Below are 60,948 nucleotides of genomic sequence, written 5' to 3' on the forward strand. Positions count from 1 at the left end.
AGATCTTAGGGAGAAAACGGCACAAATCACATTTGGGCAGTTTTTGGCACTCTCTCCTAAGCTCAGAAAGGAATGGGGTAAGCTGGCTAGCACAAGGGAATCTAGGAAAAAGAAGAAGAGGGATAATGGGACTCCTATGGTTCAAAAAGTGGATATTGATGTAGGAGATGATGTGCCTGTGATTGATGTCATCATTGAGGGGCAGACAATTTCTAATGCATACATTGATGGAGGTGCATCAATCAATGTCATGAGTGAAAAAACAATGAAAGATGCTGATTTAAAGTTGTCTTCTACCAACTCTCCCTATCGCATCAAACTTGCTGATAATACTAGGGTGAAAACCTTAGGAATTGTCAGGAATTTGGGAGTGGATGTATGTGGTATTTCTGTGCCTACAACTTTCCAGGTCATTCCTACAAAGCCTGATGCTAGGGCTTACCCATTGATATTGGGTAGGCCATGGCTTCGCCAAGTGAAGGCGATTCAGAAGTGAGAGACAGGTGATCTTATTCTACAAGGTGAGAATAAGAAGGTCCACTACAACATCAAGAGTCATCGCAAGAAGGTGGTAAGAGGTGAACCTTCAACTTCCGAAAGTTCAGAGTCAGAGTGATCCGATGAAGAAGAGACAAGTGGTAGCTCCGAGGATTCCATCTCAGAAGGAGAGGTGGAGGGAGTTGCATTTGGTCTTTCCCTAGGAAGGGATCGAGGGGATGCTGAAGACAATGGAGCCTTGGAAGGGGAAGCTTCTTCAACCATGTGCAAGAAAGGAGATGTGGACCTCACTAGTCTTCACCAACAAAATGAACTTCTTCTTGATGAGTCCATAGCAGGTACTGAAAGGGAGGATTACTTAAAAATGTTAGATGGATTTCCTAACCTTTTTGCAAACAGCTACTCACAAGTACGCCAAGTTACCCTAGTAGAGCACAAGATTGATCTCAAGCCCCAAAGTAAGCCAGTGGTGCAGCGGCTAAGGCGTTTGGGAGTAGTGCAAGCAGAGGTGCTTAAAAAGGAGGTAACAAATTTGCTTGAAGCTGGATTTATTTTTCCAGTAGAGAATTCAGAATGGATTTCCCCAGTTGTAGTCACTCCCAAAAAGGGTGGAAAATGGCGTGTGTGTGTGGACTTTCGCCCTCTGAATGCATGCACAAAGAGGGATTATTACCCTCTACCCTTTCAAGATGAGATTTTGGATCAAGTTGCAGGTCATGAGTTGTATTCAGTGTGTGATGGATACTCTAGATACTTTCAAATCCGAATTTGTGAAGAAGATCAAAGGAAAACCTCATTTATCACCCCTTGGGGAGTGTACGCCTATAGGGTGATGCCATTTGGCTTGACCAATGCACCAGCAACTTTTCAACGCTTCATGAGTCAGGTATTTGCACCTTACTTGGGGAAGTTTATAAGGGTCTTTCTGGATGATTTTTGCATTTACTCAAGCCGCATGGATCACTTGGAAAAGTTGAGGTTGGCCTTGCAAAGTATTGATGATGCAAAAGGGTGTCTTAATCCTGGAAAATGCCGCTTGGCACGAAGGAAGGTGGTTCTCTTGGGACATGTTATCTCAGAAGAAGGCATAGAGATGGATCCTGAGAAGGTGCAGGCAATTGTGGCCCTCCCACCACCTACCAATGTACGGGAGGTAAGGAGGATTTTGGGTCAAACAAAGTATTACCAACGCTTTGTTGATATGTTCTCTGAGAAGATGTATCCTATAAATCTGTTAACAAAGAAGAATGTTTCTTTCCAATGGGGGCCCGATCAAATTCAATCTTTTTGTTTGCTCAAGGAATGCATGAGTCAAAGTCCAATTGTGCAACCTCCTAGGTGGGGGGAGGACTTTTATGTGAACCCAAGTGTCTCATCACATTCAGTGGGTGCTATACTCTTGCAAAAGGGAGAGCAAGGGCGTATGCAACCAGTGTATTATGCAAGCCGACAACTCACTGATGCCGAGGAGAGGTATGGTGAAATGGAGAAAGGTGGTTTGTCTCTTGTTTTTGCAGTAAAGAAGTTCAGGTCATACTTGTTACCTCGCCCTTTTTTCTTCCTCACATCTCAATCTTATTTACAATTCTTGGTCCGCAAGCCCAATCTTGCAGGAGGGAAGTTTGCAAAGTGGATTTGTGAGCTTCAAGAATTCTCTTTCACTTTTATTACAGAAAACACCACTAGGGCCTCTCTTGCAGATTTGCTTACCAGGAAGGAAGAGGAAGAAGAAACAGGAGCAAAGGAAGAGGTATATGAAGATTTGGAAATGCCACCAACTGCTTTCACTATGCATTTTGATGGAGCCTTTAGCCCTTCCAGGCAATGTGGGGCTGGGGGGATAGTTTTATTCGATCCAGAAGGAAAAGAGGTATGGGCCAAGGGTAGGGAATTTCCAAAGGCTATATCAAATAATGTGGCTGAGTATAATGCATTAATTTGGGGATTAGAAGATTGCATAAAAGATGGAATTGAAGAGGTAGAGGTTAAAGGGGATTCACAATTGGTCATCCGACAAATGAAAGGAGAGTATAAGGCAAGGAGTCCTAATCTCCAAGAATTGTATAAAAGGGCAATGGAGTTGAAAGAAGCTTTTGAGTTTTGTAAATTTGTGCATGTTAACAGGAAGGATAATCAAAAGGCTGATGAATTGGCTACTAAAACCTTGGCTTCTTTCAAAGTAGCTACTCTTGCATTAATGGATACAGGTTGGCCTGAGCTCCAAGATGTTCAACACTATTTAGATACAGGATACTTCCCTCCTGGATTGAATCCTCAACAGAAGCAAAGGCTTACTAGGAAAGCTCATCCTTACACAATTCTAGGGGATGTTCTTTACAAGCAAGGTAAGGATAAGATTCTTAGGAGGGTGGTGAGCCTAGAGGAGTCTAAAAGGATTATGGAATTATGTCATGAATGTTCAGGTCACTTTGCCTCAGCCAGCACAACTCGGAGGATCCTTAACACAGGGTATTATTGGCCTCGACTCAGCAAAGATGTCCATGAGTGGTGCAGAAGCTGTGAAGTATGCCAGGCATATGGGCACAAGCAATTGGTTCCCGGACCCTTAAACCCTATCCCAGCATGTGGTCCATTTGAAAGGTGGGGATTAGATTTTGTGGGCCCACTTCCTCGTTCCTCACATGGGAAGTATTACATACTGGTGGCCACAGATTATGCAACAAGGTGGGCAGAAGCAAAGGCAATGGTCAATAATAAAGTAGTGGCTGTGGCATCCTTTCTCAGGGAATACATATGTGCCCGATTTGGGTGTCCATTAGAAATTCTTACGGATGGGGGGAGGTCTTTCAGGAATGACTTGATTGAAGCTTTGGTGCAGAAATTAAAAATAAAGCATGCTATGTCAACTCCCTATTATCCCCAATGTAATGGTTTAGTAGAAAAAACTAATGGACTGCTTTGTGGATCTTTGTCTAAGCTAGTGGATACTATGAAGAGAAAGTGGGATGTGCATTTGCCAGAAGTCCTATGGGCCTATAGGACAACTCACAAACTCTCTCTTGGTTTCACACCTTTTCAGTTAGTTTATGGAGTGGAGGCTATTTTGCCAATAGAATTGGAAATCACAAGCCTTCGCACATCTTTTGCACGCTTGAATAATGAAGAAGAAACACATGCCCAACGCCTAGCACAACTGGAGATCTTGGATGAGAAGCGACTTCAGGCACTTCAAAATCTGGAGGCTGCACAACAACGGCGCAAGGCAAGGCATGACACCCTCATGAGGAAGAAGAAGAAGCCAGAACTCAAGCAAGGAAGCTTAGTCATGAGGTATGATGGCCGTGTGGAGAAACGGCTAGATAAGAAGCTTCTTCGACGTTGGGAAGGCCCCTTCAGGATAAAGCAAAAGTTCAAAAATAACACCTATCTTCTAGAGGATGCAAGTGGCCAGGAGGTTCCCGGACATGCCAATGAGTACCGGCTAAAGATATTCTACCCTCGAGCACCATGGCCAGCAGACCCCCCAGACAAGCATGGAGGATCTGCTGGGGGGGGAAAGATGTGACGTGAAAAATTGATATCTTTCATTGTCAATTTTATGCATATTTTGATGGTTTCGCAATGGTAATAAGGTGGAAGCTTGTCTAAGAAGATTGTGGCGCCCACAATGGAATAACGGCGTGGTGATGCGGCGGCTTGGCGGCTACCCCGATAACAACATTCTTTCTTCAAATATAATGGTTTTACTTGATTTAGGATGCACACATTGTAAATGCCACAAGTATGCTTGATAAATACTTTGGTATGGTAGATAGGCTAGTGATGTGGAAAATAAAAGTGGGCCTTCATGCTCACATGGATTTTAATTGTATTATTAATATGGTATTCACCATAAGGCAACAAGTTGGGGAGTGTGGAAGGCATGTGGAGGAGTGTGTGTAGGTGCATAATTGGGAAAGATTCTTCTAGAATGCCTACATGGAAGAGGAGAATTCCGCCATGTGTAAGTGGGATCTCCACCTACATGCCACTTAGGCTTGGCTATTATCTCATCACACTCTCAAAGTCAAAAAGTCTTCAATTTAATAATCAATAGAAGACTTAGCCTAAGAGGACAATTGATGGTGACATCTACCCTTATGTCACTGAAGGGTTGAAGATTTTTATGTTGTAATTTGTAACAATGGAAGAGAGGGTGATTCTCCACCTATAAAAGGAGCCCTCCTCTCCCTTTCAAATCAAGGAATGAGCCTCCTCAATTGAGCATTTTGTGTCATTGCCATTCTCTTATCTTTCAAAACCCTTATTCAAACACTCTCTTTACATGTGAATGTCTCATTTAGCATTAGCTCCTCATGCTTAACCCAATTTTGGACCTCTTTGATGATTCATGATAAGGGGGATGAGGAGTTATTATCTTGGCGGGCCTGTGACTTCTCAAGGTAGCCCTTGCCTTATTGCCGCCCTCCTTTGGAGGTACCAATGGTTTTAGCGGTAATGAGCATGTGGAAAGACTTTGGGGACCATAGGTAAATCTTCACGATTGTCCGCTGAGCAATGTTAACCCTTACCCTCTAGCTTGAATCATGAAGGAGATGAGAGGCAAGAGGCTATGTGAAAATTGAGGTTTCATGCAAAGAGAGGGAAGTGCAGTTTTTGTGGTCCAATATCCAAATTTCAATCGGTAATTACTCATCACTCGGGTGTTGGTTTCTTAAATTGATCATATGGCTAGGAAGCTCTTTCTATGCTCTTTCCACTTATGTAACTAATTTCTTAATCCCTTACTTCATTGATGATTAGAATTTCTCCCAAAGTTGCTAATTTTTAGGCGAATTTTGGCAGTTTTATAGTCTTGTAGTAAAATGCTCACAACTTTTCGCTCGGTTGTCCGTTTTTGAAAGTTTTTATATGGGCGCGAAGCTCTCTTCAAGCTCTACGCACCTATCTAATCATCTCTTGCACAGCCTATATGGATTTAAAACTGCAATTCTCTGTGTATTTCTGTTTTTATAGAATTTTGGCAGTTTTATAGTCTTGCAGTAAAATGCTCATAACTTTTCGCTCGGTTGCCCGTTTTTGAAAGTTTTTATATAGGCGCGAAGCTCTCTTCAAGCTCTACGCATCTATATAATCCTCTCTTGCACAGCCTTTATGGATTTAAAACTGCAATTCTCTGTGTATCTCTGTTTTTATAGCTTTTTGGCCATTCTTTCTTCTTAATCATGATTAATTCCTCCTAATCCCTTATCAAAAGGCAAACCCCATGTGTCTTATCCTCTTGTAAGTGATTGCCATATTCATTTTTTTTAATATGTTCCGTCCAAATCGCCCAATTCGAACGGATGAACCTTACCAATATTCCCCGTATGTTTCCGTTCACATAATCCTGAGTCGGAAGATTTTCTTCCAACAAAGAATCGCCCTCTTGTTTGGAGCTGCAAGACTGGCAGAAATTCTTGCTTCTCCGGAGCCTTTCATCTTTCCTTCCATGAATTATGATCTCACCTTTGATGTGTATATCTTTATCTTAATCTAGGGAGAGAAAGGGAGGTGAGGAGGCTGTGAGGTTTCATACAAGTGTGTTTTGATTCTGAGAAGTGACCGAAGTCCAAACCCCAACTTCGTGTCACAGTACCCTTGGGCTACTAATAATTTTTTAGGGATCCATCGCGATGTTACATTGCCCTTTCTCGGGTAGGTAGCTGCTTTCCTTTTACGAGGCTTCTTGGTGGCTGAACGAGATTGAGCAGGGAAAGTAGCTGTTAACGAAGCTTTGGGGACCCATTTGTATGTACTCTTTGGCATAGTAAGCGAAGCTTTATGGACCGCCTTGCCTGTTTTCACTCTTGGCGTTGAAGCGTTAGAGGGGTGGCCTACAATCGAAGATGGTTTTGCCACTGGACTTTGTGATTTTTCATTATCTAATATTTGAGTGGATGACTTAGGTGCGGGATTTTGAGCGGTCAGACCTAGTGTTGGTTCTTGCGTTGTGACTTGTCTGGTTGCCCAATCGATATTGCACTTGGTGGCCATCATCCATTTGCGCCCTAAGATTACAGTCCCTTCCATGGTGCCAGCAGGCATAACCAAAAAGCTTTGAATTATGGTTCCCTTGTCATAAGCAACCGGAGTGTGCAGAATTCCTGAGACAGGGGGTTTTCTTCTTGTTGATTCCTTGTACTTGGATAGAACTCTTGGTTAAAGGTGGTTTTCCCAGTTGACACCACACGCCATATGATAGCAAATTGTGTTGAGCTACTGTATCCAATAATGCATTATACAGTACCTCCCCGCAAGGACTCTGTAATTCAATTGGGTATCTTAGAGGTGGGTCAGATTCCAATGCATCCTCTTCTGCTTCCTCGAAAAATACTTGCGTAATTCCCAAGTTGGCTTCTCGTTGTCTCCTAGCACGCTGTTGACGTTCTTTGGCTTCGACTCTCGCTTGTATCTTTTTAAGCTCAGCTTGTTCTTTAGCTGCCTTCTTTTGATGGATTGTATGTAACTCCTCCTGGCTCAGGGGGTCATAGTATCGTTTGAATTTACTCCCATTAAGGAATCCAATGGTTTCAACTCCGTCGAGAGTCTCCACTCTGATGGTACCTTGCGGGGTGATTTCACATACTCTATATGGTCCCTTACCAGCATATTTGAGCTTCTTCTTTTCATTTCGCACTCCATACATCAGGACTTTATCCCCCACCTTGATGTCCTTGTCCTTTAAATGGCGATCAAACCATTTTTTCCTTCTATCCTTCTCCACAAGGGCATTGTATACAGCCAATTGTCTTTCTTCGTTTAGCCGCTCAAGGATATACAGACGCTCTGCTAAAGGATTACCATCCCATCCCTCTTGAGTAGCAACACGAAGACTAGGAATGACAAATTCCCACGGCATGACTGCTTCTTGGCCATATACCATTTTGAAGGGTGTGCAATTAATAGCCACTTTGTACGCAGTACGATAGGCCCATAAAGCTGTCGTAAGCTTTAGATCCCAATCCGTGCGATGAGCTTCAACTGTCTTTGTTAAAATAGAGATTAAAGTCTTGTTGGTACTCTCGGCTTGGCCATTCGCTTGCGGATAGTAAGGAGTAGATTTATGATGGGATATCATGAAATTTGTTGTGAGCTCCTTAATTACTTCATTTATAAAATGCGTACCATTGTCGCTCACAAGTTCAAAAGGACAACCAAATCGTGTGATTATATTTTCAAAGAGGAACTTGGCTGTTGTCCTCGCATCTGCCTTACGTGTCGCTTTTGCTTCAGCCCATTTGGTCATATAGTCAGTGGCCACAATAATATAGCGAGATTGTGTGTTTCGGGCCGCTGGACTAATTGGACCTACAAAGTCTAAACCCCACTTTTCAAATGGTTGGTTTACTTTGATCGGATGTAGGGGCATCTGATCTTTCCTCTGGGGTTTCTTATATCGTTGGCATTCATCGCAACCCTTCACAAAGAGTGATGCATCTTGGAACATAGTGGGCCACCAATACCCCGATTGTAAGATCTTTCGCGCAGTTAAGTCTCCTGAGAAGTGACCACCGGCTACGCCCATATGTGCCTCTTGCAAAATGTATAGATACTCATCCTCTCGGGCACAACGCCTAAGAACGTCATCCTTTCCTCTTTTATAAAGAGTCCCTGCTATCAGGCAATAGGGTTCGCATTCTTTGATTAGCTTTCGAGCTAGATCTTTACGAAGCTCCTTGGGTGGAAAGCCATTAACCAAAAAGTTAACAATCTTCTCACTCCATTCAGGCATTGTCTCCACCATAAACAAGGAAGTGTCCGGTAAGTCATCATCAACCCCCGTAGGAGCTTCACCATTAGGTATGCGAGACAAATGATCAGCCATGACATGTTTTTTGCCAGGTCTCACAACAACAGTGAAATCAAACTCAAGAAGAATCAATAGCCATCGTGTGATTCTTCCTGTGGAGCATGGTTTGTTTACTAGATACAACAATGCTTGATGATCCACATAGAAAACAAACTTGGTGGCAAGGAGGTAATAACAAAATTTCCTTACTGCATATATCATTGCCAACCCTTCTCGCTCCGTAGTGGTGTAGTTCATCTCAGCATCGTTCAACTGGCGACTGGCAAAGCTAATGGGGTAGTCTAGCTTGTGTTCTCCAGGTTGAGTTAACACACACCCAATAGCAAAGTTTGATGCATCAATATGCACATGGAAGAGTAAATCCCAGTTAGGCATTCTCAAGATTGGAGCACTCGCCAAGGCCTTCTTTAATAGCTCATAGGCACGGTCACATTCTTCGGTCCAAATAAATTCGATGAGAAGCTTATACAATGGTCGAGCTATCTCGGCAAAGAATAGAATAAATCTTCGATAATAACCAACGTGGCCCATAAAGCGTTGGACTCCCTTGTATTTGGTGGGTGGGGGTAATTCCAAAATGACCTTGATTTTACTCTCGTCAGTGGAAATCCCATTTTTGGACACTATATGCCCTAAGATAACTCCGTGTTTAACCCAGAATTGGCATTTGAAAGGATTCAAGGAGATGCGATATAATCTACACCTTTCAAATATTTTTCGTAAACACATCAAGTGCTCATCCCAAGAGGAATGAACACAAAGATCGTCTAAGAAAGCTTCACAGAAGTCCCTTAGATATTCCTTAAAGGCCGTGTTTATCAATCGTTGGAATGTTGCAGGTGCATTGGTCAAGCCAAAAGCCATGACGCGAAAAGCAAACACTCCAAACTCCGTGATAAATGCTGTTTTAGCTTGGTCCTCGACTGCAATTGTGATCTGATTGTAACCCGAGTACCCATCTAAAAAGCTATATGCCTCCTTACCTGCCACTCTTTCAAGCACATGTTCAGAATATGGCAAGGGGTAATGATCCCTTCTGGTGGCTGCATTAACCTTTTTGAGATCAACGCACACTCTGAGTTTCCCATTCTTCTTTGGCACGATGACTATCGGAGAAACCCATTCTGAGTGCTCAATAGGATATATGAATCCACATTTTACCAGCTTTTCAATTTCCTCTTGTACAATCTTTGCGTACTTAGGATTCATTGGGTAGGGACGTTGCTGGACTGGTTTAGCAGTGCTAATCATTGGAATCGTGTGTTGCACCACCGAAGGTGGAATACCCTTCATATCATGATATGTCCAAGCAAATATGTCCTTGAATTCTTTAAGAAGCTTCGTAAGTGCAGCTTCTTCTGCCTTGGTGAGGTCTTGAGCAATAAAAACTGGTTTAGACTCCTCACCCGGATCTGCTAAGTCTATCTCCTTAACTACCGCAGGGCCATCGTAGACACCGCTACTCCCATTGGTAGGCGTTCGTTGGGCTTTTGTGTAGACTACTTTACGTTCCCCTGTGGTGAATGATTTGAAATGCTCGGGTGCGGGATGTAAGTCTACTGGTTCTTGTTGTGCCCGGTTTTTTTCTTTTAATTCCGCCTCCTTTTGTTGTTGAGCCAACTCTTGGTTTTGCCGCCTTCTTGCAGTACGACTTAGTTTTGGCTTCTCTTCGATTTCTAATTGGGCGACGTCATGAGGTTGTAGAATACACCACATGACACTTTGGAGGTATTGTCCCCAATTATCCGCTATCTTCCGGTGAGCATCAATGGCTCCTACATAACTAAGCCATTCTGCAGTGGATCGCTCCTTGTTTATTGCAGTTCGTACATTAGCTCGATAGCGTTGGCGCTTATGTCTCGTTTTCTTCTTACCAAGTTTTTGATTTTTGTTTCTATCAGATTCGAACTCACTTGGTCGATCTTCACTTTCGGATGAACTGCAGGAGGCCACTGTCCTAGGCGTTGAGCACCTTGCTTCCACATTTGGGTGAATATTTGATTCATCCCTCCCATCAACAAGCTCAGGGTCAGTTTCTTCTTGAGATTCATACTCAAAGTTACATTGGTCAGAGTCTTCGCTACTTTCAGTGTCGGTGGAGTTTGCCACGTTCTCGCCATCAGGAGTCAAGTGCATAACACCTATCATGTTTATTGGCACTAACGGTGGCATATCTTGCCCCTCAGGTGTTACCCAACTTGTGCCTCTATTTCCCCATGTGTCTATGGTTGCCGCTAGGTGTACCCAATCTACGTTATCTGACTCAGTCATACCCGGTAGGACATCCATATAAGGAGAATCTTTCCCATCATCAGTCTCTTTTTTGCATATATAGCAATATCTTAATGGGGCAGAGTGAATAGTGGTATCCGATCGATTATCAATGATAACCTTGCTTCCTAAAGGATGCGCACGACCATTCTCAAGATCAACTCGAATGACAGAGTCCTGGAATTGTAGATAGACATGGTTTTTCGACCAGTCATGCACCATTTGTGCTTCCCTCATGAAAGGACGTCCTAAGATCATTTGATATGACATAGGATGCTTGGAGAAATCCATTACAATGAAGGTATGTCGTACCTTGTATCCCAGAACCTTGATCTTAAGGTCCCTTAACATTCCAATAGGTTTAGCAATAGTTCCATTTGCCATCTTAACCACTATGTTTGTGACTTCGAGGTGAGGTCTCCCCATGGATTCCCAACAGTTTTTAGTCACAATGCTCACTCCAGCACCACCATCAAGGATTCCCTTTAGAGTTAATCCCTTGGTAGTAATGGGGAGGGTGGCATTAGATTCGTCACCTTCAAAGTACTGTCCCAACTTGTTCACAGGTATTTCCACGACCGAATCTTCATCAAAGTTGGGTTGTAGATCCCAATGCTCCCCTTCATCTTGAAGCGTGTCGGGTCTATCCATATTTGCAAATTGTGGTAGCCCCGCCTTTAGTTCTCCATTGAGAAATGCCCGAAGAGCTAAGAATAGCTCAGGATCTCCGTATAATTTGGATATGATCGTGGTTCTGATCTCAGAGGACATGAAATCCATTAGCTTAGACACATTCAATGGTACTTTTCGAGACATCGCCCCTTGACTAGGGACTGGTGAAGATGGAATCACTTCCTCTTCGATGGGGTCAGGCATTCCCTCACTAAACATTCTTTCAAGCAAAAAGGGTGTTTGCCCACTTCCTGATGTTCTATCCTCACTTTCTTCTCGAATGATACTCGGTATAGCTAACGGTTTATGGTTCCTGTGAGGCTGAACTTGTGTAGGAAACACTGTGTCTGGAATTTTGATTTTTCTCGAGTTTGGCTCCAGTTCTCTTTGTGTTTCTTCCACCAAACCCCTTAAGTGTTGCACTTGTTCAATCTCCTCAACTGGGTTTGGGTAAGTTCCAATCTTTTTCTTGAGGGTTTTTGGCCCACGTGGCTTGTCTTGGGGAGTCTCAGTCAGTTTGGGTGGTCGAGAGGGCATTAACTGACTTGGTTGTGGGGCCGAGGAAGTTTCCTTCTGTTTCTCCTTATTTTTGTACTCGCTTGATTCTCCTTCATTGAGCTCCCGAGTGGGTTCCTCCCTTAAGGTAGTGGCTTTGGTCCCCATGGTTTCTATTGAATCAGAATCATCTTCAGGATCATTCATATACACGGGGTCGTCTCCTGTCCCTATGTTGGTCTTTGAACTGGGCTTGGAGCTCGTGGCATTAAGCGATCTCTTTCGCCGTGTTTTCTTTTTCTTTGCCTGAGCGATTGATGCAGTATCCCTCTCTTCAAGAATGTAGTTTTGATTTTGAAGCATTGACCGTGTAACTACATTCACGGGTACAATGGGTGTGGTTCCTCGTGCTTGGTTGGTGACCTCAACCAAATTCAATGGCGTAATCTTGGGTGCATTAGGATTATGTGGACATTGAGCGATCAAATGATCTATGCCACAACGATTACATGTAAGTACCGGCATTCCCGATGTGCTCCCTTGATTTGGTTGCATTTGAGTAGCGATCTTCTGTAGCCTATTAGGGCACTCTGCTACACGATGCGGTCCACCACACTCGTAACATTGAAGAGGTGGTCTCCTCGCCATGGTATTAAGGTTTTGCCCTCTTGTGGCAAGAGCAGCTGCTTGATATACAGGCTTGACTTGCCCGAAATGATCCTCCATGTAGTACTGGGGAATCATTTCAAACGTATCGATCCCATATGGAGTAGTGGGGTCTATCTCCTCTTCATAATCCCCACACGCACTATGTGACTCACAACCCATCTGGTTTATTGGGGTAATCCTTGGATGTGGAGGTTGTGGTCCTAGCACTGGCGGTGGTAACGGCACAGACTGGACTACATTCGGATTCCTTGGAACTATGTGCTGTGTCGGTTGCTCGATAGGTTGTGCAGGCATTAGCGCGGGTACTTGAGGTGTGTTTGACCAAGCTAGTGGTGCCTGGTTTGCCAACATTCGCTTAAGTGTTAGGCAATCTTTAGATTGATGGCCATACTTACCACATGCATTGCAATTCCCATTGAATTTGACTCTGAATGTGGGACATTCACTCGTGCTATGTGGTCCTAAGCACACCGAACACCATTGTTGCTCTCTCCTTGGGTACATATGGCTATTCTGGGGAGCTCGATTACCCCTGAAGTATTCTTGGAGAGCCTTAGTAAGGTCGGTCACAGACATTTCAGATATCTTGGGCTCCTTGGCAATTGGTTTTACCGTCATTGGCTCGTGCCCAGATACTTGCGAACTAACGGATTTTGTTTCTGAAGACACCTTTTTACCTGCAATCATCAAGTTGTCTTCTAACTGGATTGCATTGGCAGTGACTGCTTCCCACGTTGTAAGACCTCTAATGACTAGGCCATTGTAAATGTCCTCATGGCGCAATCCTCGGATGAATCTATCGAGGAGTTGGTTGTTATTGAAGCGTTCATCGGGAGTGCAGCGAGAATTTAGATGCTTCAGTCGACTTATAAAGACTCTCACTGACTCCCCTTCCTCGCGTTCAGCTTTTTGGAGTTGAGATGCTACCCCCCAAAGCACACCCTCGCGTATGTATTCTTTCAAGAACTATCTCTTGAGAGTGGGGTAGTGAGTGCGCTCTTCAACCCTTAAGGTTCGATACCAATCTCCGGCCTTCCCACTCAAGGTTAAGCCTAGGGCTTTACACTTATGCAGCTCATTGTGCTCTTCCAAGGAATCACACACGTGTTCAAAGACTTCAATGTGCTTCCTAACATCCTCGTTACCACTGAAGTTTTGAGTGAGCTTAGCCACTTGTACTGCCTTGCTTCTAGGTTCTCTCTCAGGAATACCCCGCATGTTTTCTGCAATGGATCGTCCGATCGTCTGAGCAAATGCTGCGAGATCACCTAAGTGAGCAGGCATAGTTGGTGAAGGCACTTCTGGGATAGCCTGGCTGATAGGAGTTGGCGTTGGTCTGAGTAGGTTGGCAAATGACGTAGGATATGATATGTGACTAGGCCTAGCTCCCCTTGGATAATGGTTATGAAAAGGCGGTCTTGGAGCATATGCCATTGGCATACTAGGAGGCGTAGGAGCTACATGAGCATGAGTAACAATAGGTACATAAGGCCGATAGGCACTGGCACGCACTGTTGTAGGTACTGTTCCACTAGGTAGCGGTGTCGTACTAACTACAGCGGCAACAGGTGCACTTTCAACTATGCTCATCATTGGGGTAGGCATTGCAGATTCCCTAATGGAAAGTTGAGCCAAGGTTGGAAAGCTAAAGTTACTGCTCGTGGGCTCAACCTGCATTGAGACTCCAGGCGAAACAACATATGAAGGGTCTATGGGACTCACCGAGGGAGTCTCCAATTGTGATAGGGTTGGTTGTTTTGCCTTGCCCGTATCCAAAAATCTCATAGGGCCAGTGGAAACTAAGTTCACTCCCCTATTTTGCCTCTCAATTTGGATAATTCTATGAATCACCTCACATATCATGTGTTGTTGCTCCTCTAGATTAGTGGCGCTAGATGTAGATCGTAGGACTTCTAAACAACCTACATGATATGTGTAACCCGTGTATAGGTCCGTTAGAGTCTCTCTGTGTAGATCATATTCCCAATTTTCATTGAGAAATATCCCATCCAGACTTGGTGTGCCAAACGGTTCTCTTGAAGTGGACGCAATGTCACTTCTTATGGATTGGCTCCTAGGGACCTCTACTTTAGGAGGAGCATCGGAATGTGGTAGCTCAGTAGGGCCCTCATTGAACGAAGTGGGTAGAATATCCACATGGACACTCTTTGGGAGGGTAGGGTCTACATAAGATGTGAATGGCGAATCTACTACCCCTCCTTCCTCATTTACTTCGCTTGTCGCATGTTCAGAGCGTGTAGCTCTACTAAAGGTCTCTATTAGACGACTAAACATGCTAGATCCGGGTTGTGGGGCCCACACTGGCATGTTTTGGCTTGTCTCCTCAGGGTTCTTGGTAGGGTGTCCTTCCATGGCTTCTGAGTCAGAAGACGAGTCACTATCCACTATTCGTGGATCTTGGGTTGCACTCCCTTGGGTTCCAGCCGAAGGCCAAGATGCCAACGTGGAGGGATGGTGTGAGCCTGCGTAGACTGAAACGCTTTCTAGTGGTTCAGGCTCTAGCACCCGACCAGAACGTAGATGCATGTGACGTGGGTACCCTACGTGCGTTGGTAACTACCCTTGAAACTCACACAAGTGGTTTCTTAGGTGTTTCGCACCCCGTTTTTACTTGTTTTTGTGTTGTTTTTAACCCGTTTTTGACCCCCTTACTTACGGTCGAACTTGGACTAGGGCGTGTGATAGCTCGAAACGAGCGTATCGTTTAAAGGGTCCTAGTGTGCTTTACTGCACCGTGTTCGCCTATCTAGAGCTCCTGTAGTTCTCAAAATAGTCCGTTTCCTTTGGGGGGAAGGGGCAAAAGCCTATTTGCTTGTGGAGGAAAGGGTGAGGGCTTTATCCCACATGCTCACTTTACTCCTTGGGGAGTGGGCTACATATAGGGCACGACTTCCCATAAGCTCTCACTTGAGAGAAAGCTATGGAGGCTCACTCTCCTATATATATATATCAAAAGACCGAGACCGAGGCCGGGGTCGGGGTCGTGGGTCAATTGGGGTTCTTTCTTTTCAAAATTTTTTTCTCCAATTAGAAAATCTTTCCTCTCCACATGTTTGGTTCTTTCTTTGAAAATAAAATTTAATTTTTTTCTTTTTTATTTTTTATAATTTTTTTATTTTTTATTTTCTGTTTTTTTTTGTGAGATAAGTTTCCTAGGGTTTCCTTAGGGTTCAGCCTTGGCCGCGGTGCAGTTCGCACACACAGCATAGATCTGGGGATTCAGAAATCCCTCTCACACGCAGAAACCAGATAACAGAACGTACGCCCACACGCGGAGCGAAAATATAACAAAAGAAACAGGAATACAGAAGACAAATTGCAGAAACAGAGATTGAAAACCACAGAAACACCTCAACAGCAACACAGACGCCTTTCCTACAGTGTAGATTAAACTTCACGCAGCAGCCGAGCTGCAAACTGGAGCTTGGTGCAGGGCAACTCCCCGGCAGCGACGCCAAAAATGTGCGCTTTTGCCGCACAGGTCGTATAGCTGGGGACTTGCCAGACACCGTATGCGAGCCACGAATGGCTGCAAGCATACAACCAGGGAAGCAAGCTCAAAACAGAATGCCAAAGGGTGTGTCACTCACTGCTTAACTGCCGCCTTGAAGGATTCCCGCGTCGCAGCCGTGAAGGAGGAGCCGTCGTCGCCGCTCTACCGCCTCTCCGCCGCCGTGCCGCTACACAGTGCTCGATCACTCTCTCTCTCCCTCTCTCTCTCTCTCTCACACACGCAGGAGAAGGAAACCAAAGAGATAAGGCAAGAGCACTCTTGTATTCACAACACATGAGAATGAGGAATTTAGGGTTACATTTGACTCTCATAGGTGACTTGGCCGTTCACACTTGGGCGCCCATACATGGCCGGCCGACCCTAACCCTTATCCTACTGATATCCAAGGTGCGCCTCTCATCGGCGATCACCCAATCCCTTTATCCTTAATATATGGTGCCGACAAGCCCGGCCCATGACTCAGAATATTTAAATTAATGACGTAAAACATAGTGCGTCCGCCATGGGTTAACAGAGTGATTGCCTTATGTGATGGTGCGAGCGACTCTATGGTGATAGTATGGAGGTGGAGTTTGGAGGATTGGAGCTTCTCAAGTGAGCTTAGAGGCCTCAAGGGACACAAGTTCGAAGCATTGGTAAGTTCCCAACAATAGTTGTGTGCTATTACTCTTCCCTTAGGTGAATGCATTGAGTTCCCTCTTGGAGGTATGGTAGCCCATAACAAGAATCTCCAAAGTATGCCCAATTTATTAGGGAAGAGGTATGCTCAATCAATTAGGAAAAAGGTATGCCCAATCTATTAAGCAATAGGTAATTGTATGGAGAAGATTTTAGAAATATTACCTTTTACTTTAACCTTAATGCCTATTAACCATTGCTTTAGGTATTTCCAATATAAAATCCCTTGAACCTTATTTATATGTAAACCTTTTACATATAAATAATCTCTTCTAGTCTTACCTTATAGTGTTTCCTGTTAGTCTCATAACAGCTGCTCCTAGACTAATGGGTCCAATAAAAGCAATACCCCGTTTCTCAAAGGGTTGTCTCATAATTACAAGGGTATGTGACATCCTGTCCTTCTATTGCGGAATACCAAACCGCTGACATTCCTTACATCGTTTCACAAATTCTATGGCGTCTCCAAATAACGTAGGCCACCATAGTCCTGCTTGAAATACTTTGCACAATGTAGCTATCCTCCAGCTATTCTCGAGCGTGTTTCTTCTAATACTATGACAAAATCATCTTCTCGCACACATCTCTTAAGGATATCATCTTTGCCCAACTTATATAGTTCTCCCATAGTCAATTGATATGGTGTGGCCAGCTTAATAAGCCGACGTATCTTATCTTTATTTTCAAAGGTCAATCTTGTGGGAAACCATGAGCTAGGTATTTTGATATTTCCTCGCTCCACTCAAGCACCATATCAATTTTGAAAAGACATGCATCTTGGAGATCATCATCAATGCCAGTTTGCAAGTTCTCCGTTTGGAATTCTAGACATATGGTCTGCCAAAACATGTTGTGTTCCTTTTCTCACCATGATCGTCAAGTAGATTTCCAAGAGTAAAAGCAACTAGCGTGTGATTCTCCCTATGGTGTAAGGCTTATTCACTAGATATAATAAGGCTTGGTGTGATCAACAAAGAATACAAACTTGTTGGCCAACAAGTAATGTCGGTATTTCTTTACAACATAAACCATGACCAATCCTTCACGCTCAGTTGTGGTATAGTTTATCTCTGCATCATTCAATTGACAACTGGTAAAGCAAACTGGGTAATCTAATTTGAATTCCCAAGTTGCGCCAATACGCATCCTATAGCAAAATTCGATGCATCAATTTGCACATGGAATACAAGATCTTAGTTGGGTGGTCTCAGAATTGGTGCACTAGCCCCAATGCCTTCTTCAACTTATCATATGTATTTTGACAATCCTCAATCCATTCAAAGACAATGAGTAGTCTATACAATGGCCTTGCAATTTTAGCATAGATTATGATGAATCGTCGATAATACCCAATGTGTTCCATAAACCGCTGTACACCCTTGTAGTTTGTTGGTGGAGGTGATTACAAGATCAACTTCACTTTGCTCTCGGTAGTAGAAATAATATTCTCAGACATAATTTGCCCTAAGATTACATGTTCTTGACCCAGAATTGACACTTTAGAGAAATTAAGGATATACGATATAATTATATACGATATAATTATATAACACACTGCTGCCATACACGCGTTCAATACACTAAAATACCTTCAAATACAATATATATATAATTGATATCTCTCAAATACCTTCCTTAAGCAAGCCAAGTGGTTGTCCAACGTGAGTGTGCACATAGATTGTCAATGAATACCTCCAACCACTTTTGCAAGTAGTTTTTAAAGGCCATGCACATCAATCCATTGGAAGGTTGTTGGGGCATTGCTGAGGCCAAAAGGCATACCCTTATAATAAGCATAGGTCTCCCACATTGTGTTGAAGGCTATCTTGTGTTGGTCTTGTGGTGCTATGGACCCTTGATTGTAGCCTAAAAACCCATCTAAGAAGGTGTAGGCTTCCTCGCTTGCTACCCATTCTAATACATGTTCCGTATATGGCAATGGGTAGTGGTCTTTCCTTTTGGTTGCATTGAGCTTTTTGAGATCAACACAGACTCTTAGCTTTCCATTATTCTTTGGCACAATCATGATTATTGGTGAAAGCCAATTCATGTGCTCAATCTCATAGATGAAATTTGCAGATGAGCTTATCAATTTCCTCCTTTACAATCGCCGCATATTTTGGATTCATCTGATACATTTTTTGCCTGGATGGTTTCGTTTCTTCCATGATTGGGATGGTGTGTTGAACCACCTCAGGTGGTACACCCTTCATTTCTGTGTATTTCCAAGCAAAACAATCCTTGAACTCTTTGAGGAGAGCAATGAGTTCTTCTTCTTTAGTCGCAATTAAGTCTTTAGCAATGAGTTCTTCTTCTTTAGTCGCAATTAAGTCTTTAGCAATATACATAGGTTTGGTATCCTCCCCTAGCTCTACAATTTCTACCTCCTTAACTTCTGCTGGACCGTCTCATAGGACGTGGATTGGCCATTTTCCTTCACTCTTTTGGCTGTCAATTGGACCACTTTTTGTTCATCAATGGTGTAGGTTTTGAAATGGTTCCACACTGAGAGCAGGCTTGGCTTGTTGTCCTCATCATCTTATGGCCTAGCCATCGCCTTCTTTGCCTCTTGCTCGGCTTCAGCCAAAGCCTTATTTCATTTCCTTCATCCTACCTTGGAGAGTTTTGGCATCTCCAACTCTTGAGTCTTAAGGCGTGGCTTTCTTCTCTTGTTTTCCTGCCAAGGTTATCTTACTCAATTCCTCACCCAAGTTCTTAGAAAACTCCTTGTGCACCTTGGTGACTTTGAGATATCTTAGCCACTGGGCATCCGTGGGTTTACTGCATAGTAGGGCATTTCATCGAGCGATGTACCTCTTTTGTTTTCGCCATTTCTTGAGGCGTTCGGTGCTATCGACCTTGCGGTTCTAACCCTTCTGTGCTGGAGGCTTCATCCTTTGTTTCCGCTTCTCTTGATTGCATATCTACCATGTTACTGAGGTGGTGGGAATTATTCCCAATTCCACATATTTGGTTCCTCTAGGGGCAACACATTTATGGCGGCAAGTAAATGCATATAGTTTTCACTAAAGTCCGGAGGTGAAAGTGACACGTACATTTTGGCCTCTTCCTCTTCCAGTGAATTCTCCCTAACTGGTTGATAGACTTGCAAGGATGTGGTTTGTTCTGTAGTGACCGAATCATCTCCAAACAATTTCCCTTCCATGGGGTGTGCCTTCCACGCGTATGGAGATCGATTTTTCAGAATTTGTGAATCCCTTCGACGAGCATACACTTGGTCTAATGCCCAATCGTTCACCACCTTGGCTTCCCACATGAAGGGTCTGCCTAAGATAATATCATAAGAATATATCTGGCACAGAAATTCCATTACAATAAAGGTATGATGGTAATGGAACGAAAATACCTTAAGCAGAACGTTTTTCTATAGCCCCATAGGTCTTGAGGATGTTCTATCCCCGCCATCTTGACGATTAGATCCACCCTTTCTAATTCTAATTTTCCCTTGTTTTCCCAACATCTCTTGGTGATTATGCTCACACCCGCACCTCCATCCAGTATAGCAAGTGCTTGGTACCCGTTATGGTGGATTGGGATTGTTGCATTCGTGTCATCACTCTCATAATATCGGCCCAATTGGTTGATAGGTATTTTGATGAATCTGGGTGCTCCCCCTTCCTTAGGCACTAGGTTCTTTTCTGCTAGAGATGACTGACTCTCTTCTGTATTGGACATTGGGTTCATCCTTCCTTCTACCCAGTCCTTGACATTTGCCCACAATGCTAGCGTGTTGCATAGCAATGGTCCTAGCGGCATTTTGATAGTTGTGGACAACAGTGTTGCGAGACTGCCTATGTCTCTAGTTTCTCTAGAAATTGAGGGCTCCTTCCATGTGTTTGTCGCATATTCAACCCTAGGGAATGAATGGATCGACAAATCTTGATCTGCCTCCTTAAACATTCTTTCCATGAGGTCACTATGAGTCCCTTCTTCAGACTCTTCTGAAATTGGAGTAGGAACATCCAACTTTCTTTCTTTAAATAGCTTATTTCATGGATACACTATATCCCTAGCCTTGTTAGCCCTCAATTTGGCTACGTTGACATTCCTCAACAAGGACCTTATCTTCCTCCAACTTATTTCTTCTTTAGCATTTGGATATTCTCTGACAGCCTTGGGGGTTACTGGTTTCTCTTTTGGCTGCTCAACTGGTTTTGGCACTTGGTCATCTCCTTCCTTCAATTGGGTGGATCTAGTGTCTTCAGATCCATCCTAAGTTATGACCATGGTATCATCCTTGCTCACCTTTTTCACTCTTCTCCTTCTTCCTGTCTTAGAGGTTGTAACACCTCCTAGGTTTCTCCCTTCGTTCACCTATTTTGCTTGGGCATGTGTCAGGACATTTAGTGGTGGCATGATGTTTCTAGAATGCACACTTATAGTCCTGATGGTGGCATGGTTAGAGGTAGAAGCAGGGCCATTGATGTGATATGGGCAGTCCTTGATCAAATGATCAACACCACACTTAACACATGAAAGTGTTGGCATGACGTCGGTCTACGCTATGATTGGTTGGGTTTATGCCAACATTAGCCATATTATTTAGAGGACACTCCACTACTCGATGAGGTCTATTACAATGAAAACACTATATGGGTCCCCTTGTCATATTTGTGTTTATTTCTTTTCCTTTCCACTATACCGTGGTTTGAAACACTAGTACTAGCGTGCTATTTTGTAAGACATAGTACTCTGGTATGATCTGCGTGGATTCCTCGTAGTAGTCATTATGGACTTCTACCTCACCCATGACTCCTCCTTGTTCCAATGGCGCCTTAATCAACCCTAGTTGATCTTGGCCTATGGAGGCTGTGGTGGTAGGATAGATGGTAGCAATGGTGACATGTCCTACATTCTGAACATCCCTCCTGGGAAGTAGGATGTATTCAACTTCCTTTTAGCCACATTGGTTTGCATTGGAGGGGCTGGTAAGGTTAGAGGCACTCTGGGTGTTGGTAGTTGTGTTAGAGGTTGGATCCTCGGATACCTGCATATGGTAGTGTGATGTTCCCTAGTCTCTGACAGTGAGCACAATAAAGTAATTGCCTTGGTCTTAGGTAAGGGCATTCAATGCTCATGTGATTTTGTCTACAAATAGAGCACCAAATCAACTCTCTTGAGGGGTAGAGATGGGCATTCCCTGATGCTTCTCTCCCATCCCCGACCTTTAACTTCTCCAAGATGGCATTACTAAGTTCCTCGACTGTCATGTTGCTAACTTTCTTGTTCTTGGATCCTGCGTCCTGATGACTAGATACTCATGATGTTGCCCCTACTGCCAAAGCTACCTTGGTGTCTTCTGGTTGTGGAAACTTGAGCATGCTATCCGCATATTCAATCGCCAACTTACAACATGTATTTAGAGTGGTTGGTGGGGCTAACACCAGATAATCATGCATCTTATGATCTCGGACTCCTCTCCAGAAACATGGCAATAACTAATCATCATCAGTTAGCCTTTCCCTCACTTTTCATCTTAAGTTCAAGTTTTTGAGCCAAGAAACATAATCTTGCATGGACTCACTTTCTTTTTGCTTGATGTTGTGGAGCTATGCCACAGAAATCCACCTATCACCACTTCGAGCAAAGCTTGGTCTGAACACATTTTTAAGCCAAGTGAAATTGACTTTATCCTCAATCTTTAGTGTTCGATACCATTGGTGGGCTTTCCCTTCTAGGGTCAGAGAAAAAGCATGTATCATGGTTACATCACTCACCGGCCCACATGTTTCAATATCTCTATGTGTTGGATTGGGGCCCCATAACTTGAGAATTTTTGCACCAACTTCGAAATGATTTGTGGCTTCATTTGAGATGGTCTAGATTCAAGGGTAGTGCCTAGTTTCCTAACCATGCCTCTACCCATTTATGCACCCATATTCAATAGATATGCCCTTGTGACCGTATTTAGATTTGTGTTAGGATCCCCAATTGGCCTTCGAGGAGCTAACCCCCTACCTAGACCTCGTTCTCTTCCCACATTGGTTCTTCTATTCAATTCGGATCTATAACTAGGTCCGGTAAATCCTCATCACCTGGTTCATTGTTAGCGGCCTCAACCCACCTTTGTTGGATTAAATGTTCCATGTTTTGCAAGAATGTGGGATCATTGATCATTTTTTATATATCCTCTCTTTTGTAGAGTGGATCCTCTCCTCCTGCAAATGCCCTAGGTTGATTGTCCACCTCTTCTTGTGTTTCAAGGCTTTCATCAGCCTTTAGTTCCTCAAATTGATGGGTTATAGGGCTTGTATCCCTCCTTGTATCATCCCCATCCACATGTTATCACTGGCATTTCTAGATGTTTCTATATCCTTGCCACGTGGTCGCACAGATTCAAATTATCCATTTCCCTCTGTTCTGCCATTGTTCTTCGTGTATCAAGCTCTTGTTTTTTTAAGCTTAGTAGTGGCCGCAATTGTCGCTCTGCTTCAACCACCTTCAAGTCCACCTCCACTTCCTCAGATGTGGGGAAGAAGACTTGACTTGTCTTGGCAGCATTTTCATTATCCCTCCTAACCCTAGGGATCATCCCACTAATCCTCACTGTGTTAGCATTCATGGGGCCAGAAGGTTGGGTTGGTAATTCTGGTCTTAGACCGTGTCTTGCACTTTGACGGGTTTGTGCCCCCGCAGATTACGCTTGTTGACAGGTTTGTGCCCGTAGATTGCGCTTTATCCTCCATGCCGTGCTGGAGATGAAAAAATCTCTTGGCCATATCAAAGATTCCGTTGGACTTCATAGGAGAAGCTGGTTTTTTTTCCCTCTCTGGAAAGCTAGAGAACCTTAGACCTTCTTCCATGGATTCTTCGCTACTTGTTTCTATGGTGGTCAGATTTCTCCAAGCTGCAACACTCAATTGAGTGCTCACCGAGTAACCTGAACCAACACTTCTTTGGTAGGAAGAACCTCGATGATTTGATGTTGTGTCATCGAAGGTAAGGTCATCTCCAATAAGTTTCCTTGACCTTAAGTGCATGAAAATGTGTTCCAATAGGCTAAATCACTACTCTAACCACTTACGATTGGTTTTCTATTGAGTTGACCCTTCTTGTTGTAAAACAATAGATCTCTGTGAAATAGCAGACTATAGTTTACGTCATGAAGTAGCAGATTGTGGTTCATGCCGTGAGCAACTTGTGTTTCACACTTCAAAATTTTACCTTAGAATTGCAATAATTCAAGTCGGGTGACTCCTATGGTGTACTTATGAACTTATCTTACCGTTGGTCTGACAACCCTTACTCCATGAACAAGACTTTTCTTGCCGTGAAGTAGCAAGGCTCCGTGAACTAGCAAAGTGTAGTTCACGTCATGAACCAGGTTGTGTTTCATGTCATGAACTAGTTTGTGTTTCATGTCATGAACTAGAATATTTGTTACATCGTGAACTGTTTTTGTGCACTTTCACAAGATAAGGTTTTTGGCGTTTCTTTGTGTTAGACCTGTCAGGATAAGGTGCCCTAACTTTAGTAATGCAATCCCAAAATTTTCCGCATTGATTGCGTAGTGTGTTTCACGTCGTGAGAACTGTTTCCTGCGTGTTCACGTGTTAGCAACTGTGTCAACAGAATGATGTTTAGAGTGTGATTTTCCTATCCACAAAAGATCTTGAAAGTTGTGCCAAGCGATTGGAATGCAATGCAAGTCACAAACACAACCAATGGCTCCTTGTTTTGGTAATTTTTGTGATTTTTTGGAAAAAACAGAATAAAGCGTGTCACCAATTGCTAGTTCATTCTTTAGAAATTGGTGACGATAATAACAAAATTGAAAGTAAAATCAAGTGTAGATTTCCTCTACACAATACCAAGTACTCACCCACACTTCTAAACACACGATTTTCCATAACTACTCTAATTTCTTCTCTTCCACACAAACCTTATCTACACAGTTTTTCACAATGCTCCTTCAAAATGCAAAGGCAATAGTGAATCTTGCATAATGGGAGATGGAGCTTTAACAGGATGGAAGAAACAAAGGTGTTTCCCTAGCAGCGACGCTAAAAATGTTATGGGCTACCGCACCTCTCCCGAGAGAGAACTCTACACATTCACAATCAGAAGAAGCAATAGACAACAACTATCATTGTGTACTTACCAATGCTTCGAGCTCACGTCCCTTGAGGCTCTCCAAGCTCGCTTTTTGAAGCTCCACTCCTCCAATCTCCACCTCCACGTTGTCACCTACGGAGTTGCTCACACCACAATGCAAGGCAATCTTCCTCTCACTCTCCAATACATATGCATAGAAGAGGAATATGCACTAGAGTACACTCTCTCTCACACACACACAAGACAAAGCAAGAGCTCTCATAGCACAAAGGGGGAATGTGTTCTTTCATTATGAGAAATTGCCTTTTATAGATTTGGCCCTTATTCACACTTGGGCACCCAAAACTTACTATAACTAAGGCCTTGGGTGGCTAGTATCTCAAAATGTACAACTTTTATAGTGCCTTTACACATAACACTTATTAATGTCCTCAATTGGAGGAGCATATTTTTTAATCCAAAATGGGATTAATACACCAATTGATATACTATTTGTGGCTTATTTGAATGATTATGGGGATTGGCCCTTCAAAGCTAGTTTAGTCAAGCCCTTGAATTTGTGGTGGAAAGAATGATGCTATCATAAATTCAAATTGAAATTTGATTGAAGGCTTAAGGAATTAGGAGGGTTTTTTTGATCACTCGAGAAGTGATGAAGTGCCCAAATGAAGTTCGAAACAAGCCTAGAATTTGAAGGTGAGACAACACCCTTCCGTTTTTTTTCATGAAAAGGGTAAAAAATAATATCATTCATAAAAAGGGTAGAAAATTTTTATCCTCCAACATAAAGGGATTTTTTTGAAAAAAAAATAGTAATATACACTTCCAATCGCTTCATAAACGAATAAATGAAGGTTTAATATGAATCCTTTAAATGAAATTTTGGGATTTGGGAGCCCTTGAGGCCTAAAATTTGAGGGCTACTAATAACTACACCCTTCGAAAAAATATTATCTTTAAAAAAAAATAGTACACCCTTTAAGCTCTAAGTTGAAAATTCCAATCACTTCCCAAAGGGAGGTTTACAACTTAGTGTCCCGTGTGAGTCTTAACACGTTTTACTAGTATTGCTGAAACTGGGCAAACTTACATAGTGCAAAAGCGACTATCCAATCAAATCTGGACGGTGTGTAAAAACACGAATGCCTTTCTTTTCTTAGCTAAAAAGTCTGACATGTGCTCGGGTCTGAAAGCTTCTTTATTTTTTCAGATGAAAGGATTATTGGATCTGAAGAAAAAAACATGGTCGGTCACTATCTGGTCACTTGAGAATCAAACAATTGTTGATATGTGAGAAGTAGAGACCAATCCTACATATGATGCAAGGAGACAATTGAGGATTTCGCCTCCTCCTTGATCATCATCACAATTGAGGATTTCGCCTCCTCCTTGATCATCATCATTTCACTAAAGAAAAAAAAGTCGTTGTTGACCTATGAAGAGCTTGTAGAATACATCTGTCAACAAACTAGGGCTACAGAGAATATTGACAAAGAATGAAGCCTTGTTTATCTAGATTTAGAAGTTAAGCTTCTTCGTATAAAAAGCTTTACGGATTGTTTCTTTTCTTAATACGATTCCAGTCTTTAAAAAAAGAAACAAATCGTATCATTAATGATATTTTTCCTTTTTGGCCTGCCAAAGGCAAAGGCCTTAGTGGTCGATTTTACAATTTCCCTAGGGGAACTCTCGAGAAAAACAACGATTGAATATTTAAAGCCTTGGTGTTCTTCTAGGAAGAGTGATGATAATTTGGATTTGTGGTTGGATTCTGTGTTCATTTCTCTTGGGGTTTGCATTCTCATGATATGTGGTATGTCACACATTTATGTAAGAGATGTAAAATATCAAGATGAAGAGACTTTTCTCTCCATATCACTCTCGTGAGTATTCCTTATGTTATGAATTTTATTGGCCTACCAAAGGCAAAGGCCTTAGTGGTCGATTTTATAATTTCCCTAGGGAAACTCTCGAGAAAAACTATGAATGAATATTTAAAGCCTTGGGGTTCTTCTAAGAAGAGTGATGATAATTGGGATTTGTGGTTGGCTTTTGTGTTCATTTCTCTTGGGGTTTGCATTCTCATGATATGTGGTATGCCACACATTTATGAAAGAGATGTAAAATACCAAGATGAAGAGACTTTTCTCTCCATACCACTCTTGTGATTCTTCCTTATATTATAAATTTTATTTTATTTTTAAAAGCTCTTTCAATTTGCTCTAACCAAGATGAAGAGACTTTTCTCTCCATACCACTCTCGTGAGTCTTCTTTATATGATGAATTTTATTTTATTTTTAAAGGCTCTTTCAATTTGCTTTAGTATGATTGAATTTTATTTTATTTTTAAAAGCTCTTTCAATTTGCTTTAATATGATTGAATTTTAAAAGATCTTTCAATTTGCTTTAATATGATTGATTGATTGATTTTCAATTCGCTTTAGTATGATTGATTGATTGATTTTCAATTTGCTTTAGTATGATTGATTGATTGATTGCTTTAGTATGATTGATTGATTGATTTAAAATTTTCACTTTTTAAAGCACTCTTATGGATTTGACACACACCCTCTCTTTCTCTCTCTAAATCTAGTTGGATTTAATTTTAAAATTTAGAAAACCCTCCATAGATTTGTCAATCTTTGGCTCATGCGCGCACACACTCAAAATTTCACTTGTTATTCCAATTTCCACTACTAAGGTATGCTGTCAAATTCAAGGGCTGGTGCGAAACGTCGGCTAAATTTTGTTGTCCTAGTGCGGTTGATGGGGGCAGGCTGGCAGCCTGGCACTCGTCTGGATTTCTGCAGCCAGTGCATCTTTTTTTACGTGATGGAGCACGACCACCTTCCGCTTGCTGGGCCGCCGCCCTACGTGGATTCTAGTATCTACTACTCTCCCTGTAGGCTGTGACGCGGTCTACTAATAGGCCCAAATTCAAGGTTCGTGCGGCGGCCTGCCCTCAACGTAAAGGTTTTTGCCAGTCAGTGCTGGAAAAAAACCCTGGTTTAGTCTCACCTTCAAATTTTAAAAAATATCTGCAAATTTATAGAGGGAAGGTGCCAATACTTGTAAAATTTGAGGGAATACCTTAAAAATAAAAAAAACTCTTCATTGATAATTTTTTAATTTTATATATGAAGGTTTTCCAATTTTTAAGAAAATAGTTTTTTTCGAGCATTGTTTGCCACCCATGCAATCTGCTAACCCACGTCAGCCTTGTCCGCGCACGATGTCTGCACTCTGCTTTTATGCTGATAACGAACGACTTTTCACGTACTGTGTACAGACTATAGTCCACAATCCAATCTAATAAGGGCGTGTTCATGTGCACGCTCTCTTGAAATTTGAAGCCTTAAGCCCCTTTAAACCTTCTAGACAAGGCCTCGGTTGGGACACAAAAAGGCACTATTTTGAAATTTTCTCTTCTAAACTTTTTTTTTTGGGGGACCAATAACATATACTTATACTAACTATTCAAAACCAATCATACATCACCTCCAAAAACTCAACTATCTACTCCTTTTTAACCTCATTTAAGATTTTACAAAGAAATTCCCATCTTGCATCGAGATCTAATACCCCAGTAATAAGCCTCCATCATGGCCTCAGTAGTGCAACCCCGAGGAGATTGTTTTTCTAACATTTCCCCATGCTTTGACCACACCTTGACAGTAGGTCTAGTGCCAACCGGGCTCTCAATAAAGGCCACAAAGGTGTGAGCCAGTCCTCCTTTTGGGAGAATTGGCTACTTGGGAAGTGTTTAACATTGTCAGAACTTGCATTCTGAAATGAAATTGTGTTTTTGAGGGTTACATGTACAGGATTGCAGGATACTAAGTTAATGTATATGCATGTGCTGGTTTGTATGTAATGTAAATAAAATTAGATCTCTGGAGAAAGATTTGCTGATTCAGAATCTGCAAAGGAATATGCCTTGAATAGCTCCCTGATTTTGGCTGGGCTTCATGCATACTAGGGTTCTCTCCAAGATTTGGTCTTCTAAACTTTACATATACATATATACATTTTGAAGGTAAACCTAGTTTATGGCCATCAAATTGAAGGTTAGGATAGGCTTTCAAATTTTAGTCTTATTGTAACATGCACATGACAAATTTCTAGGCAACCTAATTTTGACAACCAGGTTTGAACTCAACCCCTCCAAAAAGTAGGGGTTAAGCTCACAACGATAAGTTACCAGAAATTGAGGACTCTACACTTTAGTTTTTAAAGCCCTGTTTTCATGCAACCAAAAAACAAGAAACCGATTTTAAAACTCAGTCATCCAAATCCGAGGGATTGAGTTTTGCAGCCACAAAACTTCTTTTCCTCCTTTGCTTATCTCATTAATATCTTTTTCCAAACGTGCCTAGTTTGAAACCAATGCAACATGGAAAATATACATTACAAACACTCAAGCTCGAAAGATGTAGGTAAAGCAAGAGCTGCATAATGTGAGCAGAGGAAAGCTGAGTATAGATAATTATTGGGGTAAAGGTTAAAGGGCGTGTAGATGCCCTTGCTTCTATTGGATCACTTGTAGATGACGATAATATAGTTGCATTGTCTTAGCAATCACTTTTAGACTTTCATTAGAGTCCGAGAGAACTTTCTAAATTTCTAGGAACTGCTCTCCTCAGATATGAAAAGATAAATATTGGGGGAGGTTCATCCTCCAATAATTCACATGAGCAAGCCTTCTACTGATATACAGGTAGAGGGAGAGGAAGATCTTTATCTAGAGGATGTGGTGGTGGTCGATCTAGAGGTAGAGAAAGATCATCGTCTAGGATAAGAGAACACTACACAAGGTATATGAACATGGAGTCCTTCTCCTCCCTCTTGCTACTTGCTTCCATATTTAAGCATCAAAGCTTACTAATTGCAAGGAGAGTCGATGAGAGAGGAAGTATTCACGATGGAAGCGTTTGGAGTGTTGAGATCTTCAAACTGTCATGATTCTTTCACCACAAAAGTCTTCAAGAGGATGAAGGGAACCCTGGGAAAGCTTCCCCTATGGTTCAACTTGAGAAAGGAAGGCTGAAATTAGGACTTTCAGCAAAAAGACTAGAAATTAGAGCAAATATAAGAGCTATTTTGCTGAATTCTAGTCATTGGGAGTGTGTGGGAGAGTGAACACCACCTGGAAACACTTTTGGAATCTTGGAAACTACACTAGCAAGCTTGGATATGGAGTTGGGAAGGAGAAAGTGTAGAAAATATAGCCAATTGGACTCATTAAGGAGGGCGCCAACTTTTAGAGAGAGAGAAGAGAGATATGAGAGATGCGCACCCTAAGTGTCAGGTAAAGAGGACAAGTGACTTGTGGTGCAAGCTAGGATGGTCACAAGGCTGATTGCTTCCTTTGTACAAAGGGGATAAGGTCTGGTTGGTGGGAATTAATTTTTGTCCACCTCGGGACATCAATGTGTGCGAACATAGGGCTAGTCATAATTTATAAGTGAGTTTTGGTCATTCAAAACTTAATGAACTGTGTACACACTCACTTGTAAATTAATGCTAATTCCTAAGGCTAGGTTTATGACCAATACTTACCACCTTTCACATGCCATATAACCATATCAGCAGATATAGGCACGGTTCATGAGAAGGCATCCCCTTACCTGGAACTACACATTGGTCAGGCAAGCATGAAAACAACATGCAAATTCAATTGCAAGCAAGCACATAAAGATGCTATGCAATGCAGAATTGGTATGGAAAATCCCCGTTCCAAAATGGACATGCTATGGAAAACCAATTCTCCAAGCATTTCCAGGCATGAACACATAGGCACAAGTCCCAGCCGAAAGCCAAGTCCACAGTATCACATGAGTGGCATGGCATATGGAAGCCAATCCAATGTACATACACAATGAGGAAGCACATGTGGACCAATTGGGTGGAAAATGGTGACATCCCCCCGGCTTCTAAATAGTTGTTTGCAACTAAAAAGCATCCAAATACGTCTGAACCAAATGTGGCCAATCTCTAAAGAACTCTTCATCTACCCATTTAGCATCAATCTCTAAAGAACTCTTCATCTGCCCATTTAGCATCAATGGGAAGATAGTTCTTAAACTTCGCAAAGTAATGCCTGACAACTTTGCATATACAGCACAACAAGCTTGCGTTCCTTGTGATACACAATTTGTTTTGGCTGCAAAATCTCTTGAAGCTCGTCCAATGTGTAGTTCCAGGTAAGGGGAGGCCTGCCCGTGAACCATGTATATTTGCTAACATGGCTAAGTGGCATGTGAAAGGTGGTAAGCCTAGCCTTGTGATACACAATTTGTTTTGGCTGCAAAATCTCTTGAAGCTCGTCCAATGTGTAGTTCCAAGTAAGGGGAGGCCTGCCCGTGAACCATGCGTATATTTGCTGACATGGTGGCTAAGTGGCATGTGAAAGTGGTAAGTATTGGTCATAAGCCTAGCCTTAGGAATTAGCATTAATTTATAAGTGAGTGTGTACACGCTTCATTAAGTTTCACTTCATTAATTTATAAGTGAGTGTGTACACACTTCATTAAGTTTTGAGTGACCAAAACTCACTTATAAATTATGACCAACCCTATGTTCGCACACATTGATGTCTCAAGGTGGACAAAACTTAATATCCACCAACCAGACCTTATCCCCTTTGTACAAAGGGAGCAACCAACCATGTCCATCCTAGCTTGCACCACAAGTCACTTGTCTGACACTTAGGGTGAACATGTCATCATATCTCTCTTCCCTCTTTCTCTAGAAGTTTGCGCCCTCCTTCATGAGGCCTTTTGGCTGTAGTTTCTACACTTTCTCCTTCCCAACTCCATATCCAAGCTTGCTAGTGTAGTTTCCAAGCTTCCAAGAGTGTTTCTAGGTGGTGTTCACTCTCCCACGCACTCCCAATGACTAAAATTCAGCAAAATAGCTCTTATATTTGTTGTAATTTCTGGTCTTCTTGCTAAAAACCCTAATTTCAGCCTTCCTTTCTCAAGTTGAACCATAGGGGAAGCTTTCCCAGGGTTCCCTTCATCCTCTTGAAGACTTTTGTCATGAAGAATTGTGACACATTGAAGATCTCAACAATCCAAACACTTCCATCATGAAGACTTCCTCTCTTCATCGACTCTACTTGCAATTGGTAGGCTTTGATGCTTAAATATAGAAGCAAGTAGCAAGAGGGAGGAGCAAGACTCCATGTTCGCATACCCTATGTAGTGTTTTCTTATCCTACATGCCTACTTGTTTTAAGTAAACACTTAGAAATTAGAAATAGGATTATGCCATGGATGAGGAGATCGTAGCATTGGATACAAATGTGACATGAGAATTAGTGCCTTTGCCTAAGGATAAGAAGGTAGTTGGATGAAATTGGATATGAGTGGATGTACAAGGTTAAACATAACTCATATGGATGTGTGAATAAGTATAAGGCAAGACTGTGGATACCAAGGGTTTGTGAGAATGGAAACCATTGGAACTATCATTATTATAGGTACAATAGCAGCAGCAAAGGGTTAGTCTTTACATCAAATGGATGTAAAGAATGTATTCTTACATGGTGATTTTCAAGAAGAGTTTACATGATGTAGCCACTAGGTTATGAGAGCAATGCACATCCAAATTTTGTGTGCAGGTTACACAAAACCTTGTATGGCTTAAAGCAGGCACCCAAATCATGGTCAAACAAGATCAAGAAGAAGTACCATTGGACTTTACATATCTAACGCAGATTTTTCACTTTATGTGAAAAAGATAGATAGAGGGATCATGCTATTAGTCATTTATATGGATGGCTTGATTATCAGTGAAGCTCACATACATGATGTCAGGATGCTTTTGAAGTAGAAGTTTGAGGTGAAAGACTTGGGTGAGCTATGGTTTTTTCTTGATATAGAGATGGTAAGATCACGTGATGGTATTTTGCTATTTTACAAAGGTAGTATGACTTGGACATGTTGAAAGTATGGTATGATAGGTTGTAAATCTATTTTTTAGTGCCATTGGAACATAACACTAAGCTTTCCCCGTAGATACAGGTGAGCGTTTGGAGGACCCCACAATGTACATGTGCATAGTGGATAGCTTGATCTACATTACCATTCTTCGACCAGATTTAAGCTATAATGTTGGACTTGTTAGTCAACTTATGTAAGCTCCTAGGAAGCCACACTTGAATGTGGCTAGATGGACTCTCAGATACATAAAGTTCACTATTGATTATGGATTTTTCTATTAGAGAGATATAGCTACATGCATATACAAATGCTGATTGAGCTAGTAGTGTCCCAAACATAAGAATTACCAGTGGATTTATGTTCACTTTTGAGAGTGTTGTTATGAGTTGGAGTAGCAATAAACAACTGGCAGCTACCTTGTCGACGAGTACATAGGCATAGTACGGGCTGTTGCGATACATGTTGTGAGGTAGCTTAGTTTCAAAAGCTACTTGGTGATATAGGTGAGACCGTGAATGGACTATTATTATTTATTGTGACAACATGAATAGCATACAATTAGCCATTAACCCACTCTATCATGCTAGGATGAAGCACATTGAGGTGTATTTTCATTTTGTGAGGAAGAAGGCTCTAGCATGTGATGTTAGTATCAGGTGGCTGCTAACATCTTCATGAAGGCATTGGGTACAGAGAAGCTTTGTAGGTTTGAGAGCTTACTTGGAGTGCAATGTGTGGAGATGAACTATAGGGAGGTGTTGAGATATCGAGATAAACTAGTGCTATAAACATTGATGACCCGCTTGGGTGATAGCTTCCACATGACACTAATTGGGTTGGTGAGATTATGGGTGACATGTTGCTAGTGGTTTATAGGCTTGTAATAGCCACTTTGGTGTACTAGAGTTATGGCATAGTTATAGCGCCAGTTTATATAGTCAAGTTCACACTATGGACGGACCTTTGTATGTTATAATAGGAGAGTAATTTCCCTTACAGTATGTAGTGTTTTCTCTTTATGTTATCGTTATAGAGAAGAAAAGAGAATATAATAAAATGTAACCATCTATCACTCTTGTGTTCTTGTCTATTCAAGTGTGTGTATTTGCTTACAAGGATCTCAAGCTCATCCTCTTCCCCTGCATTCTTCTTAGATAGAAGACCCTCTACAACCAAATATGATTATGTTAGGGGACCATCTATGTGAAGAATCTTCAAAACCTAGAACCATCACCAAATTTGACTATGTTAGGGGACCATTTGTGTGAAGAATTAGAGAAGGTTGGAGATCAATCGCAACTCAGTTTTTAGCTGAAAATAGAGCTTATAAAGATTGTTGTGATGATCTTCTGGCTTGAACTAAGATATATAACAAAATGGAAGGCACATTGGTTTTCAAATGCAAATTTATGTAAGGAAGAAATATATGCAGAGTGGATAGAGACAGGTGGAGGAGGGAGAGTATGTATGATTAATGCATGCTACATCATAAACCTACATTTCTTGATAGACCCAAGGGGGTTCATTGTTCACATCACCATCTTCAATGCTGCTAAAGGTTGTGGCTTGGGAAGTCACAGTGCCTGCTCGCCCCCCCAAGGGCTATGAGGCATGAGGCCTTAGGGGTGGCTCCAAAGGTTGTGGGCCAGGAAATCATAGTGCCTCCAAGGGCTATGAGGTATGAGGTCTTAGGGGTGGCTCCAAAGGTTATGGGCTAGGAAGTCATAGTGCCTACTCTCCCAAGGGCCATAAGGCATGAGGTCTTGGGGGTGGCTCCAAAGTGCTGCATGAGGCGTGAGGTGTTAGGGGTAGCTCCAACCATTATGAAGGAGGTTGGATCAGGCATGGGGAGGGAAGTTTGAAGTGGAATAATGGATGAGAAACGAAGTGAAAAAGAACCTACACTTGTAATTGACATGTACTTTCCTTTTTTGCATGCTTATAAGTACTCTTGATAATAAGGCCTTGTAGAGTGGGTTTTCCTTTTTTGCAAGATTATAAATATTCTTGTAAGGCCTTGCAATGTCCTATTTTTCTACATCCAAACCATATGCTTTTAATAAGCACAAAAACTGTACCACCTTACCATGTATATACACTCTTAGGAAGTGTTTCTATCAAGTTACAAATAGAAGTGTTTCTATCAAGTTACAAATAGAAGTTCATACACATCATTAATTTAAACTTAATCAACAATATAGATATGGTTCCCATGCAATGTGCTTATTAGTCTTGCATATTACTCAACAAGATATAAGGATCCTATGCAATGTGCTTGTAGAGATAAAATGAAAGGCAAAAGTATAGCGCTTACACTTTGATCAAGGTTGAGGTATTAAAATCTTCTTCACCCTTGTCACTCTAACTTATGTTGTGGACCTTGGCAAGTCCAACCAAGCCCCAAGAGCTCAAGAGCACAACGACCCTCATATAGAGAGCTCGTTTGTCATGTCCCTCCCGCATATGTTATCATACTACACTAGCTCCACATCTAATGGGTGACAATGTTCTCCTCTCGCTCACTAATTCCTAGTTCATGAAAGAGTTGCAAGAGTAGAGAAGACACTAGCTCAATTTCATGTATCAGGTAAAATAGGTAGCTGACGAGGGTTACCTAAAAAGATTCCCTTCCAAAATGAGTGAAAGCTTAAAAATAGCTTCAAAACATAAATTTTTTGAAAGTACATCTAGAATTCCATGTTTACATTAACAAAACTACGAATTTTGACACTTTTTTCAAGAGAGCACACGTGGTGACCTCCATAGATTTATGAACTGATAATATTTAACATAAAAACAACTTGACTTCTAAATGGGATAGAAGAAGTCCCCCTCTACAACTTAAAGAAATACCAATTTTTTGAATTAAAATTTATTTTATAAATTTCATGAATGAAAGAGAATTTTTTTAATGAACTTTATTGGAACAAAGTTTGCCACTATACACAAATATACACATTATTTGACAAGTGATAAAAAAGATTAGAATAGATCATTTACAAAAACCCTATAATCATGCTTGAATCTATTTCTAGACTCAAATATTAAATCCAATTTAAATAATATGAAATAAAAGTTCGTCCTACAAAAATGAGATAAAACTTATTGAAGGTTTCGAGAGCAATAAACTAAAAGTATGTAAAGTAGTAGAGTCATGATAAACTAAATTATATAAAGTAGTAGACTTAAAAATCTAAACATCTAGCACTTGATTTGGATCTTCTTCTTCTTCTTTATTGGATTGGTCATTGTTTTCTTCTCCTTGTTGGGGACCAGGGAGAATCAAAGTAAGATTCTCATTTTCTAGTAGAGATGCTAATTCCCTAGGCTCATCAGAGAGGGGAGGCATAGGTTCTTTTGATGCTGACTGGAACTTCTCATTAGCATCATCAATGGAGACTGCTCCCACCTCTTGATCTTCATCTAGTAGTTCCATAGCACTCGTTACGCATAGAAATAAAGGCTACTTGGATCACATCCTTTTCAACTGCAATGTAGTTTCTCTTTCTCTTAACTGCACGTCATAGTTTTACCCTACAGTTTTAAAAAAATGAATATAAGAACTAACACACAATCAATAATAAGAAAGTATATAATTAAACATGATTTTTTGAAGCAAGAATAAATGTATACCAATTCTAGAAAACAATTCAAGTATCCAGTCATCTGCTACACAGAAATAGGTCAATCAAACGCTAAGGCTTCTGATAGGGATTCACCAAGGCTTTGGACTCAGTCACATGCCTTAATTTCCTAGTTATTACGGGGAAAGAAAGCACATTGGAGCATCCAGACTCATTGACATGTGATTTAACACGTCTTTGCTCAATGTCATCCCAATAGCCAACCATGAGCATTTCAATGGAACTTTTGAAACGAAAACTAGGAACATGATTTGTATTTGTTTTGACCCTAGAATCAAATTTAGTGAAACATAAATTTAAAGTGTTTGAATAATAATGAAAAGAAACTAAAAACATAAGTTCTTGAAATCATACCAAACAAGAGACTCTAGACCATGTGCTTCTTTTCTTAGAGTTGCAGTTACTGACACAGCTTGGCTAGTGCTATGAAAGATCACAAATCTCCACATATTCGATGTAGTTACCACTTTAAAATTCTGCAACATCTTTTGAATTTCTTGATAGGTATATGATCTCTCATCATTTGTAGAACCACTTATATTAAAACCATATGTGATATCCACAATAACAAGATTGTAATCTTTTTTTGGAATGATATTCTAAAGATTATTTACATCCCCACAAATCACTTTATAGGATTCTAATTTACTTTCTTGTGTCCAGGAAGAAAAAACTCTTCTAGTTTATCTCCTTTGGTTGGAGTAGCATTTCTTAGAAGGTGTCTTGCTTTTTTTTGCCGAGCTCTTTCAAGGTGCACAAAAAACATTTGTGGACACTCTGATTCCTCTTAAAAGAGTGACTTTTTGCCTTTTTTAGTTGGAGGCTTCTGTTGTTAGTAGAAAGTTAATATATAAGAATATAATATTTTAAGTAGTTGGTTTCTTAAAACATAACAACAATACTAACACACCATCACATTTTAATCTTTAATACCAAAACAAAATAATATTACCCAATCTCTAAAGGATAAGAAAAAATCTTTCAAAACTTCCTAAGAGCTAGACTGGGGATACAGTGCATGTACGTCATCCCAAGTGGTGCAATTTAGTTTTTTTATCATGACCTCTTGCATCTTCATATAAACTTTATGGCTGTAAGCCACATGTAAACACAATATAAATACTTAATTTACATTAAGAAGATAAAAAATTAACAACTAAAAACTTTACTTACTTTTGTAGCTCCAAAGACATTTCATCAAGTGATAGCTTCTTCAAAATGACAAAAACTAGCAGTGTTTGATCCTTCACTCCTTGAAATGCTCGCCATGGATTAAGCTTCATGTCTTTTGCAAGGTCTTCAATTGATGTATCCACCTTCTTACCATGACTTTTAGCCAAGTTACTAAATTCATTTAACCTTTTAGAGGCCTTCTACCCTTTCAAAGCTTTATTCTCCCACATTGAAAAGATTCTATTCAAAAGATTCCAAATCTCTCCTATACGAAAAGAAAGTTGAAATTAAGGATCATAATTTTTGAATCCATATGAGAGCTCCTCTTTCTCCAGAAGAACACGAACCTCCAAAAGACGATGTCTTTATAATATTCCATCAACCTTTTAGTGTTGTGCCACATATTCCTCAAACCCATGGTTGGTGAAAAACCTAATTTTCTCAACCTGAGACATCTTTGCATGGTACTCATTATATCATTATTATGATCCCATGCAAGAAGTTTTGCCTAGCTTTAGTAGAGTGTGAGCCCCCCAGTAAGGACTATTTGGATTTTCCTTTGATAGATCCCTCCTAGCTTCAGTAGAGTGCGAGTCCCCAAGTGCGAGTCCCCAATGGCATAATAGTTGTAATTCTGACATTCTACCATTTTGAAGCTATTTTTACTGGGATAATCTTGGGGGTCTACCAAAACAATAAATGAAACCATTGTGGCATGGGGATCTACCTTCATTTTCTTCTTAAGATTATTGACATGTACTGTGTGAGGTTCTCTAATCTCCATTAATCTTCTACCAGATGGTGTATCAATAAGTGGTTGATGTATCTTTTCCATTGGCAAGTTTAAAATCCTACCACTAGCACAAGTTTTGCTGTTTAATTATCTCCCTTATTTTTTTTTTGAGTTTGGAGTGCACTTGTGCCAAGCTCACCACCAAGAGTGATGATACCAGGCTCCTTGTTTTGTTATCTAAAGAATCAGAATCCTCCTCGCTTGAGGAATTGTTTTTTTTATGAGATGTCCTCTCACCTCGAGAGCTTATAGACATAGAAGTCCTTTTAACTTCTCTCTGTTGCCCTCCTTTCCTTTGAGAGTCGAATGCAGAAGACCTTGGGAGCCTATTGGGGGGTAACCTCTAAGCTAGCAACATCAGAGGCTACACTAGCCAGAGTCAAGAAAGGTCCTAAGCTCACTAACAGATTGTCATATTTTTCCAAGGCACAAGTGAGTTGCACAGGACCACAAAGACCGGCTTGAAGATTATTTTGGCTTAGTAGAAAATCTCTAGTGTTGTTTGTATCATGAACAATAAAAGAAACAACATTATCTCTCTCTTCCCCTATATAATCCACCTTTCACACTTTTCCACAAAGACCGGCTTGAAGATTATTTTGGCTTAGTAGAAAATCTCTAGTGTTGTTTGTATCATGAACAATAAAAGAAACAACATTATCTCTCTCTTCCCCTATATAATCCACCTTTCACACTTTTCCACAAGACTTTTGACCTTTAAGAAGATTACCCTTGCTAGAATGCCTTGCAATGATGAAACAAATACCACCATCGCCCCAGTAAGACCACTCATGTTGAAGATAAGCAAGAGTTGTAATTAATGTACCTGTTGAGAACTTGAGGTCTATCTGATGGTGCTTTTATAAAACCATGAGTTGTCCCTAGGGGTACATAGTAAGTTGTTGTCTTTGTCCTAGCTCTCACTAGAACAGACATATGTTCATCCTTCTTCTGGTTCTCTTCCTCATCTTCATCAATAGAGGATAGCGATGAAGCTATAAGTCTCTTTTGGGTGAAGGCTTCAGTTGTTACAGTACCCTAGGGATGCAAAGTGGCAATGGTCCCAAAACTTGGTCGAGTTTGAGTTTGTACTTCTTTCTCTGCAATAGCATCCAACATTGTGTTGGTAGGCTTGACACTTGCAGCACCATCTCTCTTCTCATGTTGTTGTGAAGCCTCCACTTGTTGAAAGAGGGAGTTTTTTCCAGGTAAAGTAGTAGCTTGGGCTTCCTTTACAGTTTTTTTAGAATGTTCCTTTCTTATCTTCTTTGTAGCTTGTATTTGAGGAGGTGAATCAAATCCTAGAGCCTCAACGGTGGGCCTCTTAGAGAACTTCTTCATCTCCTCACCCCTACTTTATAGATATAAAGAAATAGATTTAGCAAAACAATTATTAGTTGACTCAATCAATCAAATCCAACAAAATTTTTGAATGGAGACAAAGATCTTGCCTTAGATGAAGGCCACCTTCTCTTCTATCCTCCATATTCACATCAATAGATTCCAATGGTCACAACATGGTATAGACAACGTACACAAGCTGCATAGCACAAAATCAAGCAAAGATATCATCGATAGCAAGAAGATATGCACAAGCGAGAAAGTGCCCAATAAGAAAGCAATCAATCTTTCTTCAGGGTTGAAGTGCTTTTAGGGCTATTTACTAATAAAAAAAGTTACTTTTGAATTATTACATCATGATCACTATTTTTGGCATGCTTATGTGAACAAAGTTGATGCACCACATCAACTTCTCCACATAAACTCAATGTCGTGCATCGAGTTTGTGGTAAACTGGATGCATAGCATCGAGTTTGCATGGAGAAGTTGATGTAGTGCATCAACTTTATGTAAGAAAGTATGCTTTTTTAGGCCTAAAATAGGAGTCGTCTCACACAGCCACCATGCATGCTTTTTTGGGCTCACGATCACTACATGACTACCAATTACTCAACATTGTCTAGATGGAATATAAAAACTAATTAAGGATTCATGGAGTGCCATTAAGGGAGATGGTGGAGGCCAATGAACTGAAGCCAAAGAATGTGTTGAGGGTTATTTTGAAGCCTTTGCATTGGGAGAAATGCATCTGCAGTGGCTGATCGGGAAGAGGGATTGAAAACAAAAAAACCACTTTGAGATTTTGGGTGGTTTTTATAGGTGGTTTTTAAATTAGACAAGCGGTATTCCACCTTGGAAGGACTCTCTCTCCCTCTCCCTCTCTCCCTCGTCTCCACAAGTGATATTAAAAAAAGGTGAAAACTATATCACAATGTATACCTTCAACTTGGCCAGCTACTTCTTCAGCTTAGCGAGCATCTTCTTAGCGGCTTCTTCATCTCTCTCAATGTCTTCTTCTGTAGCCCTTCTACCTTGGTCTTATGTCTACCCTCTTAGCCCCAAACTCCATAATTCAATGTTTCATTGCCTCTATGGATTCATTATCCTTGCAAGTCATAAACTGATCATGACTCATGTACTCTCTAGACACTCAAGCCAAAACCATAACCAGGGCATCAAAGTGTTAAGGTAGAATGACCCTAATTCTATATGTGTTTGGTTGTCAAACACATACAAACTTTCAAGGTAGAATGACTCTAATTTTGTATATGTTTGGTCATCAAATTAGTGTCAAGGTAGAATGACTCTAATTTTGTATGTGTTTGGTTGTCAACCTTGTAAAGGATCAAGGTTGTGCCTGATGGATCCAATATCAAATACTGCTTTCCTTCACCCACTTGTACCACTGCCAAATATTGGGGAGGTTTTTGAAAAAAATAAGTTTTCTACGGACAAAATATGGCACCTCCGTGCATGACTCTTGGACAAAGACACCTAAAAGCCTATCACATTGATCCAAAATCCAACACTATAATTTCGATCAGGAAATGCTCCATATAGACACATTAAACCATTCCAAGAAAAATTCAAGAAAATGGTGTGCATCCCTGTGAATTAAGAACACTACACCCTTGTGACTCTTGGACCCTCTTTATTTGGTTTGCATATGGAGGCATACACACGTTACGGAAGATTTCAAGGGAGACGTGTGGTACATTCCTAACATATGATACTCCCTCTCTCTCTCTCACACACACAGCACGACATAATGCACGGTCTGTCTAACGCAGCACACTCAATCTTATGCAAAGTAAGCAAATCAAGACATTTCGTGCTATAGGACTCACAGACGGTGTATTAATTGAAGAGTCTCCATTCTAGATCCAGATACAACAAAAGTTCTGTTACAAGCACATATGAGTTGCATGTGTATAATAGTGCAATCCAATATATCAATGCGCTTCAAAAAAGAGAGCTTATTGACCTAATAAATCTTGTCTCCGTTATTCTAAAACGGGGCCTCTTTATTACAGCTCTGTTCTTGAAGTTTCTTAGATGCCTGGGTTTTGTAATATGCCATTGTACAAGCACATATGAGTTGCATGTGTATAATAGTAAAGTTCTAAGTATTGAAATATATGCAATCCAATATATCAATGCGCTTCAAAAAAGAGAGCTTATTGACCTAATCATAATCGTGTCTCCGTTATTCTAAAACGGGGCCTCTTTATTACAGCTCTGTTCTTGAAGTTTCTTAGAGGCCTGGGTTTTGTAATATGCCACTGTACGTAGTGTGAGCACGACAGACAACAGTGTCCCAAATGCAGTTACTCCAGTCAAGATGAAGAACGTAGACCGGAAACATTTGGTTCCCTTGCAAAGTAGCGTTACTGTTGATTGTGTTAATCCTACCCCTGATGTGCTCTGTTGCTTTCTAGCTTGGTCATCGTAGAGAACTCCTGCTATTCGTACAGATAATACATATTGCCCTAATGGGTCTGCACAACCTAGTACAGTGTAGATTGTACCAAGGTTTTTGAGGCCAAAGAGCTCTGATACAATCAATGCAGTCAAGGTGTACTGAGCTCCGATGGACAAACCAACAATAACAGAGCCAATGTAAAGTGCACCTTTTACGCCCAGCGCAAATAGCAGATTGGCCAGCACCAAGATTGCCACAGAGATGGAGAAGACAGCAGGTCTTGTGAGGGCGAAATGAGTGCCATCCATATGTATGAACATGTCTGAGAGAGAACCGGCTACAATGCGGCCAAAGAAGCTCCATATGCTGACTAGCGAAACCAATGTGTTGATTTGGATAGCAGAGTAGTTTTGTGAGTATCCTACTTGCGCCATGTTGTTGAGAAATGCCATCGCCGCACCGAGGCCACAAGTCAAGGCTAAAAAAAGTATCCACATGTCCAAAGACATTAACGCCTGTGCAATGGAGTGATCCTCACCTCTTGGCGGGGAAGGAGCCCATAGATACAAATGAATCCATGTTTTGCATTTATTAGTGAGCCGCATGCAGATCCCTTCTTGGCCGGTAATTGATTCATTGCTTATGTTAATTGATGCAGGGTCATCAGCTGTGGGCGGAGGCTCCCGATCACTTTCATGATCTCCCACAGATGTAATTACCTGATGATCAGCTGATACTGTAGTTGAATCTCCTAATCTTTGAAGGATATCGTGATCATTTGCACCTTCTTCTGTAAGGATTCTTCTAAATTCCAACTCCTTGAGTTGCACTCTGGACTCCACTGCAGCTGTGTCAAGCTGTGCCTGAGCTTGTCGGTCCTCCTTTAACTTCTTGGTCTCCGACCACACCACCACCAACAATGGCAGGCACAAAATGACCAGCATAAGTGATGTGAGACCTCCAATGAGTGGCCTGGACAGAGAAGCCACATTCTCAACAACTAAGATTATCATGAGATACAACGCCAGTGTCGTTGCGATCGCGTTGAAGGACCGCATAGTCCTTGAATCACCCTCCTCACGTCCATGACCATCCACATATCGCATAAGGAACATACAGAGCAGGGATATCATGGAGGGAAGGCATCCTGCAAGCAAGAGGAACGAGACAGGGTTGTCACCAAACACAGCGTAATAAATCTGGGGAAGGATGGCACCGCTGAGACCATAGAATCCCTTGGCGAGGCCTAGAACAGTCCCTCGGTTTTGAGGGAAGTTCGTCAGGCAAATCACCGTGACTGCCGTCTCAGGGAAGGTCTGTGCGTTGGCTCCCAAAGCCAAGAACAAGGAAAGATGCCACGCTCTTAGCTTGCTGAGGGAAGAGAACAACCGCCCTGTAAGTGCAAGCCAAGTCATCACGTATCCAAAGGCGTTGAGCATAGCACCCACTGCCATAACTCCGGAGGGCGACCAAGAATCGAAGAGCAATCCTGACATGAAGCCAACACCGTCACCTACGCCAAGGAAGAAGGAGACGGTGTTGAGATCCTTCTGATTCAGTCCCAAGGACGCCTTGATGCTCTGCGAATACACAGAGAAGTCGTAGGCTGCGCCAGCAGAAGCCATCACGTACAGGCCGGCAACCATCACCAGCCATTTGCTCTTTATAATTCTCTTCAATATAACATCCACTTGCTGCTGATAATTAACTGCCGTTGCCATGAATAAAAAACCCTGCCGAGAACAAGTGGTTGAATTTCTCCCCTTTAAATGAAATAATGGGGACACCCTTCAAATTTGAGGCAAGCTATAGAAGACATCTGCAAGAAGAACACACAAACTTAATAACCTTAACTAGGTTCTTGACAAATCTCTCATTTTTTTTGGGCAAAAATATATAGTAACGACTGCTCCTCTCTAAGAAAGCTTATGAAATATAATTTGTGGGCAAAAAAATATATATATATTTAAGAAAGGTTCCTTGAAAGATATTCGTATATCAAATCTTGAATAAGAATCACCCATTTTTGGTGGGCCGTAGAAACTGTACTCTCAAGTTTGCCCAAGAGATACACGCAGCCTTTGTGTTTTGTTATTCCACCCATTATAATATCCAACGACCACAATCTTGACGGGTACTCGTATCTTATCAGAGCAAGGCCTTCAATAGCGGTCGAGACCCATGAGACCCTCGTACAAGGGGAAATTTTCATGAGGTGAAAGCACAATGAGAGGAAATTGTACTACATGCTAGATTCGTAGAACAGTTGCGCTAAATAATTCACAAGTGTGGTATCTTGAGTTCATTTTTGAGCTTGTTTAAATAACATTGCAATATTAAATGTAGAAAAGACATCACAAAGAAATGACTCGTTCAGAAAAAAAAATAAGCAAGTTTACTCAAATAAACAAGGAGTGATAGCCAAGATCATGTTTTTCTGGGAAAAAAAAGAAAAGGGAAGACAGGTATTTTCAGGAAGAATTTTGAGTTTCCTTTCAAACTATATATATATATATGCAAATTGGGTACTAGCTACACCCACCCACATGATAGTGCTCGAAAGGTCCAGTTCTACAAAAAGACCACAGGTCAAAGGTGAGGTCAAAGGTGCTTCAAAAGCCGGGTGCTATGGAGGCATGAGAGAATTTGATCTCCTTGCAACTAACTAGCCATGGCAAGCAGCTAACTGACACAGTAGAGAGAACATCATACAACAACAATGAGTGTGCATAGCTGGAAACCATGTACAATAGCCAGCATGCAGCATCGGCAACCAGCCCCCGGCTCGAAAAACAAAAAACAAAACATCGCAAACATCCAGAAACTGTGTACAACAACAATCAATATACGGATAACATCACCTATTTAGTGGCGCAAGCGACACTCCAACTATCGGTGCAACTAGACGGCATCACAGGGAGAGTAGCCCATCACAAAAGTTAGAGCAGCACAAGGCACATGCGTGAAGTGGTTTGACGGAGCAATCAAGAGAAGGGGCAGCGTACATGCAGCACGAAGGGAGCTTGCTATAAGAGCCTGTAGCAGATAGAAAGAGAAGAAGCCACATGGTTCGCTCTACATGTCACCACCCTGTAGCAGCAAACAGGAAAAAGAAGGAACAATGCCGCGTATAGGGAGCATACAGGCAGCTCGCCATAGAGGCAGGCAGCGCGCAGGGAGATCGCTTTAAGAGGCGGCTCTTGTGCTTGTTGGCATCGCGGCCAAGGTAGAGTAGTAGAGTGCGGATCTAAGAGGTGAGATGCAAGAGCAAGAGGCACTGAGGAGATAAGACAAGCGCCGGTAGCAAATCAGCCCACGGATAGAGTACACTCTTAAAATATTTTAAAAAAACATTAATCAGACCTTTTCCCCTCTTTCCATGTACCCTTCCCCATTCATTTCCACCTACCCCCCTTTTTCCCTCCACTTACTACCCTTTCCCACTACTACCTGCTTTCCCCTTATACCCCTTCCCAACCTGATTTGCTCCTTTTTTTTATTTTGAAACCTTACCCACCCCTTCCTATCTTTTCCTTCCTTACCCCCTACTAGCTCCTACCCCTAACTCCCACTAACTTACTAACACTCCTTTACTAATATTTTCTTACCAAGACTCTAATTTGGAAGAAACTGTAATTTCTAATATTTCTCTTTTATTATTTATTTTTTAGGGATAAAATTTATTAACCTCTTCCCCCCCCCCCCCTCTCTCTCTCTCTCCCTTGAAACAAATCACTAACTATAGCTTATTCTTAAGCCTAAAGATTTAATACTAAAAAAAATGTGTCTTGAGGCCATATAATTGTACCTCTTCTTTCTTTTTGGTCTTTGTGGAGGCACCCTTCAATGAATGCATTACTCCCGTTGGTGTACGAAAAGAGGCAATCACGTTACCACTCACACTTACCATTGGCTAGGCACTTTGAAGGCGTCCAATGTTTTGTAAGTCATCCCTTGCACCCTTTGTATCTCTTTTACCAGGTAAATGGTCCCAAATATTTGTTGCATGGGATCTAAGAGATGATTGATCTTCAACTCATACCAATATGGAAGTTGAAAGAAGATTGAGTGTCATTGGTGGGTGGTGGATTGGGGGTGCTTCTCCATACCTCAAACCAATCTCTACCTCTCATCACAAGTGGTGAGACATCATGTGGCACATACTTGGGATGTTAAGGAGGGAAAAATCGATGACGTTTGTCATACACCACCTTCTTTAGTGTAGAGGGTCTTTTTGAAATAAGTGACGGTCCACAAATCGGACATGCATGATGTCCGAAGCTCGGGGGGTCACTCATAAATATGTAAGTGTAGCACGTGGGTTCAACAGAAGGGGTTTTTTAAATGCCCTTTTACCACATTTTTTACATACAGAAGGGCACCATTTAAAGGGGGTATTTCCAGATTGAATAGAAAAAGGGTGTGTTTTATTTATTAAAAAATTACAGATAAGGGGTTTTTTAATTAGGCCTTGAACGCATGTGATATAGAGAGTTTATATATAGTGAACCCCCCGAGGTCCGAAAGTTACCAAACCTATTTTAAAATTGAGATGATTGAGAGGTAGAGATATAAAGTTAAAGTTTAAAGTTATCCAGTTTAAGTATGCACCTGAGCACTCCGAGAACCGAGGATAGTCATGCATAGTCCAAAGCAAAACTCCTTTCATCTCCATATCACGCCTATTTTTTGGCCTTGAGAAATCATGCACTTTGATACCTCGCCATAGTGTCTCAAGCTCCTCAATCAAAGGCTCGAGGTACACATCCATGTTTGCCACCTTATACTTGCTTGGTACAAGGAGAGAAAGCATGATACATAACCTTTCTTGATTGCCACCCATAGAGGGAGATTGTAATTCACCAATGTAATAGGCCAAGTAGACCATGATGTGGACTTGAAGCCAAATGCGTTAACACCATCCATGCCCAAGCCAAGACGACGTATGTGACAGGGCTCATCTTTAAACTCTGGCCATTTATGCTCTACATGTTGCCATACCAGTGAATCAGCCTACGATCCTCATGATGCCATCGGCTGTGCGATAAGTAGCATGCCATGTCATGAGTTCGCCATTTATGCTCTACATGTTGCCATACCAGTGAATCAGCCTACGATCCTCATGATGCCATCGGCTGTGCGATAAGTAGCATGCCATGTCATGAGTTCTATAATCCTCTTACATTTAAACATGTGTTGGATGTGAGGAATGATAGAGAAGTGTCTCAACACGTATCGAGGAATTTTGTCTCCTTGCAAATCATCCCTATAGTAGCTCTCTCCACATTGCAGGCGTTGTGTTGCATCTTTATTAACCCCTCTAAATAGCATGCAATCATTGGGACATGCATGTATTTTTGTATAATCTATATCGAGCATAGAGAGCATATTATAAGACCTATCTCGTGAGTCTCATAATAGATTTTGAGGGGGAAGAATCATCTTGAGAAGCCTACAACATAACATAAGAAATCATATGTGAAGATATCTACAAAGAGAGTATATAAAACGTGAGACATTTTCTATTTAAGAGAATAGAATGAGGCGATCTTACCTAATAAACTTGTGACACTTGCGTCACTCCATCCCCATAAGTTGCTTGTAAGTTTAATAGCCCCGTTTGCTCACAGTGTAGAGTACAAACATCTCTCATACAAAGGGGTGCTTGCCTCTCTATGCAAGGTTTCCTCCTCTTGTGACATTGGAGCTTGCTCTCTATCATCTATGACCTCTCCTTCAAATAATTCATTCACCATGTCTTCCATGATGAGATGCTCTTCCTCCTCATGTGGAAATGGCGGAGACACCTGATTCATTGGTTGGCGAAGATGATTCTCAGCCATGCTTTCTCTATGAAGTCTTTTCACCTTTCGGAATCTACTCGATGTCATAGAATGGTGTGGCATGTTGTGTAACACTGTCCTATGGTTCCCCTCCATATTATCATCCACACTTGATTGTGCCAATGCCTCATGAAGCCCATATGTCCGGAGATGCTCAATTGTCATACGATGTTGTCGTAAATATTGGCCCTTGCAATGATCACACATACAACAAGTTGTTTCTCTCAACCATGCTTCATAACCAACTTCCGTACTCTAATCACTGTCAGACATCGGAAACCAGACCAAAACTGATTGTGTTAGTATAAAAACACATGAGCTATCGAAAACTGGCAAGACACTACTAGGCAGCGTTTATAGTAGTGACATTAATAGCAAAATTTTATAGTTAAATTAGCAACAAAATTTTACTGTTGAGCAACGACCTCGAAAAACTGAGACTCCTGCTGCCTAAATCATCGTCATGGGATTCCTTTTTACCTACCTCTCTTTCTTGCACATGCTAGGACAACGGATTCAGCAACACTTCCTCCCACCAAGTCCTTCCACCTCTCCCTCAATCAAATCTCTCTCCCTCTCCAAGGTAAGTGCCTCTCTCCGTTCTTTCTTCCTCCCAATCTTTCATGGAAAGCTTCATTGCTTTATTGTTTTATAAAAGCTTTCATGGAAAGCTTCAACATATCTCTCTATGGAAGCTTGTCTTTTCCTTCCCCTCTCTTTCCTTTCCCTTTATCCCAAGCCCATCACGTTATGGCTGTGATGATGAGCCTACACCAACTTTACATCAACTAGACCCATCCCCGCTCCCCCTCACATCTGTCTTCACTACAACGATGACATAGTAGGGAGTCTGGGGGGTAGTAGAAGTGCTAGCGGGGGGGTCACGTTGCTTTTACTTTGGCAAAAGCAACACTAGGTCTCCCGAGTCATTTCCCCAAGAGAGGGGCTCTTCATCCACTCATTTTGATCTACCCCAGAGGAGATCCATCCCACCATTTGATCCATGCACCCTACCATACAACGTGTATGTCGATGGTGACCTCAATAGATGCATGAGGGAAGCAAGTCATGAACCACATGGATGTACTTACTAACCTGGAGTTCACAAACTCCTTTCAAAAGTGGAAAGCAAAGGATGAGATCTCAAAGCTTGTATTCCATGTGCAAATCGATGCGCATCGAATTTTGCTATAGGATGCGTATTGCCGCAACTTGGGGAATCCAGATTGGATTACCCAGTTTGCTTTACCAGTTGTCAATTGAATGATGCAGAGATAAACTATACCACAATTGAGCGTGAAGGATTGGCCATGGTTTATTTTGTAAAGAAATACCGACATTACTTGTTGGCCAATAAGTTTGTATTCTTTGTTGATCACACCAAGCCTTATTATACCACAGGGAGAATCACACGCTGGTTGCTTTCACTCCTCGAAATCGACTTGACGGTTATGGTGAGAAAAGGAACACAACATGTTTTGGCAGACCATACGTCTAGAATTCCAAACAGAGAACCTGCAAACTGGTATTGATGATGATCTCCCAGATGCATGTCTTTTCAAAATTGATATGGTGCTTGAGTGGAGCGAGGAAATATCAGAATACCTAGCTCATGGTTTCCCACAAGATTGACCTTTGAAAACAAAGATAAGATACGTCGGCTTATTAAGCTGGCCGCACCATATCAATTGACTATGGGAGAACTATATAAGTTGGGCAAAGATGATATCCTTAAGAGATGTGTGCGAGAAGATGATTTTGTCACAGTATTAGAAGAAACACGCTCGAGAATAGCTGGAGGATATTTTGCTGGAGAAGTTACATCGTGCAAAGTATTTCAAGCAGGACTGTGGTGGCCTACGTTATTTGGAGGCGCCATAGAATTTGTGAAACGATGCAAGGAATGTCAGTTGTTTGGTATTCCGCAAGAGAAGGATAGGATGTCACATACCCTTGTAATTATGAGACAACCCTTTGAGAAATGGGGGTATTGCTTTTATTGGACCCATTAGTCCAGCAGCAGCTATTATGAGACTAACAGGAAACACTATAAGGTAAGACTAGAAGAGATTATTTATATGTAAAAGGTTTGCATATAAATAAGGTTCAAGGGATTTTAAATTGGAAATACCTGAAGCAATGGTTAATAGGCATTAAGGCTAAAGTAAAAGGTAATATTTCTAAAATCTTCTCCATACAAATACCTATTGCTTAATAGATCGGGCATACCTTTTTCCTAATTGATTGAGCATACCTCTTCCCTAATAAATTGGGCATACTTTGGAGATTCTTGTCATGGGCTACCATATCTCCAAGAGGGAAATCAATGCATTCACCTAAGGGAAGAGTAATAGCACATAGCTGTTGTAGGGCACTTACCAATGCTGCGAACTTGTATCCCTTGAGGCCTGTAAGCTCACTTGAGAAGCTCCAATCCTCCAAACTCCACCTCCATACTGTCACCATAGAGTCGCTCGCACCATCACATAAGGTAATCACTCTCTCTCATGCATCACTCTCTCTCACACATCACTCTCTCTCACTCTCCAACACAAGCATGCAACATACAAGTATAGAAGAGGCACAAGTGCTAGAATGCTCTCTCTCAATCTCTCTCAAGACACAAACAAGAGCTCTCAATAGCACAAAGGGGTATTGTGTCCATTCATTATTGGAAAATGCCTTATACCAAAGGTGTCCATCTTCTCTTTAGTGGCATGTACAAGGGATCAACTTGTTGAGTTGGTGGCACACACATATATTCATGGTTGTATATTGCGATTGTGAGGAACTCCTTTCTCCAGCCTAGCTGTATGCCGAAATCTTTCAGCTTGGGGTTTGCATCATCTATGATAATTGTTGTATACCCCCCTCTTGTGTGGACTAGGTGAGCCTTCCTCCACTTGTGGAAGCAATAGCTGATCATAAATGTCACCATCCTAATTTCCAATAGGTCAGCCAATTGTGGATTTGCTAACTTGGTGTGCCATGCCACGTTAGACCATAAAGTGCCCTCTCTAGCCAAAGGTAGCAGTTCTTCTAATTTGGGGCGAGGTGCTCGGAGAGAATACGGTACATATGGTTGCTTTGTTGGTGTGACATCTAAGTATGCCTCTGGTAAAATCCATCGAGTTGGTTCAAATGGTGTTATAACACCATATTAGTGAATTTGGGAATTTTCCAATTCCCATTTTTGAATACTTAAAAAAGGGGACATGGATAACATGTTTGTAAGTTTCTCAAAACCCTATCATATGACCTATCGTTGGAAAACGCTTGAAAAATGGAATCTAAAGAGCTATAAAGTGCTCATTTTGGATTAGTGGTGTTCAAGTTATGGTTAATCCAAACTTTTGACCACGTGTCCCAAACTTGTGGAAAATTCCCATATTCCCCAATATGGTGTTTTATTTGCATTAACACCTTGAATATAAGTTTTGGCTTTAGCAGTGGATTCCTAGCTCTTATGAATCCTTCATATTCTGCACTAGACAAAGACTCTAGAATAGTATCATTAGTAAAAGATTCAATGGTGTCTTGTGGGAGAGTGTGACGTACCTCTTGAGTTTGTCGTGGGAGAGACGGGTTAGGTGCTGGTACCTCCTCAGGGGTGAGAGTGTTAGTGTGGGAAATTCTAAAGGTCAATGAGAAGGGAGAGTAGAAAAAATATAGTTTGACTTGTCCGTAGGAGGAGCATTAGGATACAGATTGAGTAATTTACTGGCTACATTAGAATACACAGGGTAAGTAGGGTTAGATGATGAACTTGATGTCTCTTCCTAACCAATGGCCTGAGCTTAGAGGTGGGTGGCTAGGTTTGTGGAGTTTCATAAAATCTTGGAGCTTAGTGATATCCTCAAGACTTATGTTAGGATATTCAGTATTATGTGTTTTATCAAAAGTGTAAAAGGACATTTGTTAACATTGCCTCTAGATGCTTCTAGATGTTATGATAGAGTTTTAGAATACCAAAAGGGTGATATAAAGAAGATTCACATAGGTTTAAGTGCTGGTGAGTATTGTATACTTCTAGCCGCCCATGGCTTATAATCCATTGATAACTCTTGGCTACAACCTCGTAGTTGATCGGTGGGTCAGGAATATCATCTAACAAATAGGTCTAATTTTTCAACACTATTGTCTAGGATTTTAGAGTTACAAAGGTTTAGCACAATTGGGTGCAAGGGATAAAAGTAAATATCCTGAGGATTAGTTAATACTATTTCCCCCCTAAAAATTTCCATAATGATAGTGGGATCAGCATCACGTTTAGTATTTTGCTCAATGAGTGTTAGTTCTCCTAGGCTTAGGTCCTTAGACATGTTTATATCATATTGAAGCAATGAGAGGGTTGTAGACAAAAAGAGAGTAAGAGTTTGAGGAGGGGCCCGAGGAGTTACTAGCAACTGACCTATCTCCAAGGCTTGCTCAAGGAGTAGGTGCGCAGTTCATCTGTTGGTTCTGTTGACTTCGTTCTTGGATGGCCAGTTGACGTTCGAATTCTTGGATACGAGAATCCTTGGTGTTGAGGAGGTTTGATATAGCTATTTCTCTAACCATCTTGGCAGCATCTAGCTCCTCAAAGCGCCTTGTTGCTTCTTCTTGTGCTCATTTGGTGGTAGCCTCTCTTCCCTAAGCCTCAGTGATTCTTTGAAGTCTTTCTGTAGCCAATTTTTGACTATCTTGTAGCTTTTGGGTTACTTGTGCCATTGTTTCTTGGTGTGCAATCATCATTCTTTGCATCTCTGTCTGACTGGTGTTGATGCTGTCATTAAGGGCTCTAATCTTCTCCGCACATTGGCTTTGTTGTTTTGTTCTCTTGCAAGTGGGTCACTCTGTTTTGTGCTTCCTTTAGAGTTAAGGATAGGGCTTGGATATGGCTTTGTAGCTCTTCTTCCTTGGCTAGGGAAGTGTGCTTCAGCTCCTGTACCTGCTGGGCATGGATGGCTGCTAGCTCTTGGTTATGGGTGACTTCCTTCTGAAGTTGTTCTTTAGCCTACTCTAGCTGCGCTTTGAAATTTGTACTCTCTTTAATTCTTTGCACAATATTTTGGCTGATAACCAAATTCTTGTTTTCCAACGCTTGGTACCTGGCTTCTTGCTCCTCGTTTATATTTAAACTCTTCAGGATCACATCCTATGGGTGGCCTCTACCGCTGTTAGGTGTTATTGCAAGGTCTCCACTTGGTTGTTTGCCTCTTGAACCTGCTTCTAGAGTGTGGCGTTGCGATCATGAAGCATATGGGTCATGAGAAGATGGCACCACCATACCCGTTAGGTGGCCTCTATCACTGTTAGGTGTTATTGCAAGGTCTGCACTTGGTTGTTTGCCTCTTGAACTTGCTTCTAGAGTGTGGCATTGCGATCATGAAGCATATGGGTCATGAGAAGATGGCACCACCATACCCGTTATTCTTGATCCTACAGTGAAGCACTTATGACCACTGCCCCTTCCAGCCTTTGATGTGGCAGCTCATCCAGTCCTTTCACAATTTCTTAAAAGAATTTTTCATAATCTAGATTGTGCAGGAATGAAGTCTCTGGTATCACCTCCTCGTCCTCTAGACGCCTCCTTTTGCTTTGACTGGGTGTATCTACAGCCCTTGGCCTTTTGCCTGTTTCCAATGGCGCTTATGTGACTTGCACTAGGAGCAATGTAGCTTCTTCAAGTTCTTGGGTTTCTTCCACTGGCACTGCTTCTGCTTCAAGCTATGGCTGCAATCCCGCAGCAGCAACAACAAGTGTGTCTAACATAGTAGAAATCTTCAGGGGAGACAGGTTCTTGAAGATGAATTGAGCTAGGCTTTGAGGAGGAGTCATTTGTTGTGCTTCCGTCCTCTCTTCTTGTGTGGCCTCTCTTACACTGGATTTGCTTCCCTAGTACTTCTTGGTACGACTTGATTTCCTGTGTGAGTTCAACCTTAATTCTCTATGTTTCTTCAGCCACATCTGGTATGATGCTTGTCATCTTTCTTTTAGTCTTCTTTTTCCTTCCTCTCTTGATTGGTGGTGGGAGCTGTAGGGCCTCACATATTAACTCTTCTGTGATCAATACTTGCTCTATGGTGCCATCTACTTTTGTCACCGTCCCCCTTTTGGTGGCTTTGTCATACATCTTTATATATTCTGCACATAGTTTTGTGTCTATGTTCCGAGGGAGAACCTGTGCCATCCTCCCGAGGCCCACCTTCTCAAGCTTGTCTTTAACTTCTGCCTCTTCCAGAATCTAGAGGCACTCCGAGCTATGATACTGCAAAGCCACCTTTCCATGCGCCATGTGGATCTCTTTGTTGCTAATGAGGTGAAAGCACAATGAGAGGAAATTGTACTACATGCTAGATTCATAGAACAGTTGCGCAAGGGAGGACCTTGGCTCGCATCAAACATCCATGTGTACAAGTGAGGGTTAACTAACAAGCATGAGATTCTTGGTGCAACCAGGATCTCTATCGACTTGGGAGAGGCGCAATACAGTTGATCAGTAAGAGCATATGCACCATGAAGAATGCAATTTTCGACAGAAGAATGCTTTGCCTGCACAGCTGATGATGCAGATTTGTTTGCACCCCACCTAGTTAGGCAAAGTGTGTAAGAATAATAGTAGTGATCCAATCAAAGGTATTCATGGACCACTACACACACAGATGTGTATAAAACAAGATCAAGACTGATTCTAGAAAGCAAGGAACACTTGGAATTAGACTAAAGATGAAGCATAATCAAATTAGAACAGTTAAACAAGAGCATAACACGTGCAAGAACAAGTTTCACAAGGGATCACTTAAACAAGAGCATAACACACTCAAGAACAAGTTTTACAAGGTAACACAAAGCTATAATAATCCCCAAGAGATTACACATAAGCTAGGCTCTTGCACACACAAATGAGTTATCATAGCGCCCCCCCATGAAAGGAGGTGCCTAGATCCAAAATCTCCTCCACGTCTCCTACATCTACTCCACCTCAATGGGAGAGGTGCTTAGGCTCTCACACACACAAATGAGTTCTTATAGCCACCCTCATGAAAGGAGGCACATAGATCCATAATCTCCTCCACCTCCCCTACATCTACTCCACCCCCTACCTCAATAGGAGGTTCCTAGGATCAAGGGGATTCCAACTAGTGTTTCACCCAGCTTTCTCTAGTAAACCTAAGCCCTAATAGCCGTAGACATTTGCAACTTTCACTAAGACACAATACGAATATATGGATGCTAGATCACACGTTACACTCTCTCTTGATCAAGCATCCACAGCACACAGGGTGTGCTTGACCAACGATACATAAACAACAAAAAATGCACATCGGCTAGAAATGAACACAGTAAAAAACACTAAGATGATGGCAAGGAATCTCAAAAGATACGTTCAATGAAGTTGGCCTCACACTTGGCCTTGTCCTTGTCTCCATTTTTGTTGATGTTATCCTCCTCGTCATTCTTAAAGCAATCCTTGATGACATGTCTCTTCTTTTTGTAGTAGTAACAAATCCTTGGGGGTTTCTTGTCTTCTTCTCCATGGCTGCAAAGGCTTGCTCCCCCCAGGTGGAGCATGGGTAGACCTAGGGAAGCCTTGTTGGCTTGCTCTCCCCAGGTTGAGCATGGGTAGATCTAGGGTAGATTTATCTAAGGTGAGGGTGAGGTTAGGTTGGTTGGCAATCACAGAGACAAATTGTCCATAAGATAGAGGCGTATTAGAAAGGGACGACGTTGCCTCGCATCAAACATCAATGTATTGCCTTGTTGGATAGTGCCCCTGCTTGGAATGGGAGGAAGGGAAATGGAAGAGGGAGCAAGAATTGTACTATATAATGTGTCAATGCCTCAACTAGTTGGTACAAGTGAGGGTTAATTAACAAACATGAGGTTCTTGATCTTTATCGAGTTGGGTGGGACTCTATGTAGCTCATGTCGCTGATCTCCCATAAATGTTTGTTGCTGGGCCAGAGAAGCCTTTAGTATGGAACGAGAAAAAAAACGGGGACTGCATGTAGTGCAAGCATTTCTGCTATCTATATGAAACAGTGGAAGAAAGGCTAGGCTACTTGTGAATCGGAAAGACGAAATTCAAGACAGAAAAGAGATCATAATTACTATGGTTGGAGTAAGAGCATACGCACCCGCACCGTTATGATCGAATATAGTATTGAAGCCGTTAAGGATGCAATTTTCAGCAGCAAGAATGCTTTGCTTGCAGCAGCTGATCACGCAGGTAATTCTAATTTTCTGCCCCCTATCTAGTTGGGAGATTAATCCCTAACAAGAATAATATGGACAAAGTGGCGGTTTAGGATTATGCAAAAAAATGCATGCAAGAAAAGGTTGTGCATGTATTGGTTATCATGTTATGGCGAGCTCTTAAATAGGCGGGGGAAGAAAGAGGAAGATAGTGGGACAGATAACGATCCACGAACTAGTTTACATACCGCAATAGGAAAAGAAAACCTTTTTCACTCCCTTCTGTACACCACCAATTAGGATCCATCACAAAGGTAATTTGTATGTCCTACATGTAGAAGTATGTCCACATGGCAACCTAGTACAGTGGTGCATGTGACAATAAATTAAGGCTTGTAATCACTCTAGCCCAAAGTCTTCGTTCTCATCAAGTGAGGCCTCATAGAGTTCAATTAGAAGAAGAATATACAAGCCTGAATAATCATCTCCATCAGGTACTTCTTTATTTTTATCAGCTTCTAGTAAGTCATCCTCAATGTCATGTAGTTCTATAGCTAGGCCAATGTCGTCGTCAATTAGCTCTGCTGCACTGTAACAATTTCTTTGTTTCCATCGAGAGATTCTGGTCCTTTCTCTTTATTAAAGATGTTCTTCTCACTCTTGTTGCAATCTTGTTCTGTAATAGCATCCCCTTTGCTTGGCCTTTCTCTTAAAATATGCACCTACCATGAGACAACATGTAGAGAACGTACATTCATTGTTCATCATGTACATCAAGAAAAAAGAACTCTTTTTCATAATGCTTTGGGAAGACGAGTGGCTCAATTCTTTGATGCAATACTTTTGGACGAGAAGACAGGTATTTTCAGTAAGAATTTTGAGTTTCCTTTCAAACTATATATATATATATATATTATACATGCAAATTGGGTACTAGCTAAGTGCTCGAAAGGTCCAGTTCTACAAAAAGACCATGTCAGCTCAAAGGTGCTTCAAAAGCCGGGTGCTATGGAGGCCTGAGAGAATTTGATCTCCTTGCATGCAGGTGCAACTAACTAGCCATGGCTAGCAGCTAACTGACACAGTAGAGAGAACATCATACAACAACAATGAGTGTGCATAGCTGGAAACCATGTACAGTAGCCAGCATGCAGCATCGGCAACCAGCCCCCGGCTCGAAAAACAAAAAACAAAACATCGCAACCATCCAGAAACTGTGTACAACAACAATCAATATACGGATAACATCACCTATTTAGTGGCGCAAGCGACACTCCAACTATCGGTGCAACTAGACGGCATCACAGGGAGAGTAGCCCATCACAAAAATTAGAGCAGCACAAGGCACATACGTGAAGTGGGCTAGACGGAGCAATCAAGAGAAGGGGCAGCGTACATGCAGCTCGCCATAGTCGAGGGGGTAGCACGAAGGCAGCTTGCTATAAGAGCCTGTAGCAGATAGAAAGAGAAGAAGCCACATGGTTCGCTCTACATGTCACCACCCTGTAGCAGCAAACAGGAAAAAGAAGGAACAATGCCGCGTATAGGGAGCATACAGGGCAGCTCGCCATAGAGGCAGGCAGCGCGCAGGGAGATCGCTTTAAGAGGCGGCTCTTGTGCTTGGCATCGCGGCCGAGGTAGAGTAGTAGAGTGCGGATCTAAGAGGTGAGATGCACATCAGCCAGTACAGTTGAGGCCAGCAAAAAAAAAAATGCACAGTGTTAAAGCCACGAACAGAGGATGACTGCCTCAATGAAATCGTGGGGGAGGTGTCTCTAGCAGCAAAGCAAGGGGAAGTAGCTGGCGGCCACAAGTCCTGAAAAAGATCAGATGATCGTTAAGCAATTCAGCCGCCACGAACACCTCAGTGTTATCGTGGGGAAGGCATCTCTTAGCCGCAAAGCAAGAGGCACCGAGGAGATAAGACAAGCGCCCACGGATAGAGTACACACTTAAAATATTTAAAAAAAAACATTAATCAGACCTTTTCCCCTCTTTCCATGTACCCCTTCCCCATTCATTTCCACCTAACCCACTTACTACCCTTTCCCACTCCCCTTACTACCCGCTTTACCCTTATACCCCTTCCCATTCATTTCCACCTAACCCCCTTTTTCCCTCCACTTACTACCCGCTTTCCCCTTATACCCCTTCCCAACCTGATTTGCTCCTTTTTTTTATTTTGAAACCTTACCCACCCCTTCCTATCTTTTCCTACCGACCATCCTTACCCCCTACTAGCTCCTACCCCTAACTCCCACTAACTTACTAACACTCCTTTACTAATATTTTCTTACCAAGACTCTAATTTGGAAGAAAATGTAATTTCTAATATTTCTCTTTTATTATTTATTTTTTACGGATAAAATTTATTAACCTCTTTTTTTTCCCCTCTCTCTCTCTCTCCCTTGAAACAAATCACTAACTATAGCTTATTCTTAAGCCTAAAGATTTAATACTAAAAAAAAATGTGCCTTGAGGACCTCTTCTTTCTTTTTGGTCTTTGTGGAGGCACCCTTCAATGAATGCATTACTCCCGTCGGTGTACGAAAAGAGGCAATCACGTTACCACTCACACTTACCATTGGCTAGGCACTTTGAAGGCATCCAATGTTTTGTAAGTCATCCCTTGCACCCTTTGTATCTCTTTTACCAGGTAAATGGTCCCAAATATTTGTTGCCATATTCTTGAAGATATGCATGGGATCTAAGAGATGATTGATCTTCAACTCGTACCAATATGGAAGTTGAAAGAAGATTGAGTGTCTAGACATCCCATTGGGTGGTGGATTGGGGGTGCTTCTCCATACCTCAAACCAATCTCTACCTCTCATCACAAGTGGTGAGACATCATGTGGCACATACTTGGGATGTAAAGGAGGGAAAAATCGATGATGTTTGTCATACACCACCTTCTTTAGTGTAGAGGGTCTTTTTGAAACAAGTGATGGTCCACAAATCAGACATGCATGATGTCCGGAGCTCGGGGGGTCACGCATAAATATGTAAGTGTAGCACGTGGGTTCAACAGAAGGGGTTTTTTAAATGCCCTTTTTACACAGTGTTTTATTTATTAAAAAATTACAGATAAGGGGTTTTTAAATTAGGTCTTGAACGCATGTGATATAGAGAGTTTATATATAGTGAACCCCCCGAGGTCCGGAAGTTGCCAAACCTATTTTAAAATTCAGATGATTGAGAGGTAAAGATATAACGTTTAAAGTTATCCAGTTTAAGTACGTACCTGAGCACTCCGAGTACCGAGGATAGTCATGCATCATCCAAGCAAAACTCCTTTCATCTCCATATCACGCCTATTTATTAGCCTTGAGAAATCATGCACTTTGATACCTCGCCATAGTGTCTCAAGCTCCTCAATCAAAGGCTCGAGGTACACATCCATGTTTGCCACCTTATACTTGCTTGGTACAAGGAGAGAAAGCATGATACATAACCTTTCTTGATTGCCAGCGCCATAGAGGGAGATTGTAATTCACCAATGTAATAGGCCAAGTAGACCATGATGTGGACTTGAAGCCAAATGCGTTAACACCATCCATGCCCAAGCCGCCAAGACGTAAGTGACAGGGATCATCTTTAAACTCTAGCCATTTATGCTCTACATGTTGCCATACGAGTGAATCAGCCTACGATCCTCATGATGCCATCGGCTGTGCGATGAGTAGCATGCCATGTCATGAGTTCTATAATCCCCTTACATTTAAACATGTGTTGGATGCGAGGAATGATAGAGAAGTGTCTCAACACCTTTGGGGGAATTTTGTCTCCTTGCAAATCATCCCTATAGTAGCTCTCTCCACATTGCAGGCATTGTGTTGCATCTTTATTAACCCCTCTAAATAGCATGCAATCATTGGGACATGCATGTATTTTTGTATAATCTATATCGAACATAGAGAGCATATTATAAGACCTATCTCGTGAGTCTCATAATAGATTTTGAGGGGGAAGAATCATCTTGAGAAGCCTACAACATAACATAAGAAATCATATGTGAAGATATCTACAAGGAGAGTATATAAAACATGAGACATTTTCTATTTAAGAGAATAGAATGAGGCGATCTTACCTAATAAACTTGTGACACTTGCGTCACTCCATCCCCATAAGTTGCTTGTAAGTTTAATAGCCCCAAGTTTGCTCACAGTGTAGAGTATGAACATCTCTCATACAAAGGGGTGCTTGCCTCTCTATGCAAGGTTAAATAATTCATTCACCATGTCTTCCATGATGAGATGCTCTTCCTCCTCATGTGGAAATGGCGGAGACACCTGATTCATTGGTTGGCGAAGATGATTCTCAGCCATGCTTTCTCTATGAAGTCTTTTCACCTTTCGGAATCTACTCGATGTCATAGAATGGTGTGGCATGTTGTGTAACACTTTCCTATGGTTCCCCTCCATATTATCATCCACACTCGATTGTGCCAATGCCTCATGAAGCCCATATGTCCGGACATGCTCAATTGTTATACGATGTTGTCGTATATATTGGCCCTTGCATTGATCACACATACAACAAATTGTTTCTCTCAACCATGCTTCATAACCAACTTTCGTACCCTAATCACTATCAGACATCTAAAACCAGACCAAAACTGATTATGTGTTAGTATAAAAACACATGAGCTATCCAAAACTGGCAGACATAAAGTTATCCAGGGTTTCACTGCTAGGCAGCGTTTACAGCACTGACATTAATAGCAAAATTTTACAGCAAAATTAGCAACAAAATTTTGCTGCTGTGAGCAACGATCTCGAATTTGAGACTCCTACCTAAATCATCATCATGGGATTCCTTTTTACCTACCTCTCTTTCTTGCACATGCTAGGACAACGGATTTAGTAGCACTTCCTCCCACCAAGTCCTTCCACCTCTC

At 41.6% G+C, this 60,948-nt stretch overlaps 1 protein-coding gene and 1 long non-coding RNA gene across 6 annotated transcripts; one reads left to right on the forward strand and one right to left on the reverse strand.

The window, feature by feature from the left end:
* Window positions 1-41,746: 41,746 nt before the first annotated feature.
* Window positions 41,747-57,857, reverse strand: LOC147605356 (protein NUCLEAR FUSION DEFECTIVE 4-like). 5 transcript variants are annotated; one of them, XM_086793413.1, is made up of 2 exons: window positions 57,445-57,857; window positions 41,747-43,846 (listed from the first exon to the last, which is right to left on the reverse strand). In XM_086793413.1, exon 2 carries the CDS (start codon window positions 43,746-43,748, stop codon window positions 41,817-41,819), a length of 1,932 nt encoding a protein of 643 aa, XP_086649539.1. In that variant the 5' UTR covers window positions 43,749-43,846; window positions 57,445-57,857; the 3' UTR covers window positions 41,747-41,816. The 5 variants fall into 5 exon arrangements, with proteins under 5 accessions (XP_086649539.1, XP_086649536.1, XP_086649535.1 ...); XM_086793410.1 differs by having other exon boundaries at window positions 57,300-57,857; XM_086793409.1 differs by lacking the exon at window positions 57,445-57,857 and adding an exon at window positions 44,889-45,334.
* LOC147605357 (uncharacterized) lies at window positions 44,258-57,215 on the forward strand. Its single transcript, XR_015265166.1, has 2 exons — window positions 44,258-44,615; window positions 57,029-57,215. It is a non-coding gene; the product is annotated as an uncharacterized LOC147605357 (long non-coding RNA).
* Window positions 57,858-60,948: the final 3,091 nt, after the last annotated feature.

Source organism: Cibotium barometz, chromosome 59 (genome assembly GCF_041138505.1).
Source record: "Cibotium barometz isolate CiBa-2024 chromosome 59, ASM4113850v1, whole genome shotgun sequence".
NCBI classification, from domain to species: domain Eukaryota; kingdom Viridiplantae; phylum Streptophyta; class Polypodiopsida; order Cyatheales; family Cibotiaceae; genus Cibotium; species Cibotium barometz.

Excerpts from the sequence above, each read along its gene's own strand:
- LOC147605356 (XM_086793413.1), bottom strand. The coding sequence starts at position 43,748 with ATGGCAACGGCAGTTAATTATCAGCAGCAAGTGGATGTTATATTGAAG.